The following is a 72,089-nucleotide window of genomic DNA, read 5'->3' as shown; positions in this document are numbered from 1 at the left end:
GCCTCATGACAACAGTCCAGCCCGAACTGCCAAGCCATGCCTTCCCTGGACCGGAAACAAGCTTCCGAGGACCGGTTTCTGGCATTACAGCCGTCTTCAGCCCGGCTTGCTTGAATCCAGTGGCAAAGTGAGCAAGGGACTCACGTCTGAGCATACCCTGCCACACTTATGGCGGCCATAGCGGTACAAAAGGGGGTGGTGATGGACGGAGCATCTGAACCAATCAAACACTCACACCCAGTCAAAAGATCTGGGTTTGATCCATCACCGTTCTTTAGCCCATTCTGCCACCCCAGTTCAGACATGGCTATATGCAAATCAGTCTGACCCTGTGCCTCATGGGAACAGTCCAGCCCGAACTGCCAAGCCATGCCTTCCCTGGACCGGAAACGAGCTTCCGGGGACCGGTTTCTGGCATTACAGCCGTCTTCAGCCCGGCTTGCTTGAATCCAGTGGCAAAGTGAGCAAGGGACTCACGTCTGAGCATACCCTGCCACACTTATGGCGGCCAAAGCGGTACAAAAGGGGCTGGTGATGGACGGAGCATCTGAACCAATCAAACACTCACACCCAGTCAAAAGATCTGGGTTTGATCCATCCCCGTTCTTTAGCCCACTCTGCCACCCCAGTTCAGACATGGCTATATGCAAATCAGTCTGACCATGTGCCTCATGGGAACAGTCCAGCCCGAACTGCCAAGCCATGCCTTCCCGGGACCGGAAACAAGCTTCCGAGGACCGGTTTCTGGCATTACTGCCGTCTTCAGCCCGGCTTGCTTGAATCCAGTGGCAAAGTGAGCAAAGGACTCACGTCTGAGCATACCCTGCCACACTTATGGCGGCCAAAGCAGACAAAAGGGGGTGGTGATGGACGGAGCATCTGAACCAATCAAACACTCACACCCAGTCAAAAGATCTGGGTTTGATCCATCACCGTTCTTTAGCCCACTCTGCCACCCCAGTTCAGACATGGCTTTATGCAAATCAGTCTGACCCTGTGCCTCATGGGAACAGTCCAGCCCGAACTGCCAAGCCATGCCTTCCCTGGACCGGAAACAAGCTTCCGAGGACCCGTTTCTGGCATTACAGCCGTTTTCAGCCCGGCTTGCTTGAATCCAGTGGCAAAGTGAGCAAGGGACTCACGTCTGAGCATACCCTGCCACACTTATGGCGGCCAAAGCGGTACAAAAGGGGGTGGTGATGGACGGAGCATCTGAACCAATCAAACACTCACACCCAGTCAAAAGATCTGGGTTTGATCCATCACCGTTCTTTAGCCCACTCTGCCACCCCAGTTCAGACATGGCTATATGCAAATCATTCTGACCCTGTGCCTCATGGGAACAGTCCAGCCCGAACTGCCAAGCCATGCCTTCCCTGGACCCGAAACAAGCTTCTGAGGACCGGTTTCTGGCATTACAGCCGTCTGCAGCCCGGCTTGCTTGAATCCAGTGGCAAAGTGAGCAAGGGACTCACGTCTGAGCATACCCTGCCACACTTATGGCGGCCAAAGCGGTACAAAAGGGGGTGGTGATGGACGGAGCATCTGAACCAATCAAACACTCACACCCAGTCAGAAGATCTGGGTTTGATCCATCACCGTTCTTTAGCCCACTCTGCCACCCCAGTTCAGCCATGGCTATATGCAAATCAGTCTGACCCTGTGCCTCATGGGAACAGTCCACCCCGAACTGCCAAGCCATGCCTTCCCTGGACCGGAAACAAGCTTCCGAGGACCGGTTTCTGGCATTACAGCCGTCTTCAGCCCGGCTTGCTTGAATCCAGTGGCAAAGTGAGCAAGGGACTCACGTCTGAGCATACCCTGCCACACTTATGGCGGCCAAAGCGGTACAAAAGGGGCTGGTGATGGACGGAGCATCTGAACCAATCAAACACTCACACCCAGTCAAAAGATCTGGGTTTGATCCATCACGTTCTTTAGCCCACTCTGCCACCCCAGTTCAAACATGGCTATATGCAAATCAGTCTGACCCTGTGCCTCATGGGAACAGTCCAGCCCGAACTGCCAAGCCATGCCTTCCCTGGACAGGAAACAAGCTTCCGAGGACCGGTTTCGGGAATTACAGGCGTCTTCAGCCCGGCTTGCTTGAATCCAGTGGCAAAGTGAGCAAGGGACTCACGTCTGAGCATACCCTGCCACACTTATGGCGGCCAAAGCGGTACAAAAGGGGGTGGTGATGGACGGAGCATCTGAACCAATCAAACACTCACACCCAGTCAAAAGATCTGGGTTTGATCCATCCCCGTTCTTTAGCCCACTCTGCCACCCCAGTTCAGACATGGCTATATGCAAATCAGTCTGACCATGTGCCTCATGGGAACAGTCCAGCCCGAACTGCCAAGCCATGCCTTCCCGGGACCGGAAACAAGCTTCCGAGGACCGGTTTCTGGCATTACAGCCGTCTTCAGCCCGGCTTGCTTGAATCCAGTGGCAAAGTGAGCAAGGGACTCACGTCTGAGCATACCCTGCCACACTTATGGCGGCCAAAGCAGACAAAAGGGGGTGGTGATGGACGGAGCATCTGAACCAATCAAACACTCACACCCAGTCAAAAGATCTGGGTTTGATCCATCACCGTTCTTTAGCCCACTCTGCCACCCCAGTTCAGACATGGCTTTATGCAAATCAGTCTGACCCTGTGCCTCATGGGAACAGTCCAGCCCGAACTGCCAAGCCATGCCTTCCCTGGACCGGAAACAAGCTTCCGAGGACCGGTTTCTGGCATTACAGCCGTTTTCAGCCCGGCTTGCTTGAATCCAGTGGCAAAGTGAGCAAGGGACTCACGTCTGAGCATACCCTGCCACACTTATGGCGGCCAAAGCGGTACAAAAGGGGGTGGTGATGGACGGAGCATCTGAACCAATCAAACACTCACACCTAGTCAAAAGATCTTTGTTTGATCCATCACCGTTCTTAAGCCCACTCTGCCACCCCAGTTCAGACATGGCTATATGCAAATCAGTCTGACCCTGTGCCTCATGGGAACAGTCCAGCCCGAACTGCCAAGCCATGCCTTCCCTGGACCGGAAACAAGCTTCCGAGGACCGGTTTCTGGCAATACAGCCGTCTTCAGCCCGGCTTGCTTGAATCCAGTGGCAAAGTGAGCAAGGGACTCACGTCTGAGCATACCCTGCCACACTTATGGCGGCCAAAGCGGTACAAAAGGGGGTGGTGATGGACGGAGCATCTGAACCAATCAAACACTCACACCCAGTCAAAAGATCTGGGTTTGATCCATCACCGTTCTTTAGCCCACTCTGCCACCCCAGTTCAGACATGGCTATATGCAAATTAGTCTGACCCTGTGCCTCATGGGAACAGTCCAGCCCAAACTGCCAAGCCATGCCTTCCCTGGACCGGAAATAAGCTTCCGAGGACCGGTTTCTGGCATTACAGCCATCTTCAGCCCGGCTTGCTTGAATCCAGTGGCAAAGTGAGCAAGGGGCTCACGTCTGAGCATACCCTGCCACACATATGGCGGCCAAAGCGGTACAAAAGGGGGTGGTGATGGACAGAGCATCTGAACCAATCAAACACTCACACCCAGTCAAAAGATCTGGGTTTGATCCATCACCGTTCTTAAGCCCACTCTGCCACCCCAGTTCAGACATGGCTATATGCAAATCAGTCTGACCCTGTGCCTCATGGGAACAGTCCAGCCCGAACTGCCAAGCCATGCCTTCCCTGGACCGGAAACAAGCTTCCGAGGACCGGTTTCTGGCATTACAGCCGTCTTCAGCCTGGCTTGCTTGAATCCAGTGGCAAAGTGAGCAAGGGACTCACGTCTGAGCATACCCTGCCACACTTATGGCGGCCAAAGCGGTACAAAAGGGGGTGGTGATGGACGGAGCATCTGAACCAATCAAACACTCACACCCAGTCAGAAGATCTGGGTTTGATCCATCACCGTTCTTTAGCCCACTCTGCCACCCCAGTTCAGACATGGCTATATGCAAATCAGTCTGACCCTGTGCCTCATGGGAACAGTCCACCCCGAACTGCCAAGCCATGCCTTCCCTGGACCGGAAACAAGCTTCCGAGGACCGGTTTCTGGCATTACAGCCGTCTTCAGCCCGGCTTGCTTGAATCCAGTGGCAAAGTGAGAAAGGGACTCACGTCTGAGCATACCCTGCCACACGTTTACATGTACAGGCATATGCTATACATTTGTGTTTGAGTGGGTGGTCATGTAAGAAAAAGTCAACTCTTGAGTAGTCTAATACAGATAATGTAGTTATCCATGGTTTTTAGTTTGGGGGATAATGATTCCATAGTTAGGTTGCTTGGGGTTTTGAGGCAGCGAAGGTTCCTTTGTTGTATGTATTTGGTGATTTCGTTCATTGATAACTAGTGGTCCTGTTCCATGTACTGCTTTGTGGATGATACAAAGCAGCTTGAAGGTGGATCTTCAGTTAACCAGTAACCAATGTAGGGCCCTCAAGACAGGGGAGATGTAGGATTGTGGCTTAATATGCAGGAGTGAAGGTCAGAAAATACGTTTTTGGCAACTAAAAGCCATAAAAGCAAACATTTAAAAACAACATTTGATCAAAGGTACAATAAGTTAAAACAACATGTCCGGTATGAACCCCCAGTCACCTCGTTTGACAAGCGGACTTACCGCGGTTAGTGGAAGGACTTAGAACGCCGTTTCCAGCGCCACGATCGAAGCTCAGGCCACGCCCCCTTCGGAGGCCACGCCCACCGCCCACTGCTCAAAAGGGACGCTGAATACGAGCGTCACCATTTGCTAATGCTCTACTCCTGAGGCGGAAAGCCGGGAGACTGTAATTTTAAAAATTGTTTGTTGCAGTGTACTTTCCTTTTTAACTCACTTACCCCCAGTCACCTCGTTTGACAAGCGGACTTACCGCTGTTAGTGGAAGGCGTAGAACGCTGTTTCCAGCGCCACGATCGAAGCTCAGGCCACGCCCCCTTCGGAGGCCACGCCCACCGCCCATCCACTAACTATCCCATAAAAATGTGCTTCTCCAGGAAGCCCAGCGGACGAGCGCAGCGGGCGCGCCGTTTGCACGCCGAAGGCACGCCTAAGGAAAGCCCGTCTGCGCCCGTCCGCGGCCGACCGAGGCTAGAGGCTAGTCACTCTGCCTCTCTCACTCAATACTCCCGCTCGCAACTGACTGATCTCCAAGGCAAGTGGCCATTACCTGCTACTGCTTTAACCCGAGTCACCAGTCTTGGCCTCCTTACTTTGTCAAATCCTATTCTACACTAGTTCCTCGTCCTTGCCTCAGACTAGTCCTCCTTCCATCCCGACTCCCACTGCCCCCTCTCCTACAGTAATTTCTGCAATGTACCTCAATACTAGATCGGCAGTTAAACATCAGCTCGATCTTTTCATGCTACTGGAATCTCAAAAACCCGACCTGTTATTCCTTACCGAGACTTGGTTCTCGGATCGCTCTCTCCCCTCCCTATTGGCAATACTCCCCCCATCTTATTACGCTATCCGAGCTGATCGTTCTTCCGGAAAGTCAGGTGGAGGGGTTGCCCTGATTTCCCGTAAGGAAATCACTTTCCAACCTTTAGCCTTCAGACTGTCTAGTTGCCCGTTCACTTTCCCTGACTCCCCCACTTACCTGTGTCCTTATCTACCGACCCCCGTCTCCTCCTCAAACGTTTCTCCCAAGCTTCCAAGACCTGATGGCTACCTTGGTAGTCAACCACTCCTCCATCGTTGTCCTGGGAGACTTCAACTTCTGGCCCTCTGACCCTGCAGAATGTGCAACCTCCAAAGAGTTTTCAGACTCCCTGTCGCTCAATTTCACTCCCGCTGTCCACGCCCCTACGCATAGGTTGGGACATATCCTTGACCAAATTTGGCACCTAAACTGTCCGATCACCTCACTCTCTATTTCTCCCTGTGTATGGTCAGATCATTCGCTGATCACCTTTTCTCTATCCCTTCTCTCATCCCCCAAGCTCACCTCCTCCAAAAACGTCTGGGCATGATCTTGGAACCGCGTTGACATAGTGGCTTTATCTGCCACACTCTCCCTATCCAGCCCTGACCTTTCAGGGCTGCCATCTGTCGGTCAAGCTGAATCTATCAACAGCTGGTTGCGGGCCGGCTGCGACTCCATTGCCCCTCTGAAGCGCATCTCGTCCAAACGCTCCAAAGATGCCAACCGATGGTTCTCCAACGACCTGAAGACTCAAAAACTTAATCTCCGCCAAGCGGAACGCCTTTGGAGGCGGGATTACTGCCCTACTTCTAGAACTCGATATACCACTCTTCTATCACAATACAAGAAATCCATTCTGGAAACTAAAAAGACTTATTTTTCATCTAAAATTCAGTTCGCGGAGAACCGGCCCAGAGAAATATTTTCCATCGTTCAAGACCTTGCCTACTCTGATAGAACCTCACTTAAACCTTCTCCATCACAACCACTTTGCGATTCCCTTAATTTATTTTTCCTCAACAAAATTAGCACGATCAAAGCTAACATCCCTCCCCCATCCCCCTCCTTCACTGACCCTTGCTGTCCCCCAGCTGCAGCACACCTTAATTCCATCCCCCCCTCACGATTGACTCTCTCTCCTCCATCCTTCCGCTGGTTAAATCCGGCTCCCCCCTGGACCCCTGCCCTGCTTACATCTTGAAGCAGATCTACTCCTATTGCCCCTCACCGCCCCTCACGTTTCTTAACAGCTCATTATCCCAGGGTATTGTCTCTCCTTCATTCAAATCGGCAGTGATCGTTCCTATTTTAAAAAAACCTGGGGCGGATCCTTCGGATCCAGCCAACTATCGCCCCATCTCTCTCCTGCCTTTCCTGGCAAAGGTATTGGAACGTCATGTTGTCAGAACCTTGGGCGAATTTGTGGAAAGAAACAGTGTCTTGGCTCCCAGGCAGGCTGGATTCCGCCCCGCACATTCTACAGAGTCAGTAATTATATCGGTGCTGGACAACCTCCGAGAGGGTATGGATACCAGTCAGCTTCAGGCCCTGGTCCTCCTTGATTTCTCCGCCGCATTCGACACGGTGGACCATGCCATCTTACTTTCACGTGTCGAGGCGGCAGGAATCGGAGGGACGGCCCTGCTATGGCTATCTTCCTTCCTAAGTGGGCGCACCCAGGCGGTCCGCCTGGGTGAGTACTCAGCTGACTCCTGTCCTGTCCAGTGCGGGGTTCCCCAAGGATCCTCCCTGTCCCCTCTGTTATTCAACCTTTATATTGCCCCCCTTATTTTTGCTTTACAGCAGATGGAGGTCTCTGTGTACAACTATGCAGATGACCTCCAGCTTATCTTTTCTCTCTCTCCCTCCCCCGGATCAATATCTAACTTTCAGTTCATCATGACTTTTATCCAGGACTGGATGAACTTCAACCACCTGAAACTCAATCCCGACAAAACGGAATTGGTGTTGACGGGTGGTTGCTCCAGTCCCTGGTCCTCTTCCTTTTGGCCCCCCTCTTTAGGTTCCCCACCCACTCCAGTTTCCTCTGTCAAGACTCTTGGCTTTAAAATCAATAATCAACTTTCCCTCCACTCCCAAGTCAGTGCTGTCGTTTCCTCAGCCTTCCTCTCCCTCCGGACAATACGTAAAGTTTCGCAATTCTTTTCCCCAGCCGCCCTCAAATTAATACTTTTGGCCATGGTGACGTCTCGCTTGGACTATGGCAATGCCCTTTACCATGGCATGCCTGCGTACCTCTTGAGGCGCCTCCAACTGGTTCAAAACCAGGCTGCTCGACTGTTTTTTAATCTACCTAAATCACAACATGTCACACCACTGCTTGTATCCCTTCACTGGCAGCGTGCCTTATTCAAGCTTGGCTGTACCATCTTTAGAGCCCGGACAGGATCTGCCCCGTCCTTCATTAATACAGCCATTCAAGACTACATTCCTCCTAGAGAACTGCGTTCTGACACCCATCATCTCCTTGTGGTCCCTCGCTTTAAACGGAAAAAGTGGGGAGGTTCCAAATTTTCTACCACGGCTCCCGCTTTTTGGAACTCTCTCCCACTTCACTTGAGATCTTGCTCCCAGTATCCCCTGTTCCGTAAAGGCCTCAAAACCTTCCTGTTCACCCAAGCCTTTCCCTCTTAAATTGCCGTATCCTCTAATCTTTCTGCCCCCTGAGTAGCAGTATTTACACAGCGCCAAGAAACCGTCTGGTGAATGCGCGCTCTACAAATCCCTTAAACTCAAACTCAAACTCAACAATAAAAGAAAGCCAAATCACACAGATAAATGGGCTAAAATCAGCTATAAAATCAGTAAAAAGAGACAAACACGGTTATCTCCAAGGCTTAGTTTGTAAACAGCAAGGGATACAATGTAGTGTTGTGAATGTATCTAGGACCCTAATTAAATATTCCCGATTAATGCCCTTATGTGGTTATAACAAAACATATCCTTATAAAGGCATAAGAATCATGTCCATATTTAGTCATAGCCAATGCAGTCCAAATACGGCAAGGCTACTCCCATAGACTCCTAGAAAGTACAATGCGTTCTTTAAACAAACCAAGCCTCTAGCAGCCCGGGAATTCCCCCTGCTTTTGTTTTGATTTGCACAAGAACTCCTGGAGTCCAGAAAGAACTGTAAGTTCTTAGTGACGTCTTATGTCCAACCTTATGTCAAACCCAGCACCTTCCAGGTATAAATGTACCAATGTTGCCTTAAGCAAAGGTACGGTGGTTTGGAGCAGAGCGGCTATCTACTTGCCCGACGCCCAGCTGATGCGAGAGCCGAAGGAAGCCGACCCTCTTGCTTGACGCACTGAGAGAGATGCTGTCTTTTCTCCTGCCGAGAAATTCCTGCTCCGGTGTTTCCAGTCACCCTTGCGGGTTGCTGGGAGATCGAGTCCTGAGAAAGAGATACAAGACCTCCTTCATTCTATAACCAAGGTACGGAGCTGATTAGATCCTTAGAGAATTCTTGATTCAGATTCTTGGCAAAAAAACTAACTTAACTTAAACTGCAACTTACTTACTCCTTCCCACGTATTAGGCTTAGGTCAGGTACACCGGGGTGGGCATATCTTAGAAGCACCAGTTGAGTACGTTTAGTCAATGATTTTATGTATGTGTATATTTTATCCATTTTAAGGTATCATATGGCTCAGAAACCATATCAATGCTTTTACAGTATTATTTCATAATACTCCTTTTACTGTACGTACTTTACTTTACAACAAGTATTGCAATTGTGGCAATTCATTTCTCTTGCATGAGAAAGAAGACTGCTTAATAAATAACAACTTTTATTGAAAACGCCCGTCTCTCTATTTCTCTGCACTCCTGGTGAAACTAAGTATGCACGATTGACTGAGTGAAATAGCTGTCTATTGTTTTCACACGACTCTGGAGATATACTCCGTATTCTGGGGGGAGCAAATTTGCCATGTTTATGCGGTTGTCAGAAACTAATCCCTTCTTGTCTAATCAGGAAAGTTAACTCCTTCCTGTTCATTCAAGAAAGTTTCTAGTGACCACTGAGCTAGCTGGCATACCTAATTAAGTCTAACATATTCAGTAGAGTCCTAGATGACCTCAGTCCTACGTCTAAACTGCTGTTTGTGTTATTCCAATGCGCAGAGCCTATTGGGAATATAGGAACTACACTACATGGCGCCCAACGTTTGGTAAGGCGATAATCTAACGCAAGATACTAGAGTAACTCAGTCGTGCTTTTTCACACAGACCCCTTTTTCCCATAAAAACTCCAATAGACGTCTGGAGTGGGTAAACAGTAAATATCCGCCGGAACTTAGTAGGAAGAGATTCCTATGTATTAGTTTTTGGTTTAGTCAACGTTGAAGGATACAGTGTTCCAAAATATTGTGCACCTAATCTTTGTTTCCTTGAAACTTGCTCTGCAACAAAAACCTTTCAGTCAGTAAAATGTCAGAAGGTGGAGAGGATAAAGAAAGAGATGCTTTAGCAGCTCAACTGTTGTTAGATGACACAACTCTCCAACAGAATAACCCGAATGCTATAATCATTCCGGTAAATGTAAGAAGAACTATAACTCTTAAACTTATAGAAAATGGCCTATCATCAAGGGTTGGTACAGTCATATTTGTGGTAGAGGCCCATGAATATCGGCAGACAGAGGTATTCTATTCATGGATACATTTTCCAGCAGCACATGCTGTGACACAAGACTTCCACTATTACAAACTAGAGGAACCTCCGGATGAATACACTCCTTTCGAGGACGTTGAAATTCCACTAACATACCAAGAGCACCTGCTCTGGTTTAATGGCGCCCTAAAACATCAAAATCACATCTTCCAATGGGGATCGCACCACATGTGGAGACTGTGATACTTGGGGCACAGTCTTTGCTTCAATATACACAAAAACACATGGTGTTCCGTCCATGGCGGTTATACCAGACGTACTAAGACAGATTCAAAATGAATACGGTCCAGAACGTGCTTTAACTCTAGGTATGAAATTATTGAACGACTTCAAGCAGGTCTCGGCTATATTATTAGCCAACATAAAAGGAGAAGCAGCATCTGTGGCGATTCGCCAGAAATTGAAAGAAACAGATATAGCAGATCAACCTTTTGAACTTGCCAGAATCATAGAAAAATCCTATAAAGAACTAGGTAGAGATAGTTTGGGTGGGAAACCACTAAAACCCCAACTAACTGAAAATCCTGAAAAAACCTTTATTATAAATAATCTCAACACTCCAAAAAAGAGTTGGGAGGGTAATAAACAATCCACTCCCAAAGAAAAACGGTTTCAGTCCAGAGGAAGGTCTCCTCAACGGAGAGATAGATCTTCAGAACGAGAAAGCAAGTCTCCCCAGAGGGAGCCCTCTGAGAAAAGATACAACCTTAGAGATAGGGATAAATTGAGAAAACCTGACAGATATCAAGATATTGATACACGTCCCTCTCGATCTTTTCAGAATTCCTCACAGAAATCGGAAAGAAGAGGACGGTTCGAACACAAAGAAGAGCACGTCAAGTCCAAAGACAAGGAACCTGCTCATCAAAGTAAAAAATTACAATATCCAAAGAAGAAGGTAGCTAGTATTAAAATAAAATATGCTGAGGATACTGAGGACACAACTGAAAAACGGAGAGTGGGCCCAGACAATGCTAGACAGTGCAGCAGAAGTAACCATAGCTCGCAAGATCCTGATGAATCTTCTGGAGACAGTGGACACGAATGAATACATTCAGGTGGAAACTGCAGACACCAGAGTTAGCAAACCCCTTAAATTATATGAAATAACATTGCGTATAGAGGGGGACAAAACTAGGAAAGTAAGGGATCTCTTTTGGGATAGCCTTTCGAAAGGCTATGACATCCTGTTAGCTGAGAAAGACTGGCCACCAGAGTTTGTCAGGGAGTGCCACCATGGGGAAGAAATGATTATGCCTGCCTTCTCAAATCATATTCCAATTCCTAAAATATACACATTTGCAAGAAAATGGGCAGTGGCCCAAGCCCCTGCATTATATAAAAATCATGTAGGATGGGATGAGGATTCTCCTCACCATAAAATCCAGTTAAAAAATCAACCAACTGCACAAAGGCAGTATCCTGTTAAGCAAGAAGCTAAAAAACAAGTCAGGGAGATCTTAGATCAACTTGAATATCAGGAGGTGATTGAACCATGCACCTCACAAATGAACAATCCTTTGTTTCCTGTCTCCAAGCCAGACGATTCATATCGTCTAGTTTTGGACTACAGACACCTAAACTCCTGATGCAAAACATTTGCAGTGCAAAACTCACACAGTGCAGCACTAATGAATAACATTGTGCGCAAAAAATATAAAACAACATTAGATATCTCAAATTGTTTCTTCTGTCAAAATATTGCACCTGAAAGCATGTATTTGACTGCTTTCTCAACAATGGGAGCGCAAAAACAATTCTGTCGACTCCCACAGGGATTCAAGAACAGCCCAGGATTATTCTCAGCAAGGGTAACAGAGTTACTACAAATGTATGATGATGAGGCATTATCTTATGTCGATGACATCTATCTCACAGATGATGACCTGGAGACTCACTTAAAAAGAGTGAACACCATAATACTTGGGTTCGCAGCTGAAGGGTACAAATTCAACTTTAAAAAATCACGAATTGCCCATCTAACTGTCCTGTTTTTAGGATATGAATTATCAAGTGAAGGCAAAAGCCTAGCAGACAACTTCTTAGAGAAGTGTGCAGTACTCCAAGCTCCAAAAACGCTGAAGAATTTACAATCAATACTAGGTTTCCTGAATTTCGGAAGAACATACATTTTAAATTATGCAGAGAGGGTTAAACCTCTATACGAATTAATAAAACCTGATTTCAAACCAATTAATTGGACTCGGAAGATGCGGATTCACGTACCTGACCTCTAATGGGGGAGAAACGGTACCAATAGCTTATAAATCACACTTGTACACACAAGCTGAAATGGAATTCAGTTCAACTGAAAAAATTCTCACTGCGGTTCAAACTGCTGTACCAAAAGAAAGAGCCCTAGTCCAAGGGAGAAACATATCTGTTTTAATAGCAGAATCAGCCCTTGAGGCAGTAACAAGACCACGCATTCCGAATGCTGTGGCATTAGATCCAAAATGGATACAATGGGACAATTCTCTTGCTGCAGAAGACGTGAAACACGCTTTTGATCCAAAAATGAAAAAACTAGAAGATCTAGAATACGAACATGAATATCTTCTGCCAATCGAAATTCCGCCTCTCGAACAATACACCTGTGTAACAACACAGACAGATTTGCACAACACTACGTTGTGGATAAAAAATCTTACAATGCAGCGTGCGCGATTGTTAAAGGTCGCAGGCGCTTAGGTAAATTCAGACTGATAATCACCAAAACTGAATCACTCAGAAACTGTACAGCTCAGCGAGCTGAAATAAGATCTTTAAAGATGGTGCTTGAAAATGCAGATCGCGAATTTCCCACACTAATAGTGTGCGATTCGCATTACTGCGTCAGGTCTTACAATAATGACATGCAGACATGGATCAAAAACGGTTACAAAGATGACACAGGTGCAACAATAAAGCATAAAAAACTTTGGAAACAGGTAGTTCTTTTGCAGAAAGAACTACAAAAGACTCACGTGATACATACACTGAGTCATCAACGTGATGGCGTTCGCGTTGCAGGGAATTCATTGGCTAACAGAGCCACAGCGGCAGCGGTCAAACCGGCTTCTGTAGCTACAAAAAAGCGTGATAAAAAACAAATAGACGGTGAAACGCTACTAGCAGTAAAAGCCTCAATGAAAGGCAACTATGCGGCGTTACCTCTAAATTATCCACTCGGAAATAAATACATAATTGATGCGAACTTTTGCTCAAATCCCTGGAGTGGGGGATAGAGTAATTCCAAACACGAACCAGAGAGCTTACTTGATTCAAGAAGCACACATGGGATAGGGTCTGAGGCACCAAGAGATCTTGAAATCTCTAATAGAATTACAATCACAATACTGGTGGCCGGGGATGAGCTTGCAAATGTATAACTTTGCAACGGATTGTCAGGGCTGCAATAGAGATTGCAGTTGTGAACCGGACCAGACTATTGCCAGGAAACCTTTATTAGAAATCATCAGGTTATCTATACGCAGAAATCCAGCCGGAGAAATGCGTTCCCATAATTATTAAGATGAGAATCACTTAAAATGTAGACCCCAGCGCTCGGCTGACGCCAGAACTGTTACAAAAGATTTGCGAGTCTTTATCGGCACATACGCAATTGCCATGCTACATTCTGACCAGGGTCCTGCGTTTAACTCTCGAGCTTACAAGAAGGCCATGGCCAGCATGGGCATTGCATTGCGGTACTCTAGTCCATTCCATCCCGAGGGAAATGCGGTAGTAGAGAGAAAAAACCGTGACATAAAGCAATCTATAACGGCGAGGTTATTAGGTTCGGGTGATGGGTGGGTCAAACATCTAACAAGTGTCCAACGTAGTCTTAACAATCTGCCAAGAAATTTTCTAAGAGGTATCACTCCATACGAACTATTGTTCGGTACTAGAATGATAATCCAGGACTTAGATTGTCAGACTTCAGTGGTGAAAGAAAAATCCTTTGTTATCAAAGATCGTTTGGCTGTTTTACAGGACTTAAATGAAACAAGAAGAAGTCTAAGTAACAAAAAGTTAAAGCCAGCAGCCACTGAAGAGAAGCCACCTGTCCCAGCAAGACCTGTCTGGATTCCAAAGATTGGGGATCTGGTCAGAGAAAAGATCGCGGTGAAGAAGGAATTTGGGCCTTCTTACAGAAAAGCAGTACCTGTCTTAGCTGTCAGCGGAACAAGATCAGTAGTACTACCGCCCCTTGCTGGTAAAAAGTAGAACAGAGTTGTATCAATCGACCTGGTAAAACCACAATCATGTGGCCAATAATAAGTAGTAGGCCCAGTGGACTCCCAAGAAATAGCAGAAGACCAAATCTTGCTACAATCCAAGAGGTTCAAACTGAGAGACTAATCACTTTTGATAAACCTGCAGTGAATAAAAAAGGACTGTGCAGCAAAGCCATGAAACTTGTGCCTCTTGAAACCAACATTGCAACAGTTCGTCAAGAAACACCAGTCTACAATGATGTAGCATCAGACTATGCTAATGAAAGAAAGAAAGATCCAAAGACTAATGAAAATCCGGAAGCAATTGCAACAATTGACAGAACTGCATCTGGCTACTTCATCAATTTCGATGACTTTTCTGAAGATCCAAGCGAGCATGAAGAAACGCCAGCAACAAAAACTTTCAAAGAAAAAATGACTGAACTCTTTCATCAACTAAATTAAACTAGAAACATATCTGATTTCACCATGGATTTAATTATGGATTGTGTTAGGTGTACTTTTCCTCCTGGGACACAGCAAGTCAGAACATCAACTTGGTCCTAAAGCCTCACAGATCCTCTCACATCGAGAAAACAGAACTGTCATCAGTGAACATCACAGACAATCCAATACCCGGTGGGGTAGCATTGGACAAAACGGATTATGAAATCTATGGCCTGATTGAGCTCTTGAAATATCCACATCAGTTCCAGGTTTCCTTAAGTGACTTTGTGACACCAAGTACTTTCTCTGATGATTGGGACTTTGAAAATATGAATAATATGATGTCAGATTTAGTAATGTCAGCTAAATTCACAGAACATGATTATTTGCAGGGTTCATCAAACTATGAAGAAATGTACTGTTATAATCATTATGGTCATCACTATTTGCATAAATCTGCTCAACCTAGAAATGTTTTTACTTATAACCAATGGGAACATTGTCCAACACCGCCAAAAGGCAGTTCAAAAACATTTTATGAGAAACTCCAGTACTTCTCAGGGTTTAACAACAGTGATCCAGAAACGTTTTATTTTTAAATGTTAAATAAGACAGGAATGAAATCAATGTTGACAAATACTAAATTGATTTATTCTGAAAAATGTTATGATAAAATGTCTACATTTGGTTTTGAATTTTGGAAAAACAACATTGAGACAGAAACCATCTGGGGTACAAAAGACTGGCCGGTACAAGGTCTAGAATCATTATTTAGAGCCTGCATGATACCAGAACAGATAATATTCCTGAATGACACCATTCAACAAACAACCTGTCTTGGTTTAGCCAAGATAAAATAATTAAACAAACCGTCTATTCAAAAGCCCATACCAGATAGTAATAGCACTACAGATGTGGATATAGACGTATCCCATATTTTACACCAAAACAGAACAAATCCTGATTGGAAAAAATAGTTGATCTAGCCCACAGACACAAATAACTGTCAAGATAGATTCCTGAACAAAATACAGGGGTTCAAACAGACCAGGCCAGACCCAAGATATTCCCAGAGACAACATCCAGGGATAGTTACAATATACAGTGTAGGGAAACTATGCCTCGAATGGCTACAGAAATTCACACTGGCTGAAATTAAGCAACACTTGACTTTACTTAAAGAAGGTGCTGACTTGCGAGATTTTATACTGGGACCTCGGAAACAGCATCAAAAACGTTTGATATACGCCGGTATATACACTGCTTACAATGAAGCTTGGAAAGTAATGCAAATTGAAACTGCAGAAAAAATATGAGAAATCGATCGTATACATTTGGAAAAATCACTTTCTGTAGTGGACAATGGGTTAACGACTCTGTCCTCCAGAATTTATTCACTGGACAGCATTGTATCATCTGCTAATGAGATAATAGAGCAGGACTTGCTAATGCTACAACATGGCCAGTCCCAATTGCGTTCTATTGTACAGCTAGGCTGGACGTTACAAAACCTGCGTTCAGGCTACGTGCCATGGCGTCTAATCAACATACCGTCATTATTTTCTATCTTTAACCTTACTGATAAACAAATCAGTTTGGCACAAAAGGGAGTAGACTATACGATTCTGAGCATTGAAAAACTTGAGAGATTACCATTGACAATGTCAGAGAGACCTGTCATTGAATGGATAATACATGGAACAATTACAATTCCGATAACAACTTTCCAGTTTAAGTATTGCCAAAAGTATATACCAGCAGGCCTGTCTGAAAGGTTGGGTAAAGGATACATCAAATCAACCTGGAATTTACCTTGGACACATAAATGTTATAGTGAAGGGAAAAAGAAGTATTTCTTAGTGGTAACAATTGTAAAAAATCACTAAGCGGTACACTTCTGTGTCAAGGTATTAACTTGCATGGAGCCTGCGAAGGTTCATCAAACAACCTTTCATGTCACCTGCATGGCACTCCTGCAACACAGATAGAGCCTTTTTTCAGACAGCTTTCCAACAGCAGCTACGTTCTAATAAGTGACCACAGCTGTTGTGGCATGGTGCCAGGAAAAGCCTATCTCGTAACCGTTACTTCCAGGGTCATTTGCTGTATGCAAGTATTGTATCCAAACAGCAATCCAGACATGGAGGCGGCAATATGGCCTTCCTTGAATATCTCTTCTATTTGAATTGATACTTTAAGCAGAATGAAGTCTATTCTTTTACAGATAACTGTGCCTTTAACCTTGTCCAAAGAGAAGTATGATCTGCAAGTTGCAAGGACAGCGGCAGAGATACATACCCTATTATCGACAAATTGCCCCGTGCATTTTGTAGAATTGTTAGGTCAAATCTTAAACATGTCTGATACCAGTGGCATCGCACATGTATTTAAGACAATTTTTTCGGGACTGTTAGCACCCTTTGAAACAGTTCTGGGCATCTTCCCGAATTTCGTGCATTCATTATTCGGCGGCCTGCCTCTTCTTTTGGGACTCGTAGCAGGAATTTTGATCCTTCTGCTCCGATATGGCAAACAAAGCCGCAGACAAAACTCCAGCTACGATGGAAGAAACAATCCTAGCAATACGCTACCAAGACCGAATCACTAGAGTCCTCGGATTAAGAGATCTGAATACAACTTGGTTTCTTTCATTCAGACCAATCTGGCAAGATTGCATCTTACCTGTGCTTCGATGTCTGCTATGCGGAGTTTCAAAGTTTCAAAGTTTATTTATTATGTTTTTGGCTCTCATTGAGGGCCACATAAAGTTATACACACAATTATACATACAAATGACCCATAAATAACAACATAAAGCAAGAAAAAAAAACACTACTTATCTGCGAGTAAAGCAATCATCAACATCTCCCTGTACTTCATTAATAAATATCTAAAATCCCTTTAAAAAATTTAAAAATTCTGGAACAAAACATTTCATTTGGGGGACAATAAAGTGCATGGAAGAACATTTTTGCATTTACAATTCCCAATTGTAAACAAGTTGGTTTTAACCATTTGTGGCGCAATGGGCGCAGTGCAGGACAAACTAACAAGACGTGATTAGAATCCTGTGCAGCATTATTACAAAAATTGCATAGGGGAGATACCCCATACCATTTTGCTAAAAGTGTATTAAGTGGAAGCAAATTATGTCTTAAAAGGTACCATAATCTACGGACACTATGGGGAATATTCCAAATGAGATATTGTTGGGTTAATTTTGGGATATATGTTTTTACCAGGGCTTCCCTTTCTTTTTGTCTAGGTTGGGCAAGTATATCTGACTTATAACTGAGTTCCCAAGATGTACTTTTTAGTTTAAGCTTTAGTTCAGATGGTGAAAGTAAGAATAACGTACTTTCATCCAATTCAAGCAGGAATACCGCTTTTCTAAAGTTTTTTACTAATTGCGAGTACTCGTTAAAGTTGCCCAAGAGTTCCTTTTTAATAATTTCTCTTAAGGTACCCGGTTTACCTCTAGTCAAACAGGCTACCCATCTTACGAGGGCAACCAGCCCCTGTACCCAACAACTTCGGAGTCCGAATTCCAACCTGCAAGAAGATGTAGAACATGCTGTGTTAAGAGCAGAAATTTTTCTTAGTACCTTTCCTTCCACTTTATGCATAAAGCCCCATTGATTCAACTCCACTAATTCAATTCCATATAGAAGAGTTGCAGGAATTTTCGCTCTAAATACATCCAGAAAGAGGGAGAAATGCCTCTTCCCAGTAGCGTTATACAAAGTACATACCCCGTACCATGAACCAGCGCTTTACGTGAGTTATGTTCAATATGGGGCTTCTCACTAAGATTAGCAGATATTAATTTGCCTAAACAGGTATAGGTTTTAACCACCTCAAGTTTTTGTCCGCAAATAGTCCAGTTATGACTACCAGACCTGCATTTCTTTTTCCCAAAGATGCACATAATTTTACTTTTCGAACTATTGATTTTCATATAATGTGCTTCAGCAAATTGGTTCAATGCATGTAGACGATTAGATAGACCCTTCGGGGTCAAATCTAACACAAGTATATCGTCCGCATACATTAATATCGATATGGCTGACCCTCCAATTAACGGTGCTATACCATCACAAACTGCAATGGAAGATGGTAGGTCGGCCATATACAAGGAAAACAATATGGGCGCCAATATACACCCTTGTTTTAGTCCATTCAGAGAGGGGATAGATTGAGAAAGACCCCTCTCTCCACCTTGTAGCACCTTACACCATGTATTCGAGTGTAGAGATTTAACTAGTTCGAGTAAATATCCTGGCATCCCCAATGCAGCCAACTTTCTCCACAGCGTTGGACGATCCACCTTGTCGAACGCTGTGGAGAAATCTATGAATGCCACGTATACGCCGCCACCTCGAACACGAGCATATTTATCCATAATCACCTGTAACATTGTCAAATTGTCTAAAGTTCCATGCTCTTTTCGAAATCCTGTCTGTTCCATGGGTAAAATACTATTTAAGTCTGCCCATTCCATTATTAACATTAAAAGAAGTTTAGCGAAAATTTTTCCTATAGAGTCCAATAAAGCTATTAGACGATAATTAGAAGGTTTATCCCGATCACCCTTTTTAAATATAGGGATTAATATACTTCCCCTCCAAGAGTCGGGGACTGTTCGAGATTTAAAACATGCTAGAAATACTGGAAGAAGAATCCAACTCCAGATGGTAACATCTTGCTTAATTATAGACATGGGCAGTTCGTCTGGACCCATAGCTCCGGAAGAGCGCATACTCTTTATTACGGTAGCTATGGATTTCTCAGTAGGAAGTTCCATTTTATGGTCACTATTTGAGCCTGGATCCCGTATATCCCCCCCTGCACCATTAGGTGCATATAGGGTGGACACAAATAGAGTCCAGACATCTTCTGAAATAGCGATGGGAGTGGGAATTGGTATTGAGCCACATCCTTTCCTTATTATGGACCAGAAATCTCTAGATTTATTGTAGGTCGAAGCCTCTCTTAGCTTGATCCATAGAAAATCTTCTTTTTCTCTTTTTATCTTAGATCTCAATCTTACCCTCCTTCTTTTTAATACAGCTAACTGATACTCATTTTCCCCAGATCTATTAAAGTATTGTTTCCTAACAAGTTTATTTATCTCCCTATTTAATATTAATAATGGGCTAGGAGAGAAATGTGTCTTTTTAGGATTTCCTGATATCTTAGCCATGGCAGTGACTTTTTTGAGGAATTTTTCGAGATGAAGGAATTCTGTACCTTGCCAATGATCTAGTTCTAATAACGTTTGGGCAAGAATATTTTGTACATCCTTCATGTTAGTAGATCCCCAATAACATCTACCTGACTTACACTTTATTGAAAGACCTCTATTCTTTAAAGACCAGGAATTGGTTTCAGGGGGAATTAATGAGACAGTTATATTAATAATTTTATGGTCACTCAAGGAACAGTGAGAGATCACCATATCTTTAATGAATGAGAACGTATCATAGTCCGTAATTGCATAGTCCAAAATGGATTCACCCCTAACGGAGCCATGTGTATAGTTAGCAGGAGTATCAGAAGGCATCCTGCCATTTATGATAAGCCCCTCTAGGTAACTAAGTTCCTCAAGGAGAATCTTACCTCTTTTATTAGTTTTTATTTTAGTAGGCAGGAGTGCTTGAGGTATATTGTATGCTTCTTCCTTAGATTTATTTCTAAACATGTCTAAAGTGAAATTAGACACTTTGCTATTTAGGTCCCCCACCAATAGTATGCTATGCGGAGAAGAATGCGTGTTGGACATCTGTCTTACACTACTATCAGCAGTACCTATGGATATCGATACTTTGCTTGGTTCGGTAACGGCTCATACAACGTGTTGTCCCCAGCGGCTACCTGTTCTGATGACGGCATTCGTTGAGACTTCACCATTACGATTAGGTGGCGGTGAATTACGAGATGAAAGCAGCACCACACAGGTGTAACCTTCTGTGAGCATTGCTGATCCAGACATCGATGATAGCAATGACTCTCACATTTGCACTATTTCAGCTTTTTCGAACTTGGTCGAACTTTCACCTACTGTTGTAGACCAATTTTTCGCAAGCCTGTCTGATCTGATGTTCTCTCCTAACAACTAGAATAACTTTTAAAACAACGAGCACACAGCGTTCCCTGAACTCTGAATTCGGCCTTCAAATTTTGATAAACAAAACTACTGAAAACAATTGGAACTATTTTTTCCCCTGAAAGCGAAATAATTTTTTCCGTTTCCAAAATATTTACCTTTTTTCTGGCACATGGTACTCTGCTTAAAGTAGAACTATTCTTAGAGAACAGAACTATTATTTTTAGAGACACTAGAGACAATATTTTACCTCAGCCTCTAGCACATGTACAGTATTGTATAAATATGTGATGAAATGGTCTCGACCTTCTTTTCTGTATTAAGAGCCATTTCATAAATATGATTTTCGCAATTCATTCAGCCAATATATATATATTCATTATCTGAATGATAACACTGCTTGAAAAACGTACAGTATAAATATTCATTTTCGTGTATATACCATACACCATTTCAAATGCAATTTATGTATTTTGGGGTGGGTTGGAAAACTCTTGCATCGTTATATGTTTAGTATTGCTTAGTATTTTAGTAATGATGGACATTATACATGGAGTGGGTGTTGTGAACGTATCTAGGACCCTAATTAAATATTCCCGATTCATGCCCTTATGTGGGTATAACAAAACATATCCTTATAAAGGCATAAGAATCATGTCCATATTTAGTCATAGCCAATGCAGTCCAAATACGGCAAGGCTGCTCCCATAGACTCCTAGAAAGTACAACGGGTTCTTTAAACAAACCAAGCCTCCAGCAGCCCGGGAATTCCCCCTCTTTTTTGTTTTGATTTGCACAAGAACTCTTGGAGTCCAGAAAGAACTTTAAGTTCTTAGTGACGTCTTATGTCCAACCTTACGTCAAACCCGGCACCTTCCAGGTATAAATATACCAACGTTGCCTTAAGCAAAGACACGGTGGTTTGGAGCAGAGCGGCTATCTACTTGCCAGACGCCCAGCTGATGCGAGAGCTGAAGGAAGCCGACCCTCCTACTTGACGCACTGAGAGAGACGCTGTCTTTTCTCCTGCCGAGAAATTCCAGCTCCGGTGTTTCCAGTCACCCTTGCGGGTTGCTGGGAGATCGAGTCCTGAGAAAGAGATACAAGACCTCCTTCATTTTATAACCAAGGTACGGAGCTGATTAGATCCGTAGAGACTCCTTCCCATGTATTAGGCTTAGGTTAGGTACACTGGGGTAGCCGTATCTTAGAAGCACCAGTTGAGTACGTTTAGTCAATGATTTTATGTATGTATATATTTTATCCGTTTTAAAGTATCATATGGCTCAGAAACCATATCAATGCTTTTACAGTATTATTTCATAATACTCCTTTTACTGTACGTACTTTACTTTACAACAAGTATTGCAATTGTGGCAATTCATTTCCCTTGCATGAGAAAGAAGACTGCTCAATAAATAACAACTTTTATTGAAAACGCCCATCTCTCTATTTCTCTGCACTCCTGGTGAAACTAAGTATGCACGATTGACTGAGTGAAATAGCTGTCTATTGTTTACACACGACTCTGGAGATATACTCCATATTCTAGGGGGGGCAAAGTTGTCATGTTTATGCGGTTGTAACAAACTAATCCCTTCTTGTCTAATCAGGAAAGTAAACTCTTTCCTGTTCATTCGAGAAAGTTTCTAGTGACCTCTGAGCTAGCTGGCATACCTAATTAAGTCTAACATATTCAGTAGAGACCTAGATGACCTTAGTTCTACGTCTAAACTGCTGTTTGTGTTATTCCAATGCGCAGAGTCTATCGGCAATATAGGAACTACACTACAGTATAAAGTGCTATACTGCTGAAGCATTAAGTCGACCACTATGATGAGGTGTGGCGTAAAGGACACGAGGTAACACATAGTCATCCCTACACGCAGCCACTAGAGACGGACTAGCTACTGTGAAGGCAACCTCTTCCTGTGGCTAATGGGCCCTGTTAAAAAGCGCACAACCCAAAAGCAAACCACAGGAGAAGAGAACATTCCAGGATATAATATTGCTGGCCTTACTTGGGCAAATTGAGAGTTTCTGAGCAACAGAAGTATAAACTTTCTGCGCAGGGGGTTTTAATAGTCATAGAAATAGATAACATGTAGAGTATCCTGCTCCGAACAATTATCACATGGACAGGACTTTAATGTGCCAGGTTTCATATATGCTTTGGGGAATGCCAAATGCCAGGGTACCAAGTTCAGAAGAAATCTAGCTAACACAAAGCAATGATAAGCATTGGTAATAAAAAGTAGGTACGGTTGTACCTGAGGATTCAATCTCAGTGTGACAAATCATCTCATGGAGGGCTTAACTAACTCCTTCTCTTCCCTAAGACCCTGCTGTTTGGCCAGGAACTGCTGTTTGATATAACTGATGGCTACTAGGCCTAAAGGTCTGAGATTTAGATATAAAATGGGACAGACAAGCCATTTTGTCTGTCCCAAGATATATTTACGGCAGGAAAGCATAGAGCCCCCTCCAGTATGATACAATGCATAATATTAAGTCGATTTAAAGTAGGGGTGGGACAGGCCCAGATTCTCAGCCAGCACACCACTGGGGCTACCGCTGTCAGGTCTGAGCTATACCCCACACCCAGCTCCTTGTGTAGAATGAACGCTGGGGTGGTGGACAGGACTGCCAAAAGCTTACCCTGTTAGAATAGACCTGTGAATGCTTACGCAGTACCCTATATAAGCTACCATTTGCAGCACCATTTTCTTTTTAGACGCCATTTTCAATGATGATCAAAACTAATCCTTTACTGTTTCTGAGAAAAGCTTCAGATGAGTTTTATTTCTGCAATAATGAACTGTTAGTTCCAGTGTATATATTTCTCACTAGATAGAGGCCCTCTCCCACTTGTCTGGTGGCGGGCACAGGGTGAAACGACCTTGGGTTGTACTAGGCTGTGTACGACACGAGAACCGAAACGTTTTTTTGTATTTCACTATCCAGCTGCATCAGCCTGGAAAATTCCACTGTTCGCCCGGTTATGAAATGTACATAATGTATGGTTTTGCTTGCTGATCTTTAGTTCCTTCTGTACCATTCTTTGAGACTGTGCAGATGGAGCTCCACTTTGAGTGATCTGAATAAAACAATTATTGGTATATTCTCCACCTCCAACTCTTCATTTGGTATGGAAGGCTGAGAGGTGGTCCAAGGTGACACGGGATGCCCCAAGCTCGTCACTTCCTTCAAAGCAGGAATTTATTCTTGGCCCTCTGGATGTCTCTCACATCCTTATAGCCCCAGACATCATACCCATACGTGGCCAAATGAATATATTTTTCATTATAGATCTTCAGCAGGGCTGAGATTGGTTTTGACCCCATTATTTGTATGTATTCTTTGTGCACACCAAATCCCTCGCTCGCCAAATAGCACCCTTAAGAATGGGAAGGTTGGCACTTTAGTTAGTTCTGCCCCCTTACAAAAGAACTTGCACTTGGCCGCCTTCCGAGGGCCTATTGACATGATGTGTAATTTCATAAAATCTACAAAATTGTTTAAAAGTTGTTGAAGACCCACAGCAGTTCTGGCAAACAGGACTGCATCATTTGCATACAGAAATGTGGAGACCATCTTAGGTCCAGCTCTTGGGATGTCTTTGCAGCTGGATGATAAAAAGTCCCCTAGCTTATTAATATACAACATGAACAACAGGGGGGCCAAAATCCACCCCTGTCGACCCCTCTCTTAACTGCCCAGGAATCTGTCAAGCCTACATCCTTGTTCAATCTTACCGCTTCTGTGGTGTTTTCATGGGTGGAATATAAAAAGGCCACCATCTCTATATCCAATCGCATATCTCATAGGGTCAACCAAAATTTAGACCTGTTTACATTGTCAAATGCTGATGTTAGGTCTATAAAAGCCATGTGTAAAATTCCCTTCTTGGCAATAGTGAATTTCCCAATCACTAAGTGCAGGTTAAGACATTGATCAAGCGTCCCTTTGCCCTGCCTAAAACCATGTTGTAGGTCTGAGATGACATTTAAGTGGCCAAGCCTCACTGTTAAAATACCCACTATCGCTTTCCCCATGATTTTGGCTGCCAAATCCAAAAGCAAGATTGGTCTATAACAGGCGGGGCCATCCCTTAGGCCCTTTCTGAAAATAGGAATAATGACAGCCTTTAACCACGAGGGAGGAAAGCCATAAGAGCAGGCTGCATTAACAACTTGTGCCAATATCTTTGCCCAAATGGCAGGGTCGGCCATGTACAAGTCTGCGGGTGCCCAATCCGGGTAAGGTGCTTTCCCTCCAGTTGTTGAGCTAATGGCTTTGTGGACCTTATCTGCACAAAAGTTAAGTGGGGTCCTGGCTAAGCTGAACACCCTGTGTCACTCGTTCTACTCAAAATTGTTTCCACTATATATATCTTCAAAGTGCTGTACCCAGTGCTCAGCAGATATTGTATAGTCTGAGTTAGGGTTGGCTATATCATAGAAAAAAGGGTTATTAACTACGGTCCAGAACTTGGAGCTATCAGACAAAACACTTGCTTGTTCGAGGGCCTCGCAGGCCTGTTCCCTGATCCGCTTCTTCTTTTCGAATACTGCAGACTTATAGGCCTTCCTACAGCTTCTGACCACTGCTTCTTCCCTTGGGTTTTGTTTCAGAGTGCAGGACAGACTAAAAGTATCAGATATTAGGAAAGGATTGGGTGGGTGAGCAAGCGTTGGCTAAGTGAAGACACAGGTAATCCTGGGGTTTTAGTTACCAGGGCCAGCGGCCGGTTACCCTGCAATTTTGCCTCAATTACCGTTAGTCAGTTATTTTCATCACGTCCCTGTAGACTTGCCAAAGGTTAAAAACGATTGGTCATGGGCAGAACAGAGTCCACATTTCTAGTCAGAGCATGCTTAGCGGGCCTAGGAGGCAACTGCCACGGATGATTTAAAAAGGGCTGGTTAAGGGATAGAAGGACCGTTGGGAAACTATCCTAATTGTTGTTTTAGAGCTGCTCCTATAATGGCATCCCACAAGTGCTTTAGTTTGCACAGGGTGCCTAAGATTAACAATAACACAGTTCCCCTCCACATTTTCCTCAGTCCTGCAGCCTATCCATCCTGCTCTTCTTGCCATAATAATAACAGGAGATATACTTGGGTTGTTTACCACATTATTATTACACCAATGAGTAACCTTGTGTAGAAGGTCCAGAGAGGTTTCCTTCAAGCCTTGTGATAGTGAATAAAACCCCACTAAAACAACAGCCAGAGGAGCTGATTCTGGGGCAAGTCAAGAATGCACTGACTTTCTGCCTTTGACATAATAGGTTGAGTTACAGTGCATAGGTCAGATTGCCGCTCCTTAGGTGTTCGTGGCCCGTCTGTTTGTACTGCCTATGCAGCAAGAGTAACATTTCTAGGGGTATAGTTGATACTAGGCCTACAGAATTCCTCACCCAGTGGGACAGAATTATGTATCCCCATTGGTGCTTGGTTGGTGTTACCAAGCACAACTCATAATGCCCCTCGCTCCCCAATCACTGTCTCTGACCCTGTGGAACAATCATTGAGCATGGAGAGAAAGGTAGTAAATCTTGCCTCAATCCCCTCTAGCTTTTGTGTTATGGGTGCTATGATTTCTTTGGTCATTGACTCTAGTCTGGAGAAAAGAGTATCCAACAGCAATTCAAAGTTGGGCCCGGCTAGCGATGTCTTCCTCGGAGCTCTTTTACAGTTAATTCTCTTCCTCTTGGTAGGGGAACAGTCCAAATTTGGGTCATCTCCTGCTGTCAATATACCTGTAGACATAGCCGGCTCAATGATGGAGACCCTCTTTGATGCAAGCACAGGTGCAGATGGGCTGGGAATAGTCTCTGTGTCCCCTGTCGCCCCACCATTCTTTGCCACAGTAAAATCCTGAACAAATTTCTCAGTCTCCAGAGAGAGCCTTCTCTCTGTCAGCTATATCTCCTCCGAAATAACATTTGCAGCCCTAGTCAAGAAGGAGTCAAGGGTCGCTACCTTGTTGCCCCCTGGGGGCCCCTCTTGATCAGCAGCCATTTTCCATTTTTTTTTGTTTCAAAACCTGTATTGCAGGTAGATACTGTTGAACACAGCATAGTGCCTACAACCCTGCTCGGGCTGGCAGCATAATGAAATAGCAAATATAGCAGTATAAAAGTACACAGCAAGCCGCCTACAACCACTTCGGGCCGGCCGCGTCAAATGAAACATTGCACCAAGGATTGATTAAGGTGTGGAAAAGCCCAAAAGCCGTAAGTGACTTAAAATCATCTAGTGTCAACACGTGCTTATTAAGTCAATAGTCCAAGGCCCCAGAGAGGGACAACTAGATAGTGTGTGGGATCAGGAAGTATGTACATTGCCCCTTTGGAACCCTCAACGGCTCTCACTAATTTTTCGAACGGGGTGAAGGGGTGTGTCGCCGCAGCATGCACCTTGGGGATGGAAACCAATGGCGCAGTTGCATATATTTATAGTGGAGTTTGTGTGATAGCAAAGTCAGATCTGCATTTGTCGAAGGACTTAAGGACACCAATCGTTCAACTTTCCCCCTCATTGCAAGCACGAAGCACCTGCTTTTTCAAGCCCGGCCGAAATTCAGGGTTGCGTGCGATAGGAGTATGTGGGGACGGGAACGTGGTCATGCCCCTTATGACCACTATTTTGTTCCAGATATCAAGGACTGTCTTGGTCGACGCTGAAACATATGCGCTCCGGGGATGGGCGTGCTTAGGCAGCCAAGCAAGGTCCCACAGGGCCGGCATGCCACCGTCCGGTCCATGTGAAATCAATGCGTCTCACTCTCCTGTGCAACCCACTCGGTATGTACCTCAGATGCACTGCCCAATGATATTTCTGAAGATTTGGGCAAGCCAGGCTGCCCCAATCTCGCTGACGCATCAGAAGTGAATGCGCCACCCGCGGATGCCTCCTATTCCACACAAAGGCACGTAGCTCAGCCTGTAGGCGCTGAATGTCCACTTGCGGGATCCGGGTCCGGAGCGTCTGTAATAGATAGAGAACCTGCAGCAGAAATTCATCTTAAGGACATTGATGCGCCCCAGCCACGAAATATAACGGGGCTTCCTCTCTGTAGGTCAGCCAGAAGAGTGCGGTGCAATATCGCCCAGTTGACACGTGACCAAGTAGAGACCATTTTCCTTTTGACCATTGTTGAGAGAGTCGGCGTGACTGGTTTTGTGTTGACTAAAGGGCGGGCATCTTGAGGGTTCAGGAAAAAAAGATTGCACACTCACTCAGCAGGGGTCAGATTATCAACGTATCAGCAGTATACCAGAAGGGTTCAAAGTACCTTGATCTTCACCTTAGTGAAATGCCAGTGGAACAATATCCTGGTGGTCTGGGGTTTAAAAAAATCTGGCCCTGCCCAGCCTCTATCGGCCACTGACGGGAGCAGACAGGCCCGCTCTTGGCCTCGTCTTGGCCGGGGCACGTGCCTGGGCTTGCCCCACATGCGTCCTGCACTGCGAGGGCCCAGCCAGTAATTATATGCACCTCTGGGTGCCAGCTGCATGTGTGTGGTGGCGGAGACAGCCACAGAGAGTGCTAGGGCTTCTGTTCCTGCCACTCCTGTATGAAAACAGGCTCCTGAGCTACAGGAGCCCAGCCGGTGAATTATGTGCACCTCCGAGCACAGGCTGCAGGTGTGTGGTGGCGGTGACTGCTGTAGAGAGTGCTGGGGCTTGTGGTCCTGCCCCTCATGCACGAAAGTGGCAGTAGTCGGGCAGCAGAGTTCTGAATTCATTGTAGTTTTTTCATTGTGCCTCTTTAGACTTTTTGCCTGATGCCTGATGTGATTTCAAACTGTAAGTGAACTGGGTCCCTGCAAACCAGGTTCCCAGTTCAAAATCTCTGTCCCAAAAACTGTACCGTCATTGACACAACTTCAGCCACTCCTGTAAGTTCCTAGTAAATGGTACCCCTGGTACCTAGGGCATGGGTACTGAAGAAGGATCCCTCAAAAAGACCATGCACTCTGCCATTGCAGGCTGATTGTCGTGGTGCAGAGAAAACTGAAGACTCAAAATGGCACAGAGCCCCGTGTGCCATGTCCCCATACATGGCATGCGGTATAGGTAAGTCACCCCTACTGCATGCCTTACAGCCCTAAAGCAGGGTGCAGTATATCCCATGTGTGGACATATCTGCATAAGCAGATAGGATCCTATAATATCATGTCCAGTGCACAGGGAAGTCATAGAGAGTGGATACCGGTCATTACGAGTTTAAAAAAAAAGATTTTATTGGTGTTTAGAATCAACAGAAACATAATTGGCAAGTCACAGTTAATTTTCCGCACAACCGAGCACCCCCCCGCCCTCCCACCCACAACAGCATCAAAAACAGCAGTTCAATAGTATCATCCTCCACCCACCAAACACAATGTCACCACATGCCATCATTTTCCATGACCCACAGGCTCGTAATAGGGGGCAGCATCCCAATCAGCGTGGTTATTAGCGTGTCAGTGCGTCCCAAAGACCCCATCAAAACCATGATACTTCCTCTATTTCCTCCATACCCTGCGGAACTTTCGAGGACAACCCCTGGCTTTGTAAGTCACTCTCTCAGGCCCAATGTACAAATCCATCCCCCTTCTCCAGTCTCCCACTCTGGTGGGGGGGTGGGGGGCGACGGTGCTCCCCACTTTTGTGCCAGATCCCTCTTCACCACCACTAGGGCCGGTAGGGCAAAGATCAAGTGTGGGCGGCTCAGATCCACGTCAGTAGTTATTCCCAGTAATACAAACTTAGGGTCAGGTGAGAGCGTCACCTCCAGAATTTTACTCAACTCTCCCAGGATGTGCATGCAGTAAGTGTTAATGATGGGGCAGTCCCATAGGGTGTGAAAGAAGGTTCCCTGCGTGTACCCGCACCTCAAACAACAGGGATCACTAGCTCTAACATGCGATGCATTCTGGCCCTGTCATAGTAGACCCTTATGCAATATTTTATACTGGGTAAGACGCAATCGGGATTTAATCGCGACCTCTCTATGATGCATCAGAGCTGCTGCCCAGTCTATTGTGTCCATTTCACCCACGTCCTGTTCCCAGACTGCCCTCAGTTTCCCCAGCCCGTCCGGTGCATTATTATTCAGGGTTTTATATGTCAGGGACACCAGTTTATCGGGTACATGTTCCTGCAGCAAACGACCCTCCGGTAGTAGCCGTCGCTTCCCAACTCCCCCATACAAGTAGTGTAGGCTAGTGCGGCGTGCCATGGTGGCCCTTTCCAGCCTATATGTAGGGTGGTCCGCAGGGGCATGGAGCCACTCATTTATCGGTGCGAGATGTTTGGCCCAATAATATGCCTCCTCGTCCGGTAGCGAGATCCCCCTATTATATTGATTCCTCTGGAGTGTAGCTTGGGCTATTCTGGGTTGCTTCCCTAACCATAATAAGGTGCGCAGTTCAGCATTTTTTGCTTGGAATGTCTGTCTGGAGAGGGGAAAGTACTTATTCTGCAGGGCATACAGAAAGCGGGGCCACTTGACCATTTTAAACATCGCCGCCCGGCCTAAGATCGTAAGGGGGAGGGACTTTCATCAAAGGGCATCAATCGCAAAGTTCCTAAGCACACTCTGGATTTTTTTTTGACAGGAAATATGTTTGTCTATAGTCAGATAGATCCCCAGTATGTAAACCCTGACTGAGTGACCTGGAGTGCGCCCAGTAGCGGGGGCCATTCTTCCTCCATGAGTGGGCTGTATAGAATCGATTTGTGCCAGTTTATCATGTATCCCAAAAAAGGAGCAATACCTATGTAGGAGTTTGAATAGCGCAGGGACCGTGGTCGCCGGTTGTGTCTCATATAGGAAAATATTGTCAGCGTAGAGCGAGATCTTTTCCTCCTGTAGATCCACCTGCGTTACACAGAATCCTTGCACTTCTTCCGCCTGGCGGATTTCGCAGGCCACTATTTCGACAGTGAGGACAAATAACAACGGAGACAGGGGGCATCCCTGGCGGGTCCCACTTTGAACAGGGAAGTCGTCAGACAGCACTCCGTTTACTTTAACCCGGGCTCTTGGGTCCGTGTATAAAAGTCCCACCCACTTTCGAAAATTGGGGCCGACCCCGAATTTAACCAGCGTTGCCTCCAAAAAGGGCCAGTGAACCACATCAAATGCTTTTTCCGCATCAAGAGAGAGGAACATATGTGGGTCTTCCCTCTGCTTCACCACCAACAGCCAGTTATGGGTCCGCCTGAGGTTTTGCCTCGTTACCCTGTCCGGCAGGAATCCCGTTTGGTCCTGATGTACGAAGTCAGAGATCACCTGACGCAGTCTAAGGGCCAGGACCATAGCCAAGAGCTTAGCCACTACATTGAGGAGGGAGATCGGTCTATACGACTTGCAGATGTCAGGGGGCCTGCCCTGTTTATATATAGGCACGATCGTGGCCATTCTCAGATCCGGCGGAAGAGTACCGTCTTGGGTTGAGTCACTGAAGAGCGCCAGAAGGTGGGGTTTCAAGAGATCAGTTCCTTTTTTTTTTTAATTCCGCCGGGAGACCATTCGGGCCCAGGCCGTCCCCTGGATAAGCCTCGCTATTGCATCTCTCATGTCTGTGGCCATTATGTCGGCCTCGAGGGTCTCATTATCGTCGTCTGTCAAGAATGAGGTGTGGATCTCGGCCATGTAGGCCGCGATTTCGTCCGGGCCACCCAATTCCTTTGCCTAATGAAATTCCTGGAAATAGGATGCAAAAGCCCGGGCAATCTGGGGGTCCCCTTTCTGCAGCTGTCCCAGTCCATCAATCACTCCATCTACCCACCGGACATCCCTTTCCCTACGACTCAGCCAAGCCAAGAGCTTTCCGGACTTGTCTCCATATAACCTGTGCAGGGTTGAAAGTGCCTGTGCCTTTGCTTCGTTCGCAGCCACTTCCCTGTACTGTCGTTGAGTATCCAGCAGGCGCAGAAGCTCCTGTGGATCTCTACCTGTCAGGTGTTGCCGTTTGAGGTGTAGGATTTGGGTTTCCAAGGTACACAGTTCCTCTTGGGCTTTCCGCTTCTCCCAAGATACCCTACTCTGTGCCCTATCGCGGAGCACCGCCTTGTAGGTTTCCCACATTGGAACCCCTGACTGTACAGAGCCTATATTTTTGGCAAAATACACATTTGTGTCCGCCTGGAGGCCCTGCATTATCTCGGTGTTTTGCAGATCCCACGTCGTCAATCTCCAGCCCCCGTCACGAGGTCGGGTCCTCCCTCCCAGCCTGACCAGTAGTGGCGAGTGGTCCGAAATACCCCACGCCAGATAGTCGGCTTCGTCATCAGCCCTAAGAGTGTGCCGCGAGAGGAAGATATAGTCCAGTCGGGAGAGTACGTTATGCGCCCCCGAGTAATAGGAGTACGTTCTTACGTGGATGTATGACATTACAACGCATGCTTTTACCACGCATGCCTTTACAACACGGTATTTACAACGCATGCCTTTACAACGCATAGTGCTTTGGGGCGCTGGATAGTTAATTGTTTAATTTACTATTCCAACTCCAGTCCCCGTGGATAGTAGGGAAGGTGTTGGATAGTAAATTAAACCTATTCCCTATCCTAGAGTGCCCCTCAGTGCAATGCGTTGTAATGCTTTGCGTTGTAAAAGTTGTGTCGTAAAGGCACTGCGTGGTAAAAGTTGCGTTGTAAAGGATGTTTCCCTCTTACGTCAGAGTGCAACCACCTCCACACGTCTGTCAACCCTAGGGTACCCATAGTCCTGGCCAGTGGCGTTGTTGGGGAGCCGTCATCTCGCGACCCTGACCAGTCCAGTGGGTTGACATAACGTTGTTAAAGTCGCCAGCTATGATATGTAGCGTATCTAGTGTGTCTATTAGAACCTCCGCCAACCCGGTTAGCATCCTGGCCTGTAGTTTTGGGGGGGCATATATACCGAGACTAAGGTAACCCTCTGCCTCCCCCATGTTCCCGTCACCCCTACATAGGTCCCCTGCGGGTCTGTCCAAGTCCGGGTCACGTTAAAGGGGGGGATTTTTTAATCAAGATAGTTACCCCCGCGATTCTGATGTGTATCCCGCATGAGCTAATACTTTGTAAGCACCTCTTGCTAAGAATTCACATTTCGTTCCCTTAAGATGGGTCTCCTGGAGGCAGACTATGTCCTGGTGCAACCATTTAATGTGTGCCGTTACCAGCCCTCTTTTAATCTTGTCGCCCAGACCATTGAGGTTCCAAGTGAGAACCTTAAAGGGGCCCATCGCCCATCCACCCCCATGGGCTCCGTGTGTAGTTACAGTGGCCATGTCGTGGTAGTGGTCAGCTGCGTGCCGCGGGTGGGCCTGACCGCATGTGCGCCTACCAGTGCAGAACTGCGTGCCATATGCCAGTCAAACAGAAAACAGAACATAGAACAGAACTCCCCCAACCAAAAAAACGGTGTGACCCCCATCACCCCTCCCACCCCCCCCCCCCCCCTCCCCTTTGACTCCCCCCGGCAACATGACGGGAAGCAGACTCTAGGGCAGGCAGAGGTTTGTCACCCTCCCTCGCCCAACTTACGCCACAAGTTCCAACTCCTGTGGGTATCCCAGAACCATCAGGGCAACGCCCAGAAGAATGTGAACAAAAGAGTCAGCACTGGAATGGAAGGAGAGAGAAATAGAAAAGGAGGAATAGAAATCAGCAATATAAGGAATTAGAGAGATAGTGATATAAGGGTTAGGGAATGCGTGTCCAGCCGCCAAGCTCCAGCTGAGTAGGGAACATCATGGTCAATCCTGCAGACCCCTATTCAGGAGTTAGAGTCCGGAGGGTCAGACTGGGATTCCCCAGCGCCAGGCAACGTTGCTTGTTCCAGTGCCAAAATCTCAGCCGCCAAGGGGTGCATTGAGGGGTCCAACACCTCCTCCCCTTCAGAGGAGGACCGACTCTTTCAATGTCTGCACCTCCGTCCACTCCGGTGTCAGTCCGGTGCCACTCGGAGGAGCGTAGCCCTCGTGCGCCTGCCGTAAGTCTGGAGTCGAGTGATCCACCGGTGCAGCATCTCCTCCTCCCCGAACGATTTTGGACATAAGGGGTAGCTTCCAGGGTGCGACTCTTTTGAAGTTGACGAGGGCGGAGTGAGCGATGCGAGTCCAGAGGACGGCCGCCAGACCCGCTTGAGGGTGGCGGCCCACTGATCTGCGTTTCCGGTGGCCTCACAGGGGGACGTTCCTCAAGCCATTGCCATGCCTCCTCCGGCGTCTGAAAGAAGTGAGATTTGCCGAGGAAGAGGACCTTCAGTTTCGCTGGAAAGAGCAACATGTATTGGATTTTGTGTTCTCTCACTTTGGCAGAGTTAAAAGTGCGCCTTTGCTTCTGCACTTCCCTACTATAGTCCGGAAAAATCATGATCCGAGTGTTTTCATCTCTGATGTCTCCAAGTTTCCGGGCCTCTCCTAGGATCATATCCCTATCAAGGAAGTTCAGAAAATGGGCTATCACTGGCCAGGGCTGGGCCCCCACAGGCGGCCTGGCCAGCAACACCCAATGGGCCCGCTCTATGACAAAGCAGGAGGAGAATTTGTCAGTCGGGAAGGTGTTCCGAAGTCATGTGTAGAGAAAGTCCAGCATATTCGTCCCCTCGATTCCTTCTCTAAAGCCCACGAAACGGAGGTTATTGCATTGGGCCCTATGTTCTGCATCATCTACCCTCCACAGCAGCTCCTTATGTGATGACTGGAGTTCTCCCATGCCTTTATTGAGGTCATGTACAGAGTCTTCCACCTCTCCCAGCCGCATCTCTGCCTCGGTGACTCTACCAGCTAGGTTGCGGAGGTCTTGCCGTAGGTGGGCCACCTCCGTCCCCACCACACCAATCTGTCCCTCCAGCACTGTCCTGGATGCCTGAATTGCCTGGAGGAGAGTATCCCTGTCAGAGCGGGTGCCAAGGCGCTCCCCCCACGGGGGGGCAAGAACATTTGCGTATTGGTCCATTTTGCCTTGTCGTGGTGGCTTCGGGCCCCCATCCCATCGTGTGGTTCCTCAGGGCAGCCTGTGTCTGCCTGTGCCCACAGTCAGGAATGCCCCCTGGTGTGTCGCAGGGAACGGCTACCTCCAGATCAACAGTGTGGGGAGAGCGCCAATCGGCCCGCGCCCCTCCCTGTTTCTCACTGGTGGGCCGCCTTGATGGCGCAATGCACAGGAGTGTCTCCACCCGATGCAAGTCCCACTGCCGTAAGGCCCAATGAGGTCCCTCCAGTCCAATGAGCCATTCTGCTCCTCAGAGCCCAGCCCCCCCGCATCCGTGGTGGCACCCCGGCCGCGTGGCAGGCAATGGAGGAGCCAGTCCAGGGGTTCTCGCACCCCCATCAGCGCTGTCACTGTCACTGAATGCCAGGCCGGGGGGACCGATGATAGGGGGGCCCATGTCTATGCTGCCTGTACGATCCAGGGGCCTGCCCCCCAACTCCGCTGCTCCCCACCGCCCCTGTACCTCCAGGCCAGCATCTTCTTTCTGGGGCAGGAGGCGTCTGGTCGTCTCCAGGGCTCTGTCTTTTATGACCGCAGGGTCGCCTCCTCACACAGGCTGTCAATCACTCTCCGGGTCCAGGTATTTTAGGTGAGGCCCCCACCCACACCTCACCCAGGGCAACACACGCCACCTTCAGGACGCTCCTGGCCGCCTCCGGAGCTCTGCTCTTGGGCACCACCTCGGCCTCCAGTCACGGTGGGGGAGGTGCCTCCACTCTCAGGCCGTAATGGCTCACCACCCTCTGTCAGGTCCACAGCTGAAGAGTGCACCACCGCTCCCAGGCTCTGTTGTGGGCCAGGATATACTCACAGTCGAGGCAGTATGGACCGCAGCCGTCTCCGCGTCTGTGAGTCTGTAGTCCCCAAGCTCGATCGTCAAGGCAGGGACTCCGTTATTCAGGCGCCACACAGCGTCACACAGCGCCAAATTGGATCTCCACCATCGCTTCCGAGCTGGATCAGATTTCGATCAGTAGGGCTCAGGCATGTCACCAAGGCTCTTCGTTTTCATTGCAGGGACCCTGAGGAGCAGGGTGCCGAGTTCTGAGGTGGTGTCCGGGTCCGCAGGGGACCAGAATTGTCAACGGATGATGCTCTCAGCCGGAGTTCGGCGAAAGCATGCCCTATTTCGCCATGTTGCTGGCCACGCCGCCATTGCAAGTTTTTTTAGCTCTATGATTGTTTCACTGTACCCTAAGATGTTTGGTACAAAAACATCTTGTTTAAATAAATTCTCACTGATGCCAGTGTTGGATTAATTAATAAATGCACACAGGAGACCCGTTAGAGGGTCCCCATAAAACCTACCAAGCTCTGGTATTCTCTGTCTATTTTCAGCCAGCCTGTCACCACCCGAGGGCAGGAACAAAGCCTGCTCTGGGCGGAGATGCTTCACATCTCCCTCAGGACAGGATGGCTTACTGAGTCAAAAAGCTTCAAAGGTGAAGCCACCTTTGAAATGCAATCCAGGCATCTCCAGATTGTAGGGAATGACAACCCCCCTTTCTTGATCCATTTTTGGTGGGAGGAAAGGTAGCAAAATATGTTAGATGAGGCGGTCTGCCCACATTCAGCCAACATCATCCCTTAGGTGTTGAAGGTGATGTGGACCCAACTTTTGCAAATCCTCCATCTTGAGATGGTAGGAAAACAACTTATCAGGTCTAGGGTCATACCCCTCCCCACAGGAAGTGGTCCCTTAGAGGTGGCAGACCCCCTAAAAGTAGATATCCCATTGGCTACTACCTGCCTCCCTCTTTAAGGTCTTTACATTTAGTATTTAGATGGCATCCCTGGACCTTGCAACTCAGATTCGATGGCCACAAATATGAAAAGGACAAGAAGAGCTGCTGACCCGAAGACTGCAGGCCTGCTGCTTTAAGCACTCACAAATCATGGTGTGCTGTCATGTCCTGCAGATGTGAGGTCTCCAAGAACCCTAGAGCCTCTCCAGCCTATGATAAATTGCCAAGACCCTCCCTAAGCGTACAGACTCTACTCCCCTGCAAAAGCAGGCACAGAACTGCAGACTCTAGTTTCACTGACTTGCTGCTCCCCGGCGACTCTGAGGTATCTCCTGGACCAACAGTGGTACTCCAGCTCTGAAGGATCAGATCTGTCTCTCAACTAAGTTTGCTGACACCATGGCTGACCAGAGCTGTGCTGCACCATTACCCGAGTTATCGGAATCTGCAGTATTCACCTAGACAAAGATTCTAACTTCCCAGGAAGCAAGCACCGATCATGGGACGTAGAGATGCCTGAGATCCATTTGGTGAGTGGCCCAGCTTTCCCTAAATCACCTCTCTAAGCTGGCAGCTCCTCCTGACTGCGAGAAAATCTTGACGTGCTGCACCCAAATTACTTATCTGCTTTGCACCCAGACTGACTGGCCTTGGTAATGATGATCCAGCTGTCTTCCCATTGTCCTGTGGCCCTTCTGGCCAGCTCCCTTAAATGGGACCCCCCCGGATTTATCTGGCCCTCTTCTTCATGGCACACCAGCTACCAACAACATCAGTACCTTACTGATAGATGAATCTGGGATGCTCCAGAGAATCCGCTAGTGGAACGTTGGACCTGGCAGTGCTAACGACCAAAATCCAACAGATAAACCTTAAAAGTTAACTGGGTGATTTTATATACGTTTTTGTCTTTTTCCCTACTGACTTCACAGTGCGTAATTGTGCACAAAAGTGATATATTTTGCAATCTTTTACAATACATAATTTTCAAAGTAATTAGTGTTGAACAAAGATCTTGGTCTGAAAAATAATATAAAAATCAAAATTATGTTTGCAAATTGGTCTCGGATTTATTCTTGAGTGTGTGTTGCATTCATTGCCTCTGTGAGCACAACAGATGCTTAGCACTACCCTCTGATAAACCACACTACCTCAAATAGACAGTTAGTTTCATCTACTCTTGCCTCTAAATGGATCACTGACATAATATCGTCAGTCAGAATATCGAGGTACCAGAATATCGTGGTCAAAATATCGGTGGACAAAATATCGACTTGCTAACTCTCTCCATACAGGTAAGTACCAAAATATTCAAATCTGGCTAGAGTGGAGTATGAACTGATGAGCAAAAACCCAAATATAGACTTTGAAATGATTCCAAATTCCTGAGATGGGGCATAGCCTTGCCAAGGGAACAATCCCTCTGTCTTTTGCTCCCCTTTTGATGTATTGTGATGGACTTTGGAACCTGGTGTGCACACTGTTTCACGAGCCGTGAAGATCTTTAATAAAGCTTACATTTGTATTTATTTTCAAAATGTTCTTTCAATAAATGTTCCTTTTTCATTAAAAAAAAATATTGTTGTTAAAAATATAGTTGTATAAAATATTGATTTTTTTGTGTCTTAAAAATAATATAAATTATAAATATAATTAAAGAAAACATAGTTCAAATTATTATTATTTTTTAAAATAAATAAATAATAAATGTAATCTAAAAAATTATTAAACATGCATCATTATTTTTTATATATATTAACATAAGAATAGTAATACATAATTATTACATTTAATTATAACGGGGTTGATTCGGGTTCGGTAAAATCCCCTACGAATAGCCGTACGGAGCTTTTTTTCCGTACAAATCGTATGCAGAACCGTACCTGTACGTACGATGTAATACGATGTGTACCCAAAGCAGTTCTCAGTACGAATTGTACCGAAGACCGTACAACTCACTAATCCATACGAATCGCATTCGGAACGCGCAGTACGCGATATCCGTGCGGATCAAAGCTGCATTTTCTGACCTAGTACGAATCATATCGACAACACTCCGTACGGCTCTTTTTCTACGGGAGCTTAAAACGTCCGTAAAAGCAGTTTTGCCTCAAACTGCGTAAGAACCGGACACCTGCGGGTACGGTGCGTACACCGCATGACTGCAAGGGTACGGTGCATCGGGGTACGGTGCATACACTCCTGGATTACAGGGGTACGGTGTGTATGTCCCGTGCGTACACCCCATGATCGTAGGTGTACGGACCATAGGGGTACGGTTCGTACACCCCAAGGTCGTAGGTGTATGGTGCATACACCCCGTGCGTACACCCCTTGATTTTAGGGGTACGGTGCCTATCTGATAGTGTTGCCCTCTGTACGAATTGCTCATACGCGACTTTTACCGTATGAATTGCGTACTGATTCCCCTGTCCGAATCGTACTTGACGGGTCATACGGCATTTTTACGAATCGTTCGGTTCACTGTGCGGGTCGATGTCGTACAGATTTACCCTTCATTTTCGTACAGTTCACAATGATTCGGACGTATTTTCTCGCAACAGATCGTCCTACACGATTCGGACGGATTCAGACGATTCGGACGCAAACTGCTACGAATACGAATCGTCGGACGGATTTGTTTCCTGAATCAGAATCGACCCCAAAATGTTAAAAACATTACTAAATTTTAATTACATACATATCTAAATAAACCTGTAATATAAATATAAAAATCAATTTTAAATATAAAAAATATATATATTTAAAAAATATATATATTTAACACTACATTAATTATAACCTTAGGGAAAACGTTGCATAGAATAGGGGATACAATTACTACTCCCAATCCAACAAGTGTTACAGTAGGGAAATTGTTGCATAGCAGGATGGTAAACATTACTATTTCTACTCCAGGGAGTGCAACAGTAGGGAAAGAGTTGGATAGCGAGTGGGTAAAAATTACAATTCCGACTCCAGTGAGTGCAACATTAGGGAAAGTGTTGGATAGCGGTGGGATAAAAATTACTATTCCCACTCCAGCAAATGCAACAGTAGGGAAAGTGTTGGATAGCATGTGGGAATATTTTACTATTCCCACTCCAACAAATGTAACAGTAAGGAAAGTTGTGGATAGCGGGTGGGTAAAAATTACTATTCCCACTCCAGCAAATGCAACAGTAGGGAAAGTGTTGGATAGCATGTGGGAATAATGTACTATTCTCACTCCAACAAATGTAACAGTAGGGAAAGTGTTGGATAGTGGGTGGGTAAAAATTACTATTCCCACTCCAGCGAGTGCAACAGTAGGGAAAGTGTTGGATAGCGGGTGGGAAAAATGTATTAGTCCCACTCCACCAAGTGTAACAGTAGGGAAAGTGTTGAATAGCAGAAGGGTAAAAATTACTATTCCCATCCTACCAAGGGCAACAGTAGGGAAAATGTTTGATAGCGGGTGGGTAAAAAATACTATTCCCACTCCAGCAAGTGCAACCTTAGGGAAAGTGTTGGATAGTGGGTGGGAATAATTTACTATTCCCACTCCACCAAGTGTAACAGTAGTATTCCCACTCCAGTGAGTGCAACATTAGGGAAAGTGTTGGATAGCGGTGGAGTAAAAATTACTATTCCCACTCCAGCAAATGCAACAGTAGGGAAAGTTTTGGATAGCGGGAGGGTAAAAATAACTATTCCCACTCCAGCAAGTGCAACAGTAGGGAAAGTGTTGGATAGCGGGTGGGTAAAAATTACTATTCCCACCCCAGCAAATGCAACAGTAGGGAAAGTGTCGGATAGCATGTGGGAATAATGTACTATTCTCACTCCAACAAATGTAACAGTAGGGAAAGTGTTGGATAGCGGGTGGGTAAAAATTACTATTCCCACTCCAGCGAGTGCAACAGTAGGAAAAGTGTTGGATAGCGGGTGGGAAAAATGTATTAGTCCCACTCCACCAAGTGTAACAGTAGGGAAAGTTTTGGATAGCAGGAGGCTAAAAATTACTATTCCCATCCTACCGAGGGCAACAGTAGGGAAAGTGTTTGATAGCGGGAGGGTAAAAAATACTATTCCCACTCCAGCAAGTGCAACAGTAGGGAAAGTGTTGGATAGTGGGTGGGAATAATTTACTATTCCCACTCCACCAAGTGTAACAGTAGGGAAAGTGTTGGATAACGGGAGGGTAAAAATTAGTTTTCCCACTCCACCGAATGCAACAGTAGGGACGTGTTGGATAGCGGGTGGGTAAAAATAACTATCCCCACTCCAGCGAGTGCAACAGTAGGGAAAGTGTTGGATAAAGGGAGGGTAAAAATCACTATTCCCACTCCACCGAGTGCAACAGTAGGGAAAGTGTAGGATAGCGAGTGGGTAAAAATTACTATTCCCACTCCAAAGAGTGCAACAGTAGGGAAAGTGTTGGATAGTGTATTAATTTAATAGTCCCATTCCTGCAATACAATTAACATTAATTAACAATTAATTAATAAAAAAATTGTTTTACCTCCCACCATATTCCCCTATAAACGTCACCACCAATATTGTAAAATAATAATCATTTAACATAATTAATTATCAATTAATTAATTAACTAACAATTAACAATAAAATTAACAACCATCAAATATGAATTAATTCACACAATTAACACTATAAAATAACTTTAAATAAATATTATATAAAAAATATTAAAATTTTTAATAAAAATGTAATTACTTCCCACCCTACTCCCACTCTTTAAAAAAAGTACACAATTAACATCTTAACAAATTAATTAGTAATAATTAACATCAAATTAATAACTGGTTAATAACTTTTTTTAAACAATTATCATATTTACAAATATATTATTAATTATTATTATTCAATGTGTAATTAATTATTAATTAATTAACACAATTGACAATATAAATTATTAAATACAAGAATATTAAGTAAGTATTGTATTAATTAATTATTTTAAATTAAATTACTTTCCACCCTAATCCCCGATAAACCCACAACCTGCTATGGAATAAAATTACACAAAAATTAATTAACATATGAATAATTCATTCAAAGAAATTCTTAATTAATATATTATAATTAAATTACTTCCCACCCTATTCCCCTATAAACCCACAACCCGCTACGGAACTAAAATATGCAAAACTAATTTAACATAAAATTCATTACTTTTAAAAAATTCAAACATACATTACAAAAATAATATGTACTTTTAACACATATACCAACACTTAAAACACACAAAAAATTGATATTTTTACCGATAATATGACTGACAATATTACTAACTTTGATATTATAAAAAACAATATTTCTTACCTGCATATCGATATTCTGCACCACTAAATTTTTTTAAATCGATATTCTGTCCTCTCGTTATTTAAAATTCGATATTTTGCTATCTCAATATTTTAAATTCAATATTTTGACTGTTTACCCCTCTAAATACCAATCTGGGTCTCACTGGACTCTCTGCAAAGTGTACTTCACTTTAGTGCACTATATAGACAGCCAACATCCTGCATTGGTGGATCAGCGGTGGGATCTACACCTTTGCATTTGCTGATATCACTCTGTCAATAAATGACCACACAAGTAAATCAAAACATTGCCTTTAGTCAGTTATATATTTTGATTGGTCTATTTATCTAAATTTTAAAATTAACTGTTAGGGCCTTGGTTAAGTCCCTCTATCCAGTGGTTAGAATTTTTTTTTAATAATCCTGCCTTAGTTAAGAGAAGGAAAAGTGTTACCTTTATTTTTTTGTAACTCTATAAAAAGTTCCCAATTTTAGTAACAATAATGGGTGATACTTATAGCCAGGCTCAGCAGCTCAACCTGATCCCTTACATAGACATGTCCTATGCCACATGCAGGCCCTCTGTAAAGGTTATGGTATCAAGACTGGCTCTCAAGACCACCCAGAGCTAGTAGCTCAGTCTGACAAAGATGTGGCTACTGGAGACAATCCTTCTAAGGAGGTAACTGAGTCCCTTCACTCAGATACAGATGAGGAACCCTCAGAGGAGGAACTCATGCTGCAAACGTTGGCCAGGAGATTTAACTTAGAAGCTCAACTAGATATAGGAATACAAGGAAAAGAGATGGGCCTAGGACCTATCTCAGGTGGCAGCAATGTTGTAACGAGGGAGAGAGAAAATTATTTTGACTCAAAACTCCCCAAAAGGATTCTCCCTAAATATACAGATGGTGATGACATCATTAAGTGATTCACTGCTTTCGAGAGCCCATGTATAGCCAGGAGGGTAGCCGAAAAGAACTATGAATGAGAAAGATGCTGAATCTTATGATCTCATGAAGGGTATCCTGATTGAGGGCTTACGACTCACCAGTGAGGAGTACAGAATACAATTCAGGGAGATTAAAAAATGCAGCCAGTCCTTGTTTGAATTCATTCATATTTCAGTGACAACAATAGGTAGTTGGTGAACAGGTAACAATATGGATTACTATAAAGTGCTTTACAATTTAGTCATGAAATAGCATCTGTTGTAATTGTTACAATGAGAAGTTACATCAGCATCTGGTAGACCTAGGCCCCCTGAAAGTATGGACCAAACTTTCAAGAGAAAGGGCAAGAAGTCTGGGAAGGCAGCTTGTATTCAGACACCAGATCAAGACCCCTCTCCTAGGGAGAAGGGCACTGTGACCAGGAAAGGCCTCTAGGGGCTGTAACACATATTCTGCCACCCTAGAGGCCCTGTACCTTAACACATACACATTGCCATTGAAGGCTGCGTGTTTTGGTGCATAGAAGATTGAAGAGTCTACATGGCACACATTCATGTGTGCCATACCTGCAACCCACTGCCTATGGTATAGGTAAGATACCCCTCCTGCTGGGTGCACTATACCATTGGTGAGTGTACAGTTGCATGAGCACTGTACCCCTATGGGATCTAAGTCCATTCTTGGGCATTGTAAGTTCAGTAAAGCCATAAAGAGTATATGGTCTGGGAGTTTGTCTTTACATACTCCACAGCACCATAACAGCTTTACTGAATTCTGGGAAGCTTGGTATCAAACTTCTCAGCATAATAAACCCACAACTATGCCAGTGTGGGATTTATTATACTATGTACTCATAGGGCATCTTAGAGATGCGCCCTGAAAAACAACCAGCCCCGGGTGGGTTCCCTGACTGGTACACACCAGCCTGCCACCACAAGACATGTTTCTGGACCCTTGGGGTGGGAGCATTTGCTCCCTGAGCCCAGAAACAAAGGGGCATATTAACCAACTGAAGTATCGCCGCTTTCTCTGCACAATTCGCAGAGAAAGCGGCGATACTTCCAGCGCCCTATTAACAAGGGCATTGCAACGCCTGCCACAAGCCCACTTTGCATGTCAGCGAGAAACATTGCTAATGACATGCAAAGTGGGCGTTCCCACCTCCAACCACATGTAAAATGTGGTTGGAGGTGGGAACACCCTATCACCAAGGCAGGCGTTGGGAGGAAAAGACCTGCGATAAACTTGTTTATCGCAGGTCTCCCAACGCCTGCTCTGACCAGGCGTTAGGCATTGTTAACATGGGGGTGTGAATCATAAAGCTGAATCCACCCCGCCATATTATCAAGGCACACATTAGCGCGTGAAAACAACGCTTGTTTTCACGTGCTAATGTACACTATCACCGGCTATCACAGGATTTACTATCGCCTAAGTGTTGCGCGTTGATAATATCGCGCTAACAAGGCGAGAAAATCCGGCGATAGCCGGCGATAGTGAAATGTGCGATGTGCGTTTTTTAACGTACATCTTGTTAATATGCCCCAAAGTCTTTTCCGTGCAGAGGTGGTCTCACCTCCCCCAGGTCAGGAAGAGCCATCTGTGACAGGGGAGCTTCAAAGGCCTTGCCTCCTTTGTAATGCGACCCCAGCCTCTCCTGCTATCAGGAGCAGGCCACCTTCCTGTCTCCTCTCCTTTTCGGTGGGAAGACAGGCAGGGAGAATTAGCACAGTCCAGAAGGTGTCCACCTTTGCCAACCCCACCTCTCAGGCAGGGGTGGTGAGGTGAAGCCCACTCTTCAGTGCGCACCATCTTGAAGATGGCAGGCACTCTCCAATCCAGATTAGGGATTGTGCCCACTCCCCCATCTGGGGTGAGCACACCAAAGGTGTAGTCACCCTAAGGTTAGAACCCATTAGCTTCTGACCTCTAGACCCCAAAAAACGCCCCCTAAATACAGTATTAGGGGGCAGACCTGAACCAAGAAGGGAGATTCCCATAACCTATGAAGAAGGACAAAAGAAGACACTCAGTAGAGGAGACTATATAGAAGAACTGATTGGCCCCAGCCCTACCGGCCTGTCTGCAGTTTGTAGAGATCCTGCACCTAAAGTCGCCTTGTTCTACAGCCAGCAACCTCCAGAAACCCAGGGAGGACTGACTGCCTCCAACAAAGACTGAATGTTCTGTTAACCGCAGCTCTGTTACAAAAACAGCCAAGAAAGACTTTGAGCCTGCTTAGGACAAAGAAACCCAATGCCTGGAACTACCACTGCACCCGACGCCTATGGCTTGAGTCTGAGTGGCCCACCGGTCCTAGAGAGGTCAGTCAGCGCTCAAGAGTCTGAGTCCACCATGGTTTGACCCCTCCAGGACTCTCCCATGTCGCCTGCAACCTCTGCAAAGAGGCCCCCCTACAGCGAGTGGCCTGGTAAGGTAAAATCCGACCTCAAAAGACACCCCAGCATTGTGTACAGTAATATACAAAGTAAATTGTAAATACTTTAAAAGAATGATGTCGGAGCCCATTCTTGCAATGAATGAAATGTACGAAACCCCTGATTATCATACAGATGGCCTAGGTTATTAATATCCTGACGTTCCCCTACAATATAATAATAGTATGCAATTTAGCTAAGGAGTATTTCTTGCGGATTTCATGCCATACCCATGCTATGTACCTAACTATCTTGAACCTAATCCTCTTATAATATTTTTCAGTTTATGGAGTACAAATCCCATTGAGAGACCACACGCAAGTTGATAACCCAATGAGGACAATCCAACTTCACTGTTAACAAGTTCTGGATCCGTCCAGCAAATGAAGCCTAATAGTATAACTTAAAATCTGGAAGCTTAAACCCACCTTGTTTATATGTTAGTTTGATAAAATGTAAAGCTTGTGTGGCCTTCCTATACCCTAAATAAAGCTTCCAATCCCACTTTCAAGGCACTTAAAAAAAGAAAAAGGTACACATATCTGCATTGAACGAAACAAATAGAGACATTTCATTAGTATATTTATTTTTATGATATTACACCTACAGAGTTTACTGAGATGAAGCCAATGCCACAATTTGGCCATCAGAAGTTTAAATGATGGCTCATAATTAAGAGATACAACATCTTCTATACGGCTACTCAGCAGTATATGGCTGTATCTGTGACCCCTTGGACTGAGACCAAAATGCGTGGTTGATAAATTAGGATTATCTGTGTTTTGGAAAAATTTAATTTATATCCGGAAATGGCTCTAAAAAGCTCTGCTTCTTCTAAGATATAAGCTAAGGCCTCTACTGGATTGTTAGAAAATACTGCAATATCATCAGCATACGCAGTTAGCTTAAGATTCATATCAGTTAAGTTTCCTGGATGGATACCCTCATTCTGCAATAGACGACTGATAAAAGGCTAAATATATAGAGTAAATAATAGTGGAGAGAGTGGGCACCCCTGTCGAGTGCCCCTATGTACCAAGAACAAAGATGACAAAATGCCACTCAACAAGACCTAAGCTTCAGGTTTCTTATACAGTGTCGGAACAAGTGATATAGGCAGACTTCCAAGCTCGAATACCCTCATTGTTGACCATAATGCTTCCCAGGTTACTCTGTCAAAAGACTTTGCGGCTTCTAGCATTATCATGCCAATCTGTTCCTTCATCTTCACTGAGACATCGAAGACCACTATAGCAGTGCTGACGTGAGCCGTAGTGTCTCTGCCCGGGACGAACCCATGCTGTTGGTCTGAGACTAAGCCTTGCATAAGAGCGTCCAAGTGATTTGCAAGTATTGTACATTTTATTTTAGCATCTTAGTTAATTAGTGAGATTGTTCTGTATGAGCTTCTCTTCCCCCATTGTTTGCCCTTTTTTGGAAAATACTACTATATTAGTTGTTCCCCAAGATACAAGGGCATCTCTTCCCCTGTGATGTGTGTAATTAAGTCAGTAAATTCTGGTGCTAGGATATCCTCTAAGATTTTATATACCTCGAGGGGGATTGTATTCTCACCTGCTGCCTTACCTGATAGCATCCTCAACCTCGCCTTGCACTATGTCCCCTTGAAGCAGCAGCATCTACTGAGAGTCCAGTCTGGGTATATGACTCGCCTGTAGATATTCCCACATGCTGGAATTAGAGTTGGCAAATGGTTCGTTATACACTCCTTCATGGAAAAATTCTAAATTGTGCTGCAATAAATTGAGGTTGCATATATATGCTCTTCCATGCCCTCGATGTTAGATCCAGAATTGTTGTCAGAAATTTGGTTAGCAGTAAGACAACCCACTTTCTTGCCATATTCATATTGTAAAATGTTATTCTTATTATAACAAGCAGCTACATTTTTAGTTAATCATCAATTGAGCCTGTGCAGCTTCTCTATCAACCGAAGATATATCGATTGCTCACTAGAATCCCTTGCAATGATTGCCTGTGAATGATGGGATTCTAAATATAAACAGTTCTGGCAGTATTGTCCTGCTACCTCATGCATATGACTATTTTGATTCAAGATAAACTGGAGAGTCACTCCCCTGACATATGTCTTCACGCAGTCCCAGATTACAGTTGCCATAGCAGAACCTTTATTATTATTTATGAATTTCCCCAGTGCCCCTCTAAGGTGTAAGCGATATTCCGGATTACTAAGTAGAAAGCGAGGAAAAGAGAATGGGCAGTGACAATCCATGCCTCCAATTCCTACCTGTATTGTTAACATGATATGGTTATGATCCAATGCCTTCATGCAGTCCCAGATTATAGTTGCCATGGCAGAACCTTTATTATTATTTATGAATTTTCCCAGTGCCCCTCTAAGGTGTAACCGATACTCCAGATTAATAAGTAGATAGCAAGGAAAAGAGAATGGGCAGTGACCATCCCTGCCTCCAATTCCTACCTGTGTCGTTAACATGATATGGTTATGGTCCGATGTGATCTTAGGACAGACCCCAATGTGAGGATTTCTCTAGAGTCATGCCATTAATAAATATCATGCCAATATGTGAGTACCATTTGTTGGCGGATGAGTGATATGTAAACCATGGTCCAGTTGGAAATACTGTCCTCCAAGCATCATCTATCTGATGGATCTGCAATGAGTTTTCATGAAGAGGCACAAGTCTTGCCTTCCTTACCAGCACCTTTCAGTTTGTCTTATCAATCCTATGGTTCATTATACAGATAAAATCCCCATTATTATGACAGCTCCCACCCAATCTAGTTACTCTGAGCACAGATGATCATATATATCAGGGTTGTCGAGGTTTGGACCATACACTCCACATATAGTTACCTTCTGTCCTAGGGTAGTTAGCTGCACTATAGCCTATCTTCTGTGAGAATCTGCAAAGGTCCTAAGTATGTTTACTATGACATTTTTAGATTGCACTGTAGCTCCCCCTGGATTGGGCCTGTCTGGGAGGTACACTCTAAAATATCATATCCCAATTGATTTGAACGTGTGCCAATCTTTATAGGCAAATTGGGTTTCAGTTAAACCAAGTATATGTGGTTTGAACACTTCAAGCTCCTCATGTATCAATTGACGCTTCCTAGCTTGATTCAGTCCTGCAACATTCCAGCACATATACTTCAATTTAGACATTAAATAATCTTATTCTTACTATATTTCTTTTTTTTATGCTACAATCACCAAGCACTTCAGAAAACAATATTTGAAAATAATGTAATACTTTGGGTGGCTCCTTTGCCCCCCTCTGTCACTTCCACCCCCATCCGACACTGCCAATAAAATAAAAGAGCACCACCCTCTGTGTGTTCCCTAAACCACCCAGACCTTACCTCCTTGTATCTAATATAAAGGAATCAGCCTACCCCCTTGCTGTCACTGACTGACAGCCTTAAGGGAAAACTCCTCCTGACCCCACATTACACCACCCCTCCCCCCAACTGCCACCAAGGAGAAGAAAACAATGGAAAGAAAATGAAAGGACATGTAAAATAAAACATTCCCAGTCCGCAAAAAATAAAGAAAAGATTGTGAGTATAAAAAATGTGAAAGACTACCCACGGCAGAAGGCCACATTATCAAGCCCCCCCCCCCCAAATGTATAATGCATCTGATTTTCAACTAGTCAGTACTTGTTTAGCATAGATTTCTGTGTAAAAAAGATGTGAGGAACCGTCTTTAATAACGTTTAGGACATGCTGGCTCCTGCAAGAAGACCTGTGCACCAACTCCTTATAAATGTTCTATCAGATGCCTGTAGTACTGGAAAATATTGAGAAACGCCACACTTACCAATAGCCCAATAACATTACCAAATAACCAGTCAGTCGGCAGTGAAGAAATAGCAATCGTTTATTAACAAAGAGACTCTGCGCAGAGGAGTCCCCTCGTCCACGCCAAAATCAGTGCGCCGAGAAAACTGACGATTTACACATGAGACAAGTCATTTATACCTTAGCTACATTACATGAAATAACCATATTTGGCAACTTCCCAATAGGTACAGGATCTTAAGGAAGAACCATATATGGCACACAAAGCCTGCTCAGAAGTCTGTTTCTGCTATTATGGGGAAGGTCAGAAAGGGTAACTCCCTTTTGTCTCGGTACATGGGAGTAACAGCCTGGTGCCGGCAAGAATGTGCTTATCACCTCTGAAGCCAGATGCCGCCTTAGAGCAGAGTAAAACATTGTGAATTCAGCTGCCCTGTAACTCAACTAATTGGGACTCGCTCGGTAACATGAAAAACAACATGTGATCACTACCCAGGCCTGAGTCGACAAATACAAAATGGCGTTATTGTGGTTTCTCTAAATAAGGTGTAACTTAACCTATGATAAAGAACCAAAAGCTACTCTTCGTTATTAACACTAAATGGTACATAACTATGAATACACGTGTATGCAGCTACATCAGGCTAACAATGTCATATTAGTAATGACAGAAACGGAATTCTGTACCACAGAACCACCCTTTTAGCGTGATGTAGCTAAATTAATCTTCAAAGATACCCTCATCTATCTGCATCAAATCACGAATTTCCTGTTGCACCATCTGAGACTTTTCCTTCTTCGAGGGGGGCGGTACCAGGGCAGAGGACACTTTCCTGGCACAATAGGAACAACAGGCAGGCCCACAATGTATACATAAGCAACATGTGAACAGGACACTCACTATACCTACTAATACCATTAATATCTTCCATCCCCAGGCTGACAGTAGGCCCCAAAACCAGCCGGAGAGGGACCAACTCCCGGTATCAGTACGTATTTTTGCTGCTAGACGGTGTAATTTCTGAATGGCTAAATGGACAGAGGGGGCGGAGTCAGGAATGTATACATAACAAGAGCTGCCGATGACCCGACAAGCTCCTCCTCGATCTGCTAAGATAACGTCTAACACCATACGATTTTGAAGAGAAACAAGTCTCGTAGCCTGAAGCTCTACGGTCAAATTTGTTAATATACCAGCAGTGGTATTAATGACTCTTTCACCTACTCTGGATAACTGCCTAACCTCCTTGCTTGTCATTATGGGTCCCCAGATGGGAAACACTCCCTTTACTATATCCACGAAATGCTGTTCTGGGGTATCAGTTTGATCTACTTCTGACATATCCAATTCTCTTTTATCACGTCTTATTAGTGACCCTTGTCCATCTAACCGATGATCCTTATGATAATTTGAGGGAGCTATATATACAGGGGGATACAGGAAGGATAGATAACAGCGACCCATCCACCCCCGGGGAAGCCAAGTATAAGCGTTCTCTCCACAAACAAAATAAACATTCAGGGGTGTTATCAATGGTGGACTACTAAAGGTACGCAATCGATAGGTGTAATTGCACTGACTGTCTCCTACTGGGATATGTCCTGTTCCTTGTACACAAAAGGCTGAGGTGCTATTTAATATGGGCACGGGGATTGGCTTGTCGTCGGTAACATTTCGATCCTGGAAGTGTTGAAAATAATGCGTGAAATTAAATTTGGCAAAATCCGATATCTCTGTTTTCAACCATGTGACATTCTCATATTCGGTATACATATTCATGCAAGCCTTGGGGTCCAAGTACCCCTCCCCATTATTTCCCTGTGGGTCAAAGCCTTGGTGTACTTCTATATAAGTCAAAATCATCTCGTAATCCCTCTCGGTATATCGAGAGGTATCTACAGTGTAATGCAAATACATCCTACTCAATCATTTAAACCAGTCTTCACAACTTCCTAGATAGGATAATGGCAATGTGATAAAGAGATCGTATTGATGCATTACAGAGGTTAGCATACCGCAAACCCAACAATTGGTCGTATTGGTAGCACTGTGAGTCTGATGCAGCATTTCTACGAATGCATTCTTAACATAGGTCTGATGATGTCTTTCTTTATGAGGGGCTAACGTAAAGAAATGGTGCTCTACTGGCGGTGTAGGAGTCCCTATCACTGTATGCATGGGGTGATGAAATTCTGGATGTAAAAACACACTCATTATTATAATAAACCACATTGCAACGGTTATTACAAAAGCAACCTTCACTCTGGTTGTCCATGATGAAAACATAGGTACATAAATGGGCATATATCGGGGAGCAAGGGGACGCTCCTCCTCAGGAATAAATCGATCAAAAGGGTACATTCTAACTAGAGTCCAAACTATTCTAAAAAATGCACTCCGTCCTGCCAGAGGGTGCTTCTTTCCTGTGTCCGTCTAGAGCCTCACAGACAGGCTCCTATCGTTCATCAAAAGGAACAAACTCTTTTGTCGATTATTTTCTCTCACTACAACCTGGGCCCCTTTTTCCTTTGTTTCTCAGTCTTTCTTTCTGAACAGAGCAACACAAAGTTCCAGCTCTCAACGGGTTCAGTCCAGTGTCTCGCTCAGTACCCCCAAGATTCTCTGGCAAGTCCCTACCACTAAAGTCTTTCCCTATCTCCTACAATTATTGGGGGTACAGTGTCGGTTTCTAGGCCGCAGGTTGTATCGAGCCTGACCTGGCAATTCTTGATCACAGAACAAAACTGATGAGGAAGCATCCAAGGTACCAGATTTTCCATGAACCTTTCGTGCAACGACTGGAGCAACAGATTCAGAGACCAATTCAGCACTTGTTGACGCGGCCTCTCTCGTGCCCTCGGCTCCCCTTTCTTGCCCTTCAATTTCCTGGGTGTCAGAAAAAGGAACACTTTCACCTTCCTGGGTCAATATTCCTTCCGGATTCAGACGATCAAAAGGAAGGGGAAGTGGCACCTATTTGACATGAGCAACATGGATCCAGTGCTTCCGTCCGGTCACCTTCACCGCTGTTCGGGTGGCCAGCAAAACTAGCACCGGTTCCGTCCACCTAGGCTTAAGGCTTTATTTCCGCTGATAATTTTTCACCATTAACGACTGGCCGGGCTCCAAATGATGTCCCGAACCCTCCTGCAGGGGCTGCAATACATCAGACATCTGTTGGTGGATAGAACGGAGGTCTTTAGTCAAAGCATACAAATAATCTGACATCATTGGATAATCTATTTCTCTAAAACTTCTCGGACGAGGAACATTAACTGGTCGTCCAAAAATAACCTCGTACGGGGACAGACCTGAACGGGAATGGGGAGTCATGCCCAAAGACATCAAAGCCAAAGGCAACGTGTCTGGCCACCGCAACCCAGTACTTTCCTGAATTTTAGCCATTTTTAGCTTCAAGATCCCATTATATTTCTTGACTAACCCAGCGGACTGAGGATGTCGACCAGCATGACATTTCTATTTTATGTGTAATCCATTACAAATATGTCTGATAAGATCAGCATTAAAATGGGTCCCGTTGTCCGACCATATGACCCGAGGGACCCCATATCTTGGGAAATATTCCTTTATTAGGGCTTTAGCAGTTGCTAGTGCAATATTTTCCTTGGTAGGGTAAGCTTCTACCCACTTACTGAATGCACAAACCACTACCAGGACATACTTCAGATAATTTACTCTCTCCAATTGGATATAATCCATTTGGAGCATCTCAAAAGGTAAAGAGGGTGGTGCAAAATTCCCACTAAGAACAGGTTCTCCTCCTTCAGGATTTTATCGTAAACAAACCATACAATGTTGGACCAGATGGGTGGCAGTTTTCAAGATATTGGGATTATTCCAAACTGGGTCCAGTAAATGACAAATTCCCTTTGCTCCTATATGTGCATTCCCATGGGCCATAGTTACTACCGCATTGACAAAAGCATTGGGAAGCATCCATCGTTGCTTCTCACTTAAATCAACCCAGCAGCCATTAACATCCAACCTCCCTACTTCATTTACCCACCGGGCCAATTCAGAGGGGGTTGCTTCCTTCTGTATCTCTCGGACACTCTCCAGGGTGTTAGAGAACATATCAGACTCCTCCACCCACCTGGCTGAATTTACATACATTGGGGACATTTTAGATTTAGCAGTGTCTTTTGCAATTTGGTCAGCGAAAGCATTTCCTTCTCCCACAGTATCCACTATGGCTTTATGAGCACTACATTTAACAATTGCTACCTTCCGGGGAAGGTCAACGCAGTTAACAATCTTAATATCAAAGGGCCATGTTGTATCAGTTGGCTATGAGAAGTGAAGAATCCCCTTTCCGCCCACAGCTTCCCAAAACTATGAGCTACAGCAAAGGCATACTGGCTATCTGTATAAATGTTTACCTCCAGTCCCTCACTTAGCTCACATGCCCGTAACAGGGCTATTAGCTCAGCTGCCTGTGCAGAATGATAGGGAACTCGAGACGTTTCAACTACAGTACGCAGGGTGGTGATTGCGTATGCAGCTGTCGTCGTGCCATCCGGTAATTTAAAACAAGAACCATCCACATACAACTCCCCTTGGGGGTCAGATTGGGGCGTGTCTGTGAGGTCCACCTGTCCCTTCGTTTCTTCTTCTGTCCGAAATATACAATCATGTATGTCATTATTTGGTTCATTCAAAGGGAGGGGTAGTAACGTGGCTGGATTCAGACTGGCACACCTTTTTATAGTAATATGAGGGGCAAACAAAGGCAATTCATATCCAGTAAGATGTGCACTTGTAAGGTGCTGTGTCTTCGTTTTATTCAAAAGTGTGTCCACAGCGTGCGGTACCATCACTGTGAGGTCAGAATTTAGCACGAGTCCTTCCGACGGCCTAATGGCCACCGCCACCGCGGAAGTAGCCCTCAAACAGCTAGTAAGTGCTCTAGCGACATGATCCAATACTGCTGAAAAATAAGCACAAGGTCTTTGATTACCATCAAACCCTTGCATTAACACTGAAAGCGAACAACCGTCCACCTCGTGCACGTAAAGTACAAAAGTTTTTCGGTAGTCAGGAGTTCCTAAAACAGGTGCAGAACAAAGAGCAGTTTTTAAAGAATCGAAAGCTTTCTGACACTTATCCGTCCAGGGTAAGGGTTCATGCACTTCTTTTGTAATCATATATAACAGTGGTTTAGTAAGAAGAGAACAATTAGGAATCCACTGGTGACAGTAGAGGTTATGCCAAGAAATGCACGAACGTCTCATTGAGTACGAGGAACAGGCATGTTAAAAATAGTAGCCACACGTTCAGGAGTCAACTTCCTCCCCTTTTTCGACAGTAGATGACCAAGGTAGGTGACCTCCTGTCGACAATATTGAAATTTAGAAAGAGATACTTTATTTCCATGGGCTGCTAAATGGGACAATAATTTAAACCGTAGCTTCTTTGCAGCCCTCTTCCGTATCAGACGCCACCAACAGGTCGTCTACATACTGGAGAAGGACATTTCCTAGGGGTAGGGTCAATTCATCCAAAATTACCTTCAAAGCCTGTCTATAAATACTAGGGCTTTCTGTATAGCCCTGAGGAGCACGGCAAAATCTAAAGCTACGGCCTGCTAACGAGAAGCCGAAAATATGTCTACTCTCATGGTGTTTAGGAATGCTGAAGCATTCTTTAAATCAATAACTGAGAAAAATTTAGCAGTGGGGGGAATCATAGTGAGTTACGTTGTGATATCCGAGACTACTGGATATTGTAGTACTACCACCTTATTAACCTCCCGGAGGTCAATTACAAAGGGGTACGTATCAGCATAATCAGGACTCCTCCCTATAGGAGCCTTCTTTAAAATCGGTAATATGGGGCTGTTACATGTGTTAGAAAAGGTCTCTTCCACCACGCCCTTGTCGATCAAATCCTGTATTATCGACATTAATGCCTTTTCTCCTGCTGGGGAGATTTTATACTGTGGAATACGAGGCAACTGAGCATTGGGTTTTAACATGATGGAAACTGATGGAACATTCAATAATCCTACATCAGTATCACCAGTTGCCCACAATGTAGGAGGAATGGCCGCCAGTTCCGGGGGGAACTGGTCATTTTTCATGACATTCTGTTTGGTATATTGTTCTGGTGACTGAACTGTCAAATATACTCCATCCGGAAAACAATAAATCTTAGCGTGCATCTTTTTTAACAAATCCAATCCCAATACATTTTCCCCACATTGCGATGTCAACAGAAATGGAGAATCTACTGTAACTGGGCCTATCGTAAATGAGAGTGGCTTCGAGATGGGGCTTACTACTGGAATACCAGAAAATCCAACTGAAACATTATTATGCCCGGACAGAGCAGACCCTGGGACCAATGAATGAGCAATCGAACTATTCATTGCACCCGTGTCCACTAAAAGGTTTTCAGACACTCCCATTATTTGTCCTTTAACGTAAGGCCCCTTTTGGTCCACGGGTACTGGCCCCTTCCCTGTCCGTGGCTGTCCTATGCATAAAAATATCCATCTGATTCGTCCATTCCATAATTTCTGTTGTGATACTGCTTCCCATTGGTATTATCAAAATAATTCCCTCTGGACTCACCTCATATCACTTCCCATCTTTTCAAGTCGCCTCGATCAACACCACCCCGTCCTCTTCCTCTACCTCTGCCTCTAACAGCTCCATTCTGTACTAAAAGGAAAGGACATTGATCTTGCCAGTGCCCTTCCTGCTTACAATAGGCACACTGATTATGGCCCAAAGCAACAGCCGGACCTCCTCCTTGTCCTGTCCCTGCCCCTCTTGGAATAAACCCCCTTCCTCCTCCTTCATTTCTGCCACGTCCCCTGGCCTCCTGTTATAATAATACACGAGTTTTAAGACCCTTAGTCTGTTTATCGGACTTGTCTTGACTTTCATTTTCCCTATGCTCACATTATTGGGCCATACTCAATATAACTGAGGGGGTAGAGGTGGTCCAAGTACTTTCGGCAGCCTGGAGTAGTGCTGATATTTCTGGCAATAAATTAGTCACAAATCGATTAACAAACAATCTTATTCCCCCTTCTACTGATAAATCCTGTCCACTGAAATCAATAAACACGCCTTCTAATCGAGTAAAGAAATCTGATACACTTTTATCCTTTTTCTGTCTACGAGCAGTCAGTTTATCCCAGTCCACTTTTCGGGGTGGAATTAAAGTGTGCATATATGTAATAATTCGACCTGGCAAGGCCAACATTTTAGCTCTAGGTTTATCTCCAGGTTTCCGTTCCCCATCCCAAGCCTTAAATTGCTCCTACGTCCCCCCTAACTCATTAGCGTGAGGTTGGTCATGTACCTGGCACCATACATCAACTGGAACCAATAATCCAAAAAATAACTCTATGTCAGCCAAAGTCATTACAGCTGAAGAAGTTGCTTCAGTAAGCTCTTTATAATAGGCAGTGGGATTCTTACGTGGGTCGGGTGAATGGGATTTTAGGAATAGGACTTTGCTTTGTTTCCAAGGAGTATATACCCACTGTTCTTGAAACCGTGCTTCAACTCGGGCCTGAATGACCTGATTGGCATTATCCTTAAGTTCCGGAATTTCAGGATGGTAAATCAGATGGACTTCTCGCATGGGATGCTGAGAATCCCATGTGGGACATTTTGTAAATAATCTTTGCCGATATCGCATAATGGTAACCAAATTTCCATATGCATGCTCCGGTCCTAGTTCAAACTTATGGGCCCGGTCCACAATATCGTATAGGACCTGCGGGGCTCTCCCGTCCTCAAAACATTGTTCCCATAAAGAAATCAACCGATTAGCCATAGTTTCTAAGGTATATTGCTGCATAACCGGTTCGTAATCCTTCATGGTTCCCCAAATATCCTCAATATTGTAAATAGCATTCCGCACCCACTGGGACGCCTGATCTATCACCATCTGTTTTTCCTTGCATCCTACAACAGCACGTGTATATAATCGTCAAACGCCCCCCATTCCGGGAGCATGGGAGGGGTTCGAATCCACCCTGGCAGGGGTTGAAGTGGCTGACTAGGAAGGCCAAGCCACCGAAGACGAAGTGGAGATCAATGTCATTGGGGACATGACAGGGGTCAATGAATCGCCAGTCGATAAAGTAGCCATAGCAGGGGTCGTAGGGGAAGGAGTAGAAATGGTTCCCGTTGACATAGTCGTGGCAGGAGTTTAAAGGGGCCGTAGCTAACACGACTGGTACACCGGGGACACTTGCCAGAGGTATCGCATGATACACTCATTGCAGAGCATAAGGGGTTGGAGGACGCGTATCTAATAAGTCCTCTATTTCATCCTACACCTCAGTTCGAGCTGTGTAACTTTTATCTGCCTGCAGTCGAAACTGTCTGTCTAAACATTCTATCTTTTTCTCAGTTTGTTCTTTATCATATGCCATAGCCTTTTGAGTTATGGTCTGACTATTCTGTATTTTTAACAACTTTTCTTCTCTAATTCGACGACGTTTTGCCTCCTTTTGCCATAATCTTAAAGAATCAAACATTCCCTGACGACTTCTTTTAGAGAACAAACGATCCTGTAAATACTGTATTTTCTTCTCATCAAAAGACCCAGTTACAGGCCACTGTAATTCTTCGTTATCCTTGGTGTATTTATGCCATAGATTGCTGAATAAAATGGGCGTAATACCATGTTTTACATACATATCAAAATGTAGACTGCCTTCTGGTGGGGCAGGCTGACTTTCATCTAATCGTGTATTTTTCCGCTGGCAACAGCATCCAAAACATATTTTACTAAAACACGACATTTTTAGGTGATCACCCTTCACACTTCGTCACACACAATCAAAACATGGCCATGTTTCATTCATACTCAATCTTCGTCAATTCCACACCAACCATGCACACAATTTTAAACATACAACTTTTCACATTAAAAGGCAAACATTTTTCCTTTTCAATTTTTGATTGATATGAAACCGCCAAGGAACGGAGCCCGTCGACTCCCATTCATAGAGAAGTAGTGAACCTCCAGCCACCGGACCACACAGAAGCAAAGAAAAACAGGCATTACGGAGACTACCAAGAGGTCATCAGCCAGGAATTAACCGCAAACCGGCCTACAGACCATCCCGCAGTCTTCCCGGTTCAACTTCAGGACTATTCTGACTGAGCTCGCTACCCTAGCGCCGCTTCAGATGTGCCCAGAAGTCACCCAGGTAGAACCACAGGCCTTTCCGAGGGCAGTCTGGCTGGGTATGCACTCAAAAATGCCACAACAAGGCATCTGATTACAACCTCTATTATGCTCCAAACAAGTCCGCGGAGCATCTGCCCGTGCAGCCTCAATGCCGCCCCGTCAGATCTCCAAAACTCCTCGTGGTACACCGACCACCAAACCTCCAAAATCAGTTAACTGTTTTCTAAAATATTTCTCAATAGCACAATCCATAAACAACAAACTAATACACTCACCTGGTGTACTCAAGTAGGATTGCAAGTTCTCCACTGCCCACTCCTGAAGATCAACTCGGATCGGTTCCTGGGTTACACCCGTAGGACTACGGCGAGGGGTCACTAGCAGCTGGGGCTCTCTGATCGTGAGAGTGGAGTTCGGCCAAAATCATATATCCGTCCACCCCCTCGACCAGAGCAATCCCCCTAATGTCCTTATTTCACCCCGCATTACGGTAGGATGATCCCAAACGTGGAGTCCCGGCGGAGTCGCCAACTGTAGTACTGGAAAATATCAAGAAAGGCCACACTTACCAATAGCCCAATAACATTACCAAATAACCAGTCAGTCGTCAGTGAAGAAATAGCAATCGTTTATTAACAAAGAGACTCTGCGCAGAGGAGTCTCCTCGACCACACCAAAACCAGTGCGCCGAGAAGACTGACGATTTACACATGAGACAAGTCATTTAGACCTTAGTTATATTACATGAAATATCCATATTTGGCAACCTCCCAATAAGTACAGGATCTTAAGGAAGAACCATATAGGGCACACAAAGCCTGCTCAGAAGTCTGTTTTTGCTATTATGGGGAAGGTCAGAAAGGGTAACTCCCTTTCGTCTCAGTACATGGGAGTAACAGCCTGGCGCCAGCAAGAATGTGCTTATCACCTCTGAAGCCAGATGCGACCTTGGGCCTTAGAGCAGAGTAAAACATAGTGAATTCAGCTGTCCTGTAATTCAACTAATTCAACTAATTGGGACTCGCTCTGTAACATGAAAAACAACACGTGGTTTCTCTAAATAATGTGTAACTTAACCTATGATAAAGAACCAAAAGCTACTCTTCGGTATTAACACTAAATAGTACATAACTATGAATACACGTGTATGCAGCTACATCAGGCTAACAATGTCATATTAGTAATGACAGAAACGGAATTCTGTACCACATGCCGCAGCTTCCCTCTTCTGTTCATCGTGACTTTGCACAAATCTGGCCATGCAAAAATAGACATTGAATCCACCTTTATGAGAGTTGTGAGTCGGGCTTTGGCGAAGGTTGCCTGTCAAAGAAGGAAGCTGCTGATATATACAAGCATTGGATGAGAGTATGACAACTTTATTCGAGCTCCTTGGGTTACAAAGATTGGAAGTCCGTGAGTCCTCTGAACCCTTTGAATCCATATCTCAATCCGCAAGATCATGATAAGCTTGTTGGGATCCGCACCTTCCTACCCCTTAGGTATGCCAAAGACCCTTATGTTGTTGCAGCATTGCTGGTTCTCGAGATCTTTTATTTTGCCTTGCAGAAAAAGTATGATTCTACTGAGTTTTTATTGACTTGACCACCGTAAAACAGACCTCTTCTACCACTGCGACATGCTGTTGCAAGTCTGAGACTTCTGAGGAAAGCAGTACAACTTTGCTAGTAACTTCTGTTAATGCCTGCTTTATTTCCCGGCTAACTGCCTTTACTTGGATGTAATGCTATTGTGCCTCTGCTCGTTGAGTATGCAGAAATTGCAGAATTGTAGACAATGAGGACTCTTCCATCTTTGATAGGTCAAAAAGTCTCAGTTTCTGACACAGCTGCAGATGGTCTGTCTAGGTTCTTCCACTTAGAAGATGAAGACTCTCTAAGGAAAGGTTAGTCTCATCCTTTCTTGTTTGGGGGGTCCTGTAGTAAAGTGCCTCTTTTTTTACATGGTTATCCCCCTAATTTTTGTCTGATGCCTGATGTGCCAGACTAGAGATGCCATTTTGTTAATTATTTTTGTATTTTACTTTGTTTCTTTACTGTGTTTAAAAAAAAAACTTTTGCTTTTTAACAAAATAGAATTTGGTACCTTTGTTTATTTGGCGGCTGTACGCTCTGCTTGACTTCATTTTGTTCAGTGCATGCTCTAGTGCTTTTTAGAGGGTGGAGGTTTAAAAATGCGAGCTGCACAAGAGCGGAGCGGACGCGAGCAGGGGGCATGCCATTGGCACGCCGAAGGTGCGCCTAAGGCAAGCCTGTCTACAGCCGTCAGCGTCCCGGCACCAGTAGCTATGCTAGTGTACTGGCTCATACCAGTGTTGAAACTCTGATGTATGATGGGCCTGATTTGCTGTCTCTCAACCTTAATAAATGTGCGGAATGTAGGAAATTGGATGTTGCAATTGACAATAATTACACATGTGGTCAGTGTAAGCTTGAATTTCCCCTGCTCCCACTCGCCTCTATTGGTGAGTTGGATGGTAGGAATGTGTTACGTGATATTAAGGCTGTGCTTATCAATGCCCTCTCCATTCCTAAGCATTATTAGGATATTTTTGACATGCTTTTTGATGAGTCTTTGGATCTGATTTTTGTAACTGAAACCTGGTTTAGCCCTTCCTCTAACCCAGTTGTGGAAATGAATCTCCCTAATGGGTTTAAGATATTTAGAGTCAACCATAAAGTGGGGCGGGGCGGGGTGTTGCGTTGATTGTGAGGGAAGAGTGGGAATGTCATTGCAGTGAACTGACTAATTCCTCTGACATTGAAGCCCTCGATTTTTGAATCAAAATTTACCCTCACTACTGCTTGGGTGGGATACTGCTTTATCATCCCTCTGGACCTGCTGGTCCCTTTCCCAAGTTGCTCGCCTTCTGGATCATGCCTAAGGCTTTGTGATATTCGCATTTTCTGCTTCTTGTTGACTGTAACATTCACATTGATAACACCGATGGGAGTGACGCTCATGATTTTCTAGCTGTGATACAATCGTCTTCACTCCAACAATATGTGTCTGACCGGAATCATTGTGGTGGTCACAAGCTAGATGTAATTTGCTCTAGTTTGCCTTTGCTACATTCTCCCCCTCTAGCAGTCACTTGGTCTGACCACTATCTGATTCCTTTATCCTGGCAGATTTCTAAAGATCATCGTTCTCTCAGGCATCGCTTCAATGGCCGGGGAAGGGTGCCCCCTAAAATAGAGCTTGCTGAATTCTGTCTAGCTTTAGCAGAATGTCCACCTTCCCTCCCTGCTGATTTTGTTACTGCCTTTGCCTATTTTAATAGCTGGATTGAGAAGGTGGTGATGGATCTCACTCCACAAGCCAAACCTAGACACCATAATGCCCCACTGTCCAAACCATGGTTCTTGCCCCAGGTCAAAATTCTGAAGCAGCATTGTAAAAGGCTGGAAAGAAAATGGTGACAAGATTATGGTTCTGAGGCCAAGCCAAAATTGAAAATGGCTCATAAGACCTACTATGCGGCCATTAGATTGGCCAAGCGGACCTATTATGCTGATCGTATTGCCTAGTCTAGTAATAATGTTAAAGAGTTGTTTAGCACTGTTAAAAGCTTTACTTCTTCCATTGCAATGAACGTAGCCCACACCCCTTCTCTCAAATGGTGTGAAGAACTCTCCAATTTTTTCACCAATAAGGTCAGGGCATTGCAATCACATTTTCATGACTCTGATTGCCAGCCTTTTCAGCTGTCCCCTGATTACTTATCTGGTTCCACTAGCTGTGTTTCCTTTTCTGCATTTGAACCTGTATCTTTGTTGGACTCCCTGGCTGCATTATCTTGCCTTAAATCGGGCTCCCCTCGTGATCCTTGCCCTGCGAAACATGTCTACAGCAGCTGGTGTTATCAACCCTTTTTTGAATCAATTGATTATTACTTCACTCTCACTTGCTTTTGTTTCAACCGACTGGAGACAGGCGTTGCTTGTCCCTCTCATGAAAAACCTACTCTGGATCCCCATCTTCCTTCCAGTTATCGCCCCATCTCTATGCTTCATGCCATTACCAAAGTTTGCACAAAATGGTCAATAAGCAGCTTACTGCCTTCATTGAACAGCAGGACCTTCTCCATCCTGCCCAATCAGGATTCAGGGCCACAGAGAGTACTGATTCTGCGCTAGTAGAAGTAGCGGAGGCAATTCATGAGACTCTGGATGATGGGGACAGGGCCGTCTTGGTCCTGCTGGACATCTCGGCCGCTTTTGATATTGTCCCCCATTCACTTCACCTTGCCTGTCTACAGAAGTTGGGCATCATCAGTGCTGCTTGGGAGTTGGTAAAATCCTTTTTGGAAAATAGAACTCAACAAGTTTGGATCCGCCCTGTTGTGTCTACATCTCAAGATTTGCTGACAGGGGTTCCTCAGGGGTCTATTTTGAGTTCCCTGCTATTCAATCTCTATATGACCCCTCTTATTCAGCGGGCTGAGGGCCTAGGTGCCAAAGTGGTTGCCTACTCTGAGATTGGGTCTTTTGTTTTCCTGATGGTATTCTCGATCATGTGCTTTGCTTCTGTCACTAGGAGCTGAAGGTTGTTAACTGAGCACTTGATGCGTTTTAAGTTGGTAGTGAAGCAATCAAAGGCTTGTGCCACTGCCTGATCATGTTGCAGCAGCCTAATGCTGAGGAAAATTTCTTGAGGGCTGTGATCACTTTCTAATCTATTGCCGAACCCAAAGCCAGAGACATGATTCATAAGGGAAAGGCTCACAAAGGTGTAGTCGATCAGAGATGCACCCATTTTGGATAGAAATGAGAGGCCAGGCGGCTTATCCAGAAGAAGTTGCCCGTTAAGTGCTTTAAGGCCAAGATGTTCCAAATTGCCTTGGAGGGCATGGCCCTTTGGGTCCACCTTGCTCCATCCAGGATGGTCCTGCGGTGGTATGGCCCAGTCGCTTTCATGCGGCTTGATTACCTTGTTCTTTTGTCGGTCAGACATCAGCCACATGTTGAAGTCTCCAGGTAATATGATACCTACATTTGGAAACCCATATCTCATGTTTGATACTGTCGCGATCACCTCGTCAGATAGGATTAGCCTAGACGCTGAGTTAGGACTGATATACTCGTTCAATAAGATTGCAGTCCTACACTGACCTTTGAAAGTTCTGAGTGAGAAGCCCATTAACTGAAGAGCCTGTGAGCAGCCTTCTAGATCCCATGAAGTAATTGTGCTGTTAGCTGATATATAGATGGCGAAGCCGCCGCTGCATCGTCCGGAGTGTTTCCATTTAGTTGCTGGGTGGTGATGAATTTTAAACCCTTCAAGGTGCCAGCCATGTCTCTTGTAATAGAATGATCTCGAAGGACCGTAAGTAGGAAACTGTGGCCTCATCCCCCAGTTTGTTTGCAGGCCCATTAATGTTCCAAGAACATATCCTTAGTGGGCTGCCTCCATGAGCCTTGTGGCCATTGTTTAGTCATCTTAGCAGTCTGGTTGTGTTTAGAGACCCTGCCAACCATGACCATGTACTGGCCTGTTTCAATTCTATGTTTTGGATGTGCCGAACGTCGCTTGCTTTTTTTGAGCTGGAGGTGGGGGTATTGTCCAGGGCACCCCTCAAGACCGAGTAGACTGGTATTGGTGCTACACAAGTGCACTCTGCGGCCCGAGTGATGTGAAGAACGTGTAGGTAGCCTGGTTCCTTACCAGTGGTTAAGGAAATGCCCCACTGATTGAAAGTTTTTAAGTGCCTCAAGATTTTATTTGATGCCCTCGCAGAGGGCCAGGTGACCTTGGTGGATCTGTTTTTTTACCCCGGCCTGGTGCATTAAATTCTATTGAGATGATGTCTTGTGATGTAACTTCGTTTGACAGGCCTATGGCTTCTATTAGTTTCATAATGTTTCCATGATTTAATATGTCACAGCTGGCTTTGGACTTGTACTCTGGATAAAAAAGAGCAAAAGTTGTAGTTGCTTGAGGTGACCTAGTGGTCTGAAGGCCTTCATGTATGGTTACAAAGTGGATGTTCTCTTGGTCACAGTTAGTAAGGTTGTTTTGGCTCAGATCCCTATGGTGGGGGCCCTGCCCAGTGGGTGCCTCAGGATGACCAGTCCTAGTCTCTGTCCCCAGCATACCATGCATAGCGGAGTTTCCTGGGCAGGTTCCGATGGCTACATCCTTAGTTACTTTTTGGTTTTGGACTGATGAAGGATCAGGCCTATTCGGTACTCTAGGGCTCTTTTGGACTGCACCGCAGCCAACTTGGGCCCCACTGTCATGAACATGATTGGGTGAATGGATGCCGCCCAAGTGTTTTGTGTCCTGGCAGCTGACTTGAGCCTTCTTAGATGTTTTGGTGCTGCCCAAATGATCTGTGAGCCAAGTGTGCTTTGGGCCCTCTACACAAGGCAAATATGTAAGGTCCAAGAGTTGCTTTTGGCTATTGTCAGATGGCCCTGTTTTTCCCCTTTTTCCTGTGAGCACAAGGTCTTCCTCGGCGCGAGCCTTCTCCTCTTTAAGGTGTAGAGAACCAGTCTGTTGCTTTTTGACGATGCCATGTGAGGTAACTGGTTACTCCTCTTCAATAGCAACCTCACCGGTTCTTTTTGTATCCTTATGTCCTGTTTGGGCTGCTCGTGTGTGAGTGTTGAACAATGGGTAGAGGCTCAAATCGTGCATAGTTTGACGGATCTTATTACGGCCCTTTCGCTTTCTATCCTTTTTCCCTTACAGTTGAGATCCTTCGTGTCCTGATCCAGTGGAGGTATTAAAGTGGACACTACATTTCCAGCAACTGAATTCTTGTTGGTTGATCCTTTCGCTGCTAATAGCCGATGTTTCCGTGGGCGATGGCATAGCCGTGGCATCATCCTCCCTGGCCTCTGGGTTTGCCATCTCTTTGGGGCTGTTGGTGAGGTTTGTAACGCTAACTCCTTTGCTTGAAGGGGAAAGCTTTGCCATGGTGATTTCTTTTAAGTCCACCAACAGCTTAGCCATCATCTCCGGAAACGTGCTTAGTTTGCCTATTATTGGTGAACAGTCGCAGCCTTGTCGCGGGAGATTGGCATCCGCTTGGGCCCTCCTAATCAGATTGTTTAAGTTTGTAATTTTATCCTCTATGTTAGCGACATACACCACCAGTGTGTTTAATAGGCTAATTTGTATATCCATTTCATTAGCTTGATATGTCATGGCATCGGCTGACCTTTGTAGAATGTCCAGAGCTGTGGCCCATGCCAATTCTTGTTTGAATTCCTACTCTTTCCCCCGTTTGGAACGGGTGAGGGCATGGGGTGGTTGTGGGCGGCTTTGCCATATGATGAAAGCATGATTTCCCATTCTTTTGAATGAATGAAGGAGAGGTCTTTCTCCAGTGCGCAAGCATCCTAAGCGTCCCCAGCATATGGCATAGGCTGGATCCAGCCCTGCCCCTTAGGTGTGCACTGGGTGAGCTCCCTCACACCATCCCCACTTTGTGGTTGAAACACTTTCGGTGCGTAAGGTGAGTTAGCAGAGTTTCCACGCTTCCTTCTGATTTAATGCTAAAATGGCCCTGTGTGACCCTCTTTGTATGGGAATTGGTAAACTCTGACATTCGGTCCGAGCTAGCAGTGGAAATTACTGCAGGAGTGGCTGGGCAATTGTTAGTTGTCTCTGGGGGGTTTGGTGTGTGCTTTGATTTGTTTCGCTCTTCTTCCCCAGGGACTGCTGGTAAGACCCCAGGGCTGCCCAGCGAGGTTGTATCAGTTCCCCCCCCCCCCCGTGGGGCATATCTGGCTCCTCGGAGTTGCCAGTGGATGTGGCTGTTTGATTTACCACATTGCCAGGCTTATTGTTGGCGTCCGGGCTCCACTAGCCGATGGTCACAATGGGGCTCAGAGGAACAGGTAAGCCCTTGATGCCCATAGTGCTCGAGTAAATGGCTTACCCTGCATCTTTCAGAAAGGCAAATTTGGATGTTATTTTTGGTTTTGTGCCACAAGATTTGTAACCCGTGGGACCAGCTTTCAGTGTGCGCAGATGGGGGGTGTTGTCTGTAGTGCTTTCTGGTGTGTTTTGCAGCAGGTCGAGTAACTGGTCAGTGTCTGCAGTATCTACAATAGATCTAGGTGTAAGTGACCCATGTGCTACTCTCTGCTTCTTTTCCCATGGAGGAGCTGTGCCCCTCTGCTTCCCTGATCGCATGCTTCACTGTAATCCGGTGGCCAGGTAAGTTGCAGGAAGCCAAAGGCTCCGGTTTTGAACTTCAAATTTGTCAATGTAGGTAGTTTGGGCAGCATGAACAGCGTGACCCAAACAAGCAGGCTGGGAAGCAGGAGGAAGGAGGGTTCACAGCTGCTGAGCTGCTGAGCTGCAAGCCTCACTCAGCCTAGCTGGGCCGTGCTCCACAATCTCGCTGGATGCGCTCTTCGAACCCCCCTAGCGGTGTCTACGACCGCGCTCTCTTTCCTTGTCCCACACCCCTCCTCAAGCTGCAGGTGGCTAGCTTCTCCCTGTTTTATGCAGATGGTTTCTGCCAAATGCTGAGTGCTGAGTGTCTAGGAGCTTCTGAAGGCTGACACTCCCTCTTGCCTACCTCTTGCCTGGAGGTTAGAAGGAAGGAATGTCAGGAATGGCAGTGCCAAGAGGGGACGCGGGGAGCAAGGAGCCTGTTCTGCGCTACCTTGCGCTCCTTTGTTTCCTTTTTGCATTTTTTGCCCCCCTCTTGCCTGCCCTCGTTGCCTGGAGTTAGAAGGAAGGAATGGCAGGATTGGCAGAAATGGCAAAAGTTTAGGAAAAACTCAAACTTTCCTGTTCAAATAGCCTGTTTCTAGTTCTCCTATGCTTTGGTCTCATATGACTCTTGGGCTTGTGCCGGGACATTCTATTGAGTAGCTGTCCACGCTACAAATCCCTTAACATTAACATTAACATTAACATGTGATTTTGAACTAAGTTCACTAGGTCCCTGCCAACTAGCTTCCCAGGGCCAGATCTCTTTCCCCAAACTTTACCACGATTAGCACAACTTCAGCCACCCATGTAAGTCCCTAGTAAATGCAACCCCTGGTACCTAGAGCATGGGTACTGAAAAGGGTCCAATGGGACTGCAACACAAATTGTGCCACCTCAAGAAGTCCTCACCAAGACCATGCAACTGCCCTGTAGCTGCATGTCTGGTGCAGAGAAAACTGATATGTTGACATGACACACATCTCTGTGTGTCATGTTACCCATATACTGCATGGGGTATATATAAGCCAGCACTACTGTAGGCCATACAGCCCTAAGGCAGGGTTCACTTTATCCCATGTGTGGATATATCTGCCGGAGTAGCTATGACCCTTCAATGTCAAGTCTATTCTTGGATATTGTAAGTGCAAAGGGAAGCCATAGACAGTACATTGGATGGAAACTTTTCATTAAGAGTTCACTAGCTCCATAATGACTTCACTATACCCTAAGATGTTTGGTACCAAACATCTCATCTTAATAAATCCTTACTAATGCAAGCGTTCGATTTATTATTAAATGCACAGAGGAGAACCTTTAGAGGGTACCCGGAAAACCTACAAAGCACTGGTGTGGTCTCTGTCTAGTTCCAGCCAGACATGAGTTTGACCTCATGGGGTGAGGGCCAGCACTCTCTCGGAAGCCAGTAACAAAGACTGTTCTGGGCAGCGGTAGTTTACACCTCCCCATGACAGGATTGCCTTCCGAGGAGTGAAGCTTCAAAGGCGAAGGTGCCTTTGACATGCAACCCAGGCATCTCAAGATAGTGGAGGATGCCAAACTCTCTCTCCTGCTCCACCTTTGATGGAAGGAATGGCAGGAAAAGGAGTTGGGTAAGGTGTGCCCACATACAGCCAACACCACCTTCAGGCGTGGCAGGCAATGTGGACCCCACTTTTGCAATTCCTCCATCTTGAGATGATGCGAAAACAACCTCCTTTCCAGTGGAAGTGGTCACTTAGAGGATGCAGACACCCTAAAGTAGGTAAACCATTCACTACTACCAGTCTCTTCCTGTAACACCCATAAATTCAGTATTTAGGTGGCATCCCTGAACCTTGCAATTCAGATATGATGGACACAAAGAAGACAAGGACAAAGAAGAGCTGCTGACCCGAGAACTGAAGCCCAGCTGCAGATAATGGCTGCAAACCCTGCTGACTTAAGGACTTATAAATCATGGTATGCTGTCTTTTCCTGCAACTGTGAGGTCATTAAGAACCACGGAGCACCTCCAGCCTTTGATAAAATGACAAAGAACCTCGCTAGGAGTAAATCATCTACTCCCCTGTGACAGCAGGCATCGAACCACTTACTCCGGTTTCACCAACTTGCTGCTCCCTGGAGACCTTGACTCAGCACCCGGACCAAAAGTCGTACTCTAGCTCCGAAGGGTTAGTTGTGTCCTCCCATCAAGTTTGGAACACCTGGGCTTACACACACAGAAGCCATAGAGAGTGCATCTGCTGCATACTTGTCATCACAAGTTTCCTAGCTGCATGATGGCTTCAGTGTACCCTAAGATTTTTGGTACCAAATATCTCATCTTCATAAATCCTCACTGATTCCAGTGTTGTATTTCCCAATCGCCACATGAGTATTTCCATTTTGGAAGCATTCAATTTGAGGTGGCTTCATGTTATCCACTGATCAATGGCTTTGAAGCAACTGAAGATTTTTCAGTTTACAATATCTTTGGGGCTTGCATGCATTGTAAGCCATCCCTGCAGTGCTGTGTGGTGTTGATTGCTGTGTCAAAAAGAATGAAAAGTGTACTTAGTGGTGCACTGACACAGCCAACTTTTCAAATAAGCGTGTTCCTTGGCATTAAAACCACGTATACCTACTGTCTAGGCGGCTGACAATTGTGGTGATGGTTTTGGATAGTAAACACTTTTATTTAAAGCTCTGTTGTTGTTGCTGCTGACATAAAGCCTTCGCTCTGCATCTGACCGATGCAGAGAAAATCAATACAGCTGGTTTGCATGATTTGGTTGCCAAATTGTTGAAGATGAGATACACTCTCCTGAGCCATGATGTTATAGATACTGGAATGGTTGAACAGAGTGAGTGTGTTGATACTGTAAAGTACAATACCCTGTTTTCCCATCCCTGGGTCAAAGCGGTGATCTTGTCGACGCCTAACAGTGATCAAGTGAAAATCTAGTTCATAGAACACTGCTATGAAGGTGAATTTTTCAATTACTAGACAGGCACCTCTTATCTTGTCATAAATGACATATCGAAAGGCTGAAGTAGCAAAATGTTGTCTGAATACAGATACTGGTGCTAACAGACATTGCATCAAAGGAAATGGGCAGTAGTAATAGTAGTGTTTTGCCAATAGAAAATTTCAACCAATTGCACATTTTAAAGGTCTTTGCACTGCATTTGCCAAGAAGTGCTTCAGTCTTTCTTTCTTTTTTGTGTAGGAGTAACTAGCTACAATTGAGATACTGGACTGCTTCTTATAATCCCATTAAGTGCTATTTTCCTTTCTGTGATCAATTGATAGTGTTGGGTGCGCGCAAAATAAGAGACAACTATGAATTTAACTCACTTACTTCTAATGTATTAGGCAGTAAGTTTGTAATATCAGGCATTCATTCATATATCAGCACACCAGTCTTCACATTAGTGGAGTGAAACAGCTAGTGTTTCTTGACAATGAAGAAAGCAAATGAATGAAAGCCTATCTTATTCTCCTCATACAGCACATGGGGCCTGATTCACAAAGGTAAGTTACACTTTTAAGCAAGTTTGCACCTTGTAGTAAATTTGCTACTTCCGGTATTCCCGAGCTGCACTTTTGTATTAACTTACACTTTTGTAATAAGTCCAGAACTACACATGGACAACCAATGGTACTGCAACACCCTCTCATTGAAAATAATGGGCTTGATTCACAAAGGTAAACATAGATCAAAAGTTTAAGTTTACGACTTTCAGTATTCACAAAAGTAAATTACAAGTAGTATCTTTACATGGGCAATCAGGGTGGAATCTCTGCACATGGGGCGGAGAATTCACATTCGGTGCGTAGATTCGGAATGTGTGGTGGAATCTACGCATTCGGGGTGGAGTAAGTGTGATTTTATACACCTGTAGACAGTTAATACCACCTGCAACCCCTGCACTATAAGCCACATAAAAGCAGCACACAGTCGAGGCTCGGGTTTTTCCACACCTGCACTGTGCCTGCCTGCCCTGCACCTTGCAACCTTTCGCCATGCTACCTTTGAGGAGGAAGAGGAACTATACAGAGGAGACAAACATGATTGTCACTTTTGTGTTGAGAAACAACAAAAAGTTGCATGGCCTTCCACACTAACTCACTAGTACAACACAGAAGGCAGCCCAGTGGAAGCAGTTGGCTACTGCGGTTACTGCATTGAGGGAGGATGTCCACACTGGCACAGACATTAGGAAGAAATGGCAGAATGAGAAGAGGCTAGTGAAGGATACCTTCACCAGGATAGAGGATGCCAGAGCTCTCCCTGGTAGACCTACTGGAGCCCACCTCCAACACACCACACTAGAGAGGGAGTCCTCTTCACCATGCAACCCCACCTGCTCCATGGGCTGCCTGTGACTGACCACCTTAAAGCGGTGCCAGGTAATATGTAATGATTTTATAATTACTTTAAACAATAAATGGGTATGACACACAAGAAATGTGACTAAGGAAGTGACACACATAAGAAATGTGACTAAGGAAGTGACTCCCAAGATTGTTCAAATAAGCATGGTGAGTCCAACTTTCATGTTTCCCATTTTGACCATTGCACTACAAGTTCCGGAATCCTTTGTGATGGAAATGGTAACTTCCAATTCATCATTCACAACCATGGGCCATCACTGCTGTTGTATTCATCTTACACTGGTAAATGGCAATAGAAAAGGTGCCTGATTCAGTAACCATCACTGTTGTCTTGTAAATGCCATTGAGTAAACATGTGACAAGTTGTACATAATTATAATTTCTTGGTGTTGTCCGGTGACTTCTCCTTCTTATTGCCACATACATTCAGAGTACATTCTTCCAATGGAGTAGAGGTCCCTGCACTTGCAGGGAAGCAATTTCATGGAGCAGATCAACTCATACTAGCAGCAAAAACTGGTACACAAATATGACTAGAAGAGCTACTACACTGTGATTAGACAACACATAGATATTTGACATAGAATCCATCAACAGCCTCAGACATGTGAACTGAATTAGGAAATGTTGTTAATTATATGTTTCAACTAGAATATAAACTAAACACACACATATCATTTTAGGCCCAGTGACTTAGGCCAGAAACACATAGCCCACAGCGATCTCTGCTACATGTATGGGTGTGACATCTATTCAGGTACCATACAGTGAGTGGATGGTAGACCATGGTAATTACATTTAATAATGACATCACAAAAGGCTCATGCTCCTAAAAACTGGATAATTTGTCAGCAGTATGTAGTGTGTGTCTAATATCCCTGTTGTCACTCATATACGTATGCTCTGACATGGCTCATAAGAGAATACTACTTCATAACATATTGCCTGATAAAGGGATGGCTCTAAATGTTGTCAAGTGATACAGCACATACCAAATTGCTAATATTCTCTCTTCTAAAGAGGAATAGCCACAACTGGGTTGAAAGTCCATAACATGGATACCTGAGACCAAATTCCCGGGGCCAAAATGTATGCTCATTGATGCGGCTGGAGGCTGCACTATTGCCAGCCGGGTGCCAGTTGGAGATGGGGGGCATTGGCTGGTAAGGTGGATGTAGAGGAAGCAAAGTATATACATCTG

The sequence above is a fragment of the Lissotriton helveticus genome, chromosome 4_1 (genome assembly GCF_964261635.1).
Source record: "Lissotriton helveticus chromosome 4_1, aLisHel1.1, whole genome shotgun sequence".
In the NCBI taxonomy this organism is placed as follows: domain Eukaryota; kingdom Metazoa; phylum Chordata; class Amphibia; order Caudata; family Salamandridae; genus Lissotriton; species Lissotriton helveticus.
The sequence above is the reverse complement of the archived record's forward strand: the minus strand, read 5'-3'. Positions refer to the sequence as shown.